General features: G+C 38.9%; 3 protein-coding genes across 29 annotated transcripts in view; 1 reads left to right on the top strand and 2 right to left on the bottom strand.

Annotated features, from left to right (window-relative positions):
* Positions 1 to 6,789, bottom strand: part of MSANTD4 (Myb/SANT DNA binding domain containing 4 with coiled-coils) — a 9,924-nt gene extending 3,135 nt beyond the window's left edge. The window contains exons 1-5 of one of the 14 annotated variants that reach the window (XM_090133921.1): positions 5,803 to 5,931; positions 4,382 to 4,413; positions 1,948 to 2,009; positions 1,507 to 1,577; positions 398 to 1,022 (exon numbers count right to left, since the gene is read on the bottom strand). In XM_090133921.1, coding sequence (XP_089990047.1) covers positions 398 to 859 — 462 coding nt within the window. In that variant the 5' untranslated portion in view covers positions 860 to 1,022; positions 1,507 to 1,577; positions 1,948 to 2,009; positions 4,382 to 4,413; positions 5,803 to 5,931. The other 13 variants (XM_090133920.1, XM_031606183.2, XM_031606184.2 and 10 more) reach the window with 13 other exon arrangements.
* Positions 6,790 to 12,593: 5,804 nt separating this feature from the next.
* On the bottom strand, positions 12,594 to 27,488 carry KBTBD3 (kelch repeat and BTB domain containing 3). The gene is made up of 3 exons (XM_031606197.2): positions 27,350 to 27,488; positions 16,615 to 16,859; positions 12,594 to 14,221 (listed from the first exon to the last, which is right to left on the bottom strand). Exons 2-3 carry the CDS (start codon positions 16,833 to 16,835, stop codon positions 12,601 to 12,603), a joined length of 1,842 nt encoding a protein of 613 aa, XP_031462057.2. The 5' UTR covers positions 16,836 to 16,859; positions 27,350 to 27,488; the 3' UTR covers positions 12,594 to 12,600.
* Positions 27,489 to 27,651: 163 nt separating this feature from the next.
* On the top strand, positions 27,652 to 71,641 carry AASDHPPT (aminoadipate-semialdehyde dehydrogenase-phosphopantetheinyl transferase). 14 transcript variants are annotated; one of them, XM_090133913.1, is made up of 10 exons: positions 27,652 to 27,851; positions 28,603 to 28,828; positions 40,677 to 40,798; positions 41,249 to 41,410; positions 45,832 to 45,915; positions 47,147 to 47,224; positions 48,699 to 48,735; positions 51,152 to 51,270; positions 53,608 to 53,762; positions 56,722 to 58,476. In XM_090133913.1, exons 1-8 carry the CDS (start codon positions 27,708 to 27,710, stop codon positions 51,178 to 51,180), a joined length of 882 nt encoding a protein of 293 aa, XP_089990039.1. In that variant the 5' UTR covers positions 27,652 to 27,707; the 3' UTR covers positions 51,181 to 51,270; positions 53,608 to 53,762; positions 56,722 to 58,476. The 14 variants fall into 14 exon arrangements, with proteins under 14 accessions (XP_089990039.1, XP_089990038.1, XP_031462035.2 ...); XM_090133912.1 differs by having other exon boundaries at positions 51,152 to 52,291; positions 53,661 to 53,762; XM_090133907.1 differs by lacking the exon at positions 48,699 to 48,735 and adding an exon at positions 52,222 to 52,291 and having other exon boundaries at positions 27,654 to 27,851; positions 49,312 to 51,270; positions 53,661 to 53,762.
* Positions 71,642 to 72,089: the final 448 nt, after the last annotated feature.

The raw sequence follows: 72,089 nt of genomic DNA, 5'->3' as shown, positions 1-72,089 counted from the left end.
TGTTCCATTTCTTTCTTTCTGTACCTCCAGGTAACACACACTTTCATTTGTTAAAAAGGTGCACTTCCCTTCTCCATTCATCCATTCTGATACCCTAAGTATTAAAACAGCCAGTATCCTTCAGTAATGTATTTTCTACTGATTGAAATAATTCCTACCTCTGACATACAGAAATGGAAAACATGCTCAAATACATACTTGTATTGAGGGTTACCATCCTTACAGACCACTGCAAACAGCTAGATTTGAATACCTTCTCTCTGAAGCATAATTATTTCTACTACTTAATTCACACATTCAGACAAAGCAAAACTGGATGCTAAAGAAGCACAATGAAAAGCCCTTGCTGAAATGGGAAAATTACATTGCATATAGCTAATGTATGCCGGTCACTTACTTCAAAATTCTGTGGATCCTCCTCTTCTTCTTCTACTTTGATTTCTGTTAAAGACCCACCTGCTTCTCTGAAGTCAGTAATGTTCTGCCATTCAAAACTAGATTCATTTGCAAACCCCATTTTGTCATCCACATCTTCATTGAGAGAGTCATCTAAGTCGGATGAAGGAAGGTGAAACCCTGCACCAACTGCCTTGATGTTTGCATTCAGACGCTTTCTCTTCATGAGAGCTCTCCAGTCAAGGTATCGCCTTTTCACTTCTGTCCCTGTTCTTTGCTCACCTTCACCTACAGCATTCACACACTCTGCTATTTCCTCCCATGCTTTCCGTTTCATCTCATTAATTGTTGTATTAAGTTGCTTTGAAAAGAGTACTTCTCTCCTTTTTCTGATTTCCTTAAGGAGAGTTTGAGTCTCCTGAACACTAAAATTACTTTTTCTTTTTCTTTTCAATTGTTTCATTTTTTCCAGCTTTAAGCTAATAATTTTAGCACAGCAGATTACAGAGGCTATTTGACGCTAAGAGTTATTAACACAAAGTTTAAAAAACAATGAAAGCAGAGATCAGCTCTTGTTAGATGTGTTTTGTCTTCACTTTGTAGTATTTTCCTATTTCTCAGGGTTCCTAGGAGAAAAAGAGCAAACAAAATAAATCTCAAAGGTACATACTGTATATTTCTATTTAATGAGCTTGGCTCCAAAATCACCCATTAAGGAAGTGTACATTCTGAACATACCGCTCATCTGTTAGAAGAAAACAATTTTGTTACACTCTCAATTTAAAGAAGCTATTGATGAGCTCTCATAAACTCATACGGATTATAAATCTATTAATATATCTGTCATAAACTGTTGAGGTTGAGTTGATATTTCCATTACAAAAATATAGCTATTTTCCTGTAGCTCTTACAGTTTTGCCTCTTGGGATATGCTTGAGGCTGGAATTTGACATATATATCTTAGTCTGAATACTAAGTTATTTCAAAAAGAAGCTAAGACTTTTCACATTGTTACTTCAAAAACAACATGTCTAAGCAAATGAAATTTCTGAAACATTTTTAAACTACTTCTATGCAAAGAAAAAAAAAAAAGTAGATACAAGTAGGTACCTATTAAAAGCTGACATCTTAGAGCCTCTTCTGACTAACTGTAATCACAGATAAGTACTGGAGCAATCCTGCTGTATGATAGAAAATAACCTTTTCAACTAAGTGTTCAAACAAGTGTCAAGCATTTGAGATGCTACTATAAGAAACAGGTCTAGGAATAAGCCATTACTTGCACATGTTAAAGCCTTGCTCCATGTCCCTCGCACTGTAAAATGCTTCAATTAATGTCAGATTCAAAGCTCATCCTGTCCTCTACCCCAGCTATGGCTGATCCTGTGCCTGATGCTAGAGGAAACTAATCTTGGACACAGAGCACAACTCTGTATAAAACATACACATCAGCACATTAACAAAAACTCTCCATTTGGGGGACAAAGCACGTAACAGTTTACAGTCTGCATCTCCTATGCACTGTTGACTGTATATAACTAGCTTACTTACAAAGTTTCCAAGTTTTGCAAGCCGCATATTTCTATTTAAGATGTATGAAGCTTCCTGCCCTTCTGAAAATAAAATAAGAAAATAATAATTCATATTGAGAACAGAGAATGATTGAAATATATACTATGACTTAGGGCCGTAACATAGATGCACTTCTTGCCATAACCAATATTAAAAACCAAAAACAGAAAAAACAACCCACCCCCAACTTTCTGCCATCTAAAAAGTCAGACTCACGCTACAACATAGCATTGTATCTCTGTATCTGCTAGAATTATGTATTTTTTTTTCCAGAGACCTTTTACCTGATCTTTAAATTTCTCCTTTAACCTTCATTATTATATGTTTGCCATGAAAAGATATTTGGGCTTTCAAGGAAGCAGCACCTCTCTGGCAGTAAATCAATTTATTTTGTACTTTCTCTGCTTTTCAAATCCTAATTACAGTGTTAGTTTTTTTCTGTCTTTACAGTAATTTAATTTCTTAACCTATCTATTAGACTCAAATTCATCTTCAGTGTTTATGTTAAAAACTTTCTAAAAATCATTCAAAAGGTAAATTCTCCAGAAGAGCTACCAATACACAGAAAGAACTAAGACTGCTTTTAGAAGTTATACGGTTAATGAGACAGTTATTCTGAACTGATAAATAAAAAGATTAAGCTGAATTCCTGGTGCCTGCTACTTCACACTGGCTTCAGAAACTGCATGTACACATGTGTAAGTACAAAGAGTTACAGAATCACAGAATCCTAGTTGGAAAGGGCCTTTGAAGGTCATCTAGTACAACCCCCTCAGCAATGAACAGGAACATCCACAGGTTGCCCAAGGCCTGATCCTGAATTATGTAGAACTCTAACACAGCACAGACAATTTTTCTGACTTATCACTACCAAGGCATCAAACCTTTGTTTGAAGTCAAAACTCACTTATTTTTACTGAAATTGGTACAACTTCTTGGATTTAAGCAAGTACTTAAGTGGACATCCAAGTTCTCGATTAGCTATTGGACAATGGGTCAGATTTCCCCAAGTACTCGCAAACCGGATACATCAAACTCTTGAATGTATTATTAACTGTCTTTTAGGTTACCTAAATATCAGATTCAGGTTTTTAAATCAATTTTTCCTCCATGCTATTTTTTAAATGCAATTCTACATGAATGTGGAAGATAGGCAGCTGAGCTTTCCTCTCAGCTGTAGGCCAGGTCACAAGTTAAAACGCACAGCTGCCAGGTCACCCTGCAGGTCAGTCCCATTGCTGTTTGCCCAGGTGCTCTGCATCACTACCCTAATCACCCATCCACTCTTCCACAAGTACCAAATCTTGGGTTTGGATTTTAAGCTACAGGTCAAGCACTGCATTACTACATTGGGAACCCATGGCATAAAATGCCATTTTGCATAGCGTTAAGTTTGTTTCTTTCCTATAGCATATGTGACATAAGCCCCTGAAAGCAATTGTGAAGCCTACCTATTTTAAAACTCTTGGTCATTACTCTCTAATTGTTAAGCACACCTCACTATTTCTAACTCTTTGTCTTCTGAAAGAAAGCATAGTGTCTCACTGAAGACGTTTCCTTTTTCATTAACACAAATGCTGCTAATGAATTACCTTAGCGGTATATAGATGAGCAGATTTGGACCTACTCTGCAGTAAAACCATTACCTTTTTGATATATTAAATAAAAAGCACTATTACATAAATAAAGCTGAGGTTGGTAAAATTCTGGTTCTAATACTTTGATATTTCTAGATGGTGTCCAGGATATTACTTTTAATTAAGAAAAAAATGAACTGCCACATGCTTAAACTATTTAACAGTCAGGAGTGATAACAGGCAAGGATTTGTACACATTGTAGATCGCTAGAAAGAAAGAACAAAAACAACTTATCAGCAATTTGAAAAGATTAATTTACAAGAACAAAACATAAAACGTGTTTGATTTCTAGTTTGAGATCTAAAACAAGAAAACACTCATTCAGAAATAATTCCAGACAAACATTTCAGCTTCTACCAAAATCAGAACCATAAGACTTGAACATTTTTGTGTTGTTAGCAGAAGATTCCATAGCAAACAAATTCTGCTAAGTGCACCAGTTGGGAATAAAATTGGTTCGCTCAGAAAAGGGATGAGCAGATTAGAGGAGAGATGACAAAAGCCTGGTTATGTGACAGAGAAATCCCAGAGAAATGACAAACGATGCAAGCAGGCTCTGATGTGACTAGCAGCTGTGCACACATTACTCAGAATGCAAATGCAAAATGTGTACCATTTGGGTACAAATGCAAAGTGCTGTCTAAATAAGAGAAGGGTTTTCATCATGAGATAACAGAAAGCTTTTGAGGTGTGCCCAGGAGAGCCAGTAACGTGACACTGAGTTTGATACAGACCTGTCAGGCCAGAATCATCTGAAAGTTAAGAAGGCTCTCACCTCTGGTCTGGAAACTGGAACTATTGTTGTTGCTGAAACGAAACAGTATTGTGAAACTTAGCTGAACAATCCATAAATATACATAAGATTCATAACCTCAAAATACAGCAGAGGCATCTACAATCTGCCACTGAGTCTTTATATTTCCTTTCCTTGCATCTGACTGTATGAGCACATGCTAGAATGGAGCGTTTAAAAAAACAAAAATAACAAAAACCAATGCACAAGCAACACAGGCTGCCCAAAGAGGTTGTGGATGCCCCGTCCCTAGAGATGTTCAAGGCCAGGTTGGATGGGGCCCTGGGCAACCTGGTCTAGTATTAAATGGGGAGGTTGGTGGCCCTGCCTGTGGCAGGGGGGTTGGAGATTCATGATCCTTGAGGTCCCTTCCAAACTGTGCCATTCTGTGATTCTGTGAAAAAGTCATAACTGACACCAAAAAATCTCAGAGTCCTCTAAAATAATACATATATATATATATATACACACACACATATATACATATATATATATATATATATATACACACACATATATACATATACACACACATATATATCCAGATTTCTTTTTTGTTATCACGCCTTGGTGGTTATCCTCACGTTTTAAATTTCCAGAAAAAAATGACTGGAAAAAACAACAACAACAACAACAACAAGCATTAGATCAGGAGGCCCTGTATCCTATTTTTCTAAAATCAAATTTGAGAATTGGGCAGTCTTCACATAATACTAACCCAAGGCTTTCTGGAAAACTTGAGGTGTGGGTCCAAATAGGTGGTTGCTCTGGCATGGGACAAAGGCAAGTACTCAGAGATGGTTCAGTTGGTGCTACTGTACACACAGACCGGTTCAGGTAGAAGTGACCCAAGGCCCATCCAATCCCAACCCCCCACCACGGGCTGGTCGCCCCCCAGCAGCTGAGGCTGCCCAGGGCCCATCCAACCTGGCACCGAGCGCGTGCAGGGATGGGGCACCACGGCTCTGATCAGCTTCTCTCAGTGAAGAACTTCTTCCTAACGTGCAACCCAAACTCCCCCGCTCTTAGTTCAGAACCGGAGGAGGAAGAGAGGAAGGAGGCCGCACAGCCCCCAGCCTCGGCCCTCCCGTCAGACACGGCCCAGCCCCGCCGGGAGCCCTCACAGGGAACAAAAGCGGCACACAGCCCCGCCGGCGTCCCTCCCCGCGCCGGGCTTCCGGGCAACCGAGTCCGTTGAAGACCGAGGGACCCCACACCCCTCGCAGGAGGGCAGCGGGCTGCCGCCTCAACGCTCCCCAGGATTGAGAGTGTGACCGTTCTGCGCCCACAAAGGGGCCGAGGGCTGCGGACCGGGCGGACAGCCCCCCTAAGCCGCCAGGAGCCATGCTACCTCAGCCCCACCACGAACCGCGCCCGCCCCACGAACCGCGCACGTTACTCACCTACGCCCAACTCACCCCACCGGGTCGGCGGCCCTTTAACGACCGGCACCTTCCTATTGGGCGAGCTGAGTGCCCATCAGCCCTTCCCGCACGATTATTGGCTGTTGAGGCCCGTCGTTTGTTTTCTCCTGTCCCGCCCTTCTAGACGCACCGTAATGCCCCGAATAAGCTCCTGAGCGCCGTAACTCCCCCGCGGGGACACCGCTCGCGCAGCCCCATGCTGCATTGGCTGCGGCCGCTGCTTGTCTTACCGATGCCTTCCGATGATTGGGTAGTTTCTGCCAAAGCCCGCCTTCAGCTCTATGACTTTCCGGCGGCGCGTTACTTGCGCTCAGTGAGGCGTTGGGCGGGCGGGCTGTGGGGTTGGACTGCGTTCCTGCGGTGAGGTTCACCTGTAAAGCGAGCCGAGTAATGCTCGTCCAGGTGATTTCGTGGTGGGAGGAAATGTTCTGAAATTTGCCGCTTATGTAAGCGGCAATATTACTTCACGAAAGCCAGCACGCCAGCGAAATGCAGCGGAGCTGTGCTGTCGCGACCCCTTTTCCTGTACCCGCAGCCCCCGCTGAGGTGCCCGGACCTCGCCCCGTGTGCGTCTCGTTGCCGTGGCAACGCGGTGCTTGGAGATGCATAATTAACATCTACGTTTACATGCGTTGCTGAAGCGCCTTGCCTGCGTTCTGCCCGATGTGCTCCGCGCAGTGACTCCTTTGCACGCTGATGAGCGGGCCCTTCCTGAACCCTTTCAGATACACACGCTGCAGGTCACCGCGCTCACACAGACCTATGGGGTTTTATCAGCTCACGGTTTTGCTGCTACGCTATGCCCACTGTGCCCTGTAAAAATTTAGAAGGGAAATACTGGAGAGAGGGCAATAAGACCATACCACTTTGTTGGCAATTTTTTACACTGCATATTGTATTTCATAAAACCTATGCATGACCAAGGCTTTAATTTATGTTATTACATTATTTATGTGTTTTGACAGTGCTCATAAAATACGATGCAAGTGTGCCTTGAAGGTGTTGGAAGCTAGTTCAACCTGGATTGAAGTGCAATAGGTGGGAAAAAATAAAGAAGGGAACTCATTACCAGCCTGAGCCTCTGCCAGTCTGCAAAAATAATTAGTGTTAATTATAATAATATATCCGTTCTTCATAGGGAGCACGAAAACACTAAATATGATTACTGCTCATTAATATAAATTGAATACAAGTGTGAGATCTCATGGTAGCTGTTCTCGTAATGTTAGATAGATCTCCTTCCTCCCCAGTTGTTACTCCACTGTTGCAGAGGCTATTTGGTGTATACCAGCTTCCTCTACTGTACAAGTCTTTAGACCACCTTCATTCACATGAACTGTCTTGAATTTACATGTAGCTCACTGACACAGAAGAAAACTGAAGATACAATTATAATTCCAGGATCTCTTTGGTATGTCACTGGTAACTGAGAATTTATCTTTGCAGCTAGAAGTAGTAACAATAGCAGTGGATTGAAGGCAGGAGGGGAGAAAATAATCTGAAACTTATGCTGTCCAACCATAAAGTTCCATATAATTGTGAAGGGATGAAGGAAATGTGCTGGTCGAGGAAGGTGACTTAGGTGTTTAACAATGAGCAAGTTCTGTGAATATCCCCTCGAGGTATTTAACTTACTCATGAACTAAGAAAACCATTGAGTGTAACTTCTTAAAAATGATATGGTATCTTTTGTAAGATACTGTGATACAGTATGTGATACAGACTGTGAAGGTTGCTGAATTTTAAGTTCTGGAGGAATATAAGAACAGAGGTGTCCCTCAACCTAATGCCACATCTACACCCATTGCACTCGCGTATTTTAGAGTAGCAGCGTCTAAAGTAGCATGGAAGCCCACTTCAAAATCAATATATAATCATTTTCAATATTTAAACTATTGAAAATATTACATACCAATCTGATCTAGATGCATCCAATAAAAAATACCACACATACTTTACAGTAAAACAAATACAGCTTTCCAGCAGACTAAATTAATTTAGCTTGATAAGAGCAAATTGATTTACAAACAATATGCAGATAAAAAGTTCAAGGGTAGTGAAAAAAAAAATATATATATATATATATATGCTGTCAGTGCAGTTTTTGTGCCTGCTAATTGCTTTCTTGGTCATATCCCAATACTCAAAATGTTCACCAGTTGGAAAAAAAATGTTAGCCCAGTTGGAAGCACTGTAGATTCTCTGTATTTTGAAACTCATTGGAAACAAACAAGCAAAAGCGAAAAACATTTACAGAGACCTGAGAAGGATTCAGTTGCTTGGTGCTTTATTTCACAGAAGAATGAACATCTCAGCAAACATACAGTAGTGTCATACTTCCACATATCAGCAGAGCCCAGGCAGCAGCAGGATTTTAATGATCTCTATGCTTTATTGGATGTTAGAAGGGAAAAAGTAAACTGAGCATAATTTACACATACAAATATTGTCAAAACATCCCTGGTTTAATTCTGTTTTAATTAAAATAGATCTTATGCTGCCTCCTGTTGGTCAACCACAAAAAGAAACATCTCAAATTAGACTCCACATTTCCAAACACTTATCAGCACATCCTACATCCTACACCTACCTAATACTTGTTATTAATCAGAAGAGGTATGCAGATTTCTTAATGGAGTAACACTGGGAACAAATGTGACCCAATAAATCTTACTCCGTTTTTTAAATATAATGAATTTTTAAAAGCAGTAAACTGACTTACTACTAACTACTATATTTAGAATATAGAAAATAAATTCATTAATACAGAAATAATAATTATCAGGTCTGTGCAAACATAATCAATTTAAACACCTGAATAATTAATATTTATTGTAACTAAGTCAGTATGATAACATTAGCAAAGTGCCATAATGTTTTCAGTGCATTCTTATAAAACTATCCAATATAATCATTACTGGGTATTAAAATCTCACATGTATATTATCTTAATGTATATTGTACTGATCATGCTTATAATGTGTTTTGTGACATACAGTAAACAACTATTAGAAATGTTTTGGTTACATTATTTAGGTGCAAATAGTAGCATATACTTTTACATGCAATTTGTATGTTTTAAACATTTTAATATATTTCAGTGAGAACCTAGGTAATCATCATCTAGTAATGCATTATTTTCAGAGGAACATACTTTTTTATTAAGTTCTGTGAGCTTTGAAAAGTCAGAAAAGTTGTAGAAAAGAAATCACCTTGCACTAATTTTGGGATTTTTTTAAATTCTTTAATTGCTGTGTAGTCAGCTAAAATATGTATCTTTGATCCAGATCTACAGAAGTAACTCATGCAAGAAACCCATACTGTTTTGAGTAGTGCAGTTGACTTCGCTGAGATTTCATCCATTGCTAGATATATTACAAATCCTGTGATAAATAAGTCATAAATTTTATCTTAAAGCTTTGTTTTTAACCACGACTTTGTAACATACCTTCTTCTGCATTCAATTCCACTATCAGATTCAACTCTCCATATGAATCAGAATCAGTTGAATTGAAAGAAACCTTTAAAGGCCATCTAGCCCAACTCCCCTGCCATGAACAGAGACTCTACAGCTCCATCAGGTGCTCAGAGCTCCATCCAGCCTGACCTGGAGTGACTGGGCAGGAACTGGGCACCACCACCTCTCTGGCCAACATGTGCCAGTACTTCATTACCTTTAATGTAAAAAAATGTTTCTCTTACATCTAGTCTATATCTCCCTTCCCTCTTTCAGTTTGAAACCATTTCCCCTTCTCCTGTCACGTTGAAATTACAGAAAATAACCTTTTTTTTTTTTTTCCCCTCCATGAGTTTAAATACGTAACAGAAGAAAGTTCATTCTATTTCACAGTAACTTTTTGGAATAAATAGAAAAAGGAACTGATGCTACTAATTAATTACCTTGTCACCAATTAAGAGAGTGAAACACCATTTGAAATTCATGAATGATTGGTTGGATTGGGAACTGACTTTAGTTCCTGTGCAAATGTAGCGTAGAATATCAAAGAAGTATGTCTTTTGTCCCAATAAAGTTATGTTTAGGTTTATATATATGTGTGTGTGTGTGTGAATAACGAGTAATTTACCACACACGCTCTGTTGGGTATCATATGGCAGAGGTATATGCATACAGCAAGTATATAAAATAAAACATACTGTAAGAAAATATTTGGAAGAAAGAGCATCACCTGAACTTGTGACTGACTCAGTGCTGTTCATGCAGCCCAGCAATTTGCTCACAACAGAAGCAACAGAAAGTAACTTTGAGTTCTCTTGTCTCTTCCAACTTGCATAGCTGTTTATACCCATATAAAAAGGGCATAATGTTGTCATTGCATAAATTACGTAGTCATTACTTGGGTATAAAAAGAGCACAGAACTACAAGCAAACAAGAATTGGGCCTCCATGCAGCAAAAGAAGGCAATGACAGCACCTCCTACTTGGATACAAGCGCTATGGAGCAACAGAAGATAACAAAGAAGAAAAATTGCTCACTCCTTCCAATAACCAGTGATAGCTCAAGAAGAGTGCGGCCTCTATCCAAGGAAATTCTACTCCCTCAGCTGCTACCCATAAATAAGGATGAGGAGGGATGGGTCCAGGCTCCACCCTTTCAGCCACTCAGGTGCTTTGCTTGCACCCAAGCTCCCTGGGTTAGCCATGCTTTCTCAACTGATGCTCAATCACTGGTTCAGGCTATCACCTGGCAATTCTGTGTAGCCTAGTACTTCTGATGGAAAGTGACAAGCTGTGATAATTAGGTGAAGTCTATGCTACCTTGACTAGCCTACTAAAATTCTTATTCTCCTATATTCCTATTTTTTTTCCCCTTCATAATTTAATAAGCTGGAATATTATTCTCCATCTCTCCTAAACTATTCAACATGTATCATTTTTACTAACAAAAAAGTAGGCCTGTTCTGATATAAAAATGATTGTAAAGGTTACTGGTCTAACTCTACTTGTAATATGGAGATTCACTATGAAAAGATCAAAATAAATGTGGAAGTTACCTGAAATATTACTACAAGAAACTATTTACTTCTACAGAACTGACACATATCTTAATACAAATTACTGAGGGGGAAAGTTCCACTATTAATAGGTTATCCAAATGTGCATAATTTTTACTTACACCCTTATGAAAATATTTATAATATTATCTAACTTTTGAAATATATCAGATAAATTATACAAATGACAAATTGTAGATTTCCACTGTTTACTATTTGAAAGAGAAATATGTTGCTAGGCAATATTAAGCATTAATACTGAGTTTTACTTTTGCCAAAAGTACATGCAGCAGAGATGTGGTAGCAAAATTACAGTGGTTATCTGAAGCCATGTAAAAGATGCATTAGGTAACTCACTAAATTTTGTTCATTTTTAAGCTGCTTGGAAAATACATGCTTAGATGTTTAGAACCATTCTGTCTGGCATAACACAATTTTATGGCCTGATTAGTACATAAGGGATACTAAAATCTTATTTAAATATCTGGAAAGAAAGAAAATTCTCTGGCTGCAGAAGATAACAAGTGAGTTTATGAAACCTAGATAATTCCAGTGTCTTGTTGGACAGACACTTCATATGCATCAGATCAAATTTACTTCACAGTAATATTAATACTGAAAATCCATTGCAATTTTAACATAATAGATTACTATAGTTTCTCTAGCAATATATTGCATAGTGTTTACCTGGTAATAATTTATCACTTATAATTGCCATGAAGATGAAAGTGTTTTAATTCATTTAAAATACTACAGAAGTTTTAAAAAATGATTTATTTCCCTTCAGAAATGCTACTTACTTTAAGTATGGGCTTGTTTTTTTTTCTTCTAACTTTGTATTCTGTGTATTACAAGATACGAACTTTTCCAGTAGTTAACTGAAGCAACAACTAAAACTTAATTTTGGAATTTTCTGCTGTAAGCAGCCTATTGGCTGCTTAGCAGAAACCGATGCAGACTTCAGAGATGGAAGACTTCTGTTAGAAAACATCCTGAAGTGTTTTTTCTTGCAGTGATTGAGGTGACCATCTGTGCAGCAAAGTTCTCACCTGAATCATCCAACCTGTAGAAATTTTTCTCACCCTGCAAAATGTTATCAAAGTTTGTCTTGCCACAGTGACGGGATGAAAACAGAAAGTACAGCTACTACTAAGGCACAAGGATGGAAAAAAAATGGTCCGACTGAAGAGCTGATGTAAGATGATGGGAATTTTCAGTCTCTTCAAGTCAGACACCTGGTTTTAATGCTGTGAAGATGCTGTGAAGGTAACTTTGGCTTTTCCCCTTGCTCAGGTCATTCTAATAAGATAAAACTGACAATGAAGTTCTCTAAGAGGCTTGTGAATAAAAAAAAGAAAAGAAACAGCATGAATGCAGATTTCTTTAAACTTCAGTTACATAGGGAAAACAGTATCGATATCAGTTTCCTCACTCAGCCATTTATCACCTGGGGCAACTGATTATTACAGAAATAATGGCACATTTTACAAAATAAATTCCTCATAACTTTTTTTTCTGAAAAATAGTATTTTCAAATTATTCAGATAGTTATAGAGAAGACTTCTATATAAAACTAAGTAATTGTTAATATATAATGACTAGGATGAATGGGAATTTTATAGACCCTTTCAGAAACATTTCTATAACAGACAATTTAAACTGAAGATTTAAAACAAAAATAATACATATTTTTTCTGCAAATTAATATTGAAAAATCTGTTGTAAGATTTGTGCATTTAAATAGATCATTTTGACTCAAGAATTTCAAAATTCTCCAGAGCAAATTGTCATTACAGATGACCATGGGTCCCTATATTTATTAAACTGAATGACCTGACAGTAAAATTCAGTTAAGGCTCTTGGCATTGGGGAAACTTCTTCCCACTCGGACCTATTACTGTGGTAGACTTGAACTTCATCTGTGATTTCTTCTGGAGCATAATCACCGCCTAAGATATAAATTTTGTCTTCTGTTCCAACTGCCCCTGCATTAAAGCCAGCACATTCAAAAGATCCTTCCCCTTTCCAAACACAGGTTTCTGGGCAAAAGCTGTAGACTTTGTAGGTGGAGAGATCACATATGTACAACGTGCAGTTCACTGGAACAGCTTTGATTAGAGTTGCATGGAAAAACTGCCCAAATTCTGCTACAAGCTCCGACCACTGATCAGTCATAGCATTATACTTAAAGAAACAGTCAAGAGACGGATTAAAGGCATCAGTAATCTCCACTTCAGAGCCAAGGACATAAATTATATTCTGACATGCACTTGCTTCTGGATAGTAGATACCTCTTGGTAATTGGCTTACAGATTTCCAGTCTTTGGAGAGAGGATTATATGATTCTACATCCAAAAGACTCCGGGTTTCTTGAGCTCCTCTGGTCTTTCCACCTATTACAAACAACTGGTTTAAGGTGACAACAGATGTGTGCATTGTCCTTGGTTTTCTCATAGCTGACACTATGGAGAATTCATTGCGGACTGGACAGTAGCACCAGGTTTGGTCAGTGGCATCATGAAACGGTTCAGCAATATGAAGCCTGACTGTCCTGTAACAATTCCCGTTGCATCCTCCAGTTATAAATATTTTCTCTCCGTAGCTAGATAAGCTTGACCCTGGAAGATCAATCATGTGTGTATGTGGTAGTTCTTTCCATTTATCTGTTTTGATGTTGTAGCAAAATGTATGCCTGTTTTCTCCGTCTTCATCAGTTTTATGAACAAATATGTATTTTTCTGTTGTTGAAGGACGTGCATCTGGAAATAGTCCGCTGAAGTCTTGCACACTTTTGACTGCATCATTGATTATTACTGAACAATTAGCACTTTTAAGTAAATATTCTTCTGAATGCAGAAAGTCTTGCAAAGTCTTTTCAGGTAACTGGTGTAGCCTCACTTTTTTGATCAAATTAGGCAGATATTTCTGTCGTGTTTCTATGTTATGTTTGGTCCATTGAAGAACAGCATTCAACACTGATTCTTCCTCAGGGACATTTAGTTCATCAGCTTCAAGACATTTTTGTAATATCTCAAAATTCATCTCCAAAAAGTCACTTGATCGCAGTAGCAGGGAAAAGTGATGCTGTACAAAATCGAGCGCATGATCAAATAAGCGGACAGAACCATAACTTTCTGACAGAGAAAGCAACTGTAAGCAATTGACAAGATCGATACTTTTTATTAGAAAGTCACTGCAAGCTTTGGAAAGGAGTGAAACTTGAAGAAATGATGACAGCTGGAAGAGCATTTCCACGTTATCATTTGTTATCTCTGTTTTTCCCGTGTAAGCGTAATCAAGAAAAGCTTTCACTGCCTTGGGTGATAGATTACTAATAGTAACATTGCCATCATCTCGTTCTTTCATATTAACTTCAAACATGGCTCTGTGAATAAAATATAGAAGACATACACAGAAATTAAGGATCTAGCAAACAGAAGACAACATTGGTGTGGGAAGGAGGATAAAATTGGGGGGTATAATTAGGTGGGATAGCTCTATAGATCTGAAATGTGAAGGTTAACAATGATAAGAATACATTGACTTTAAATGCTGTCAGAAGAAAGGATTGGTGATAATGTACTCAAAGCAATGGTTCAAAAATGATAGCAGCTGTGTTTTCTATGGATTTTGAAAGTGAGATGAAATCTACAACTCAGCAGGACTGAAAGTTGTTAGGGGCAGCGTCAGTTTCAACAGTTTGAGAAAGGCTGATTTAAAAAAATATATAGCAAAAAAAACAAAAGAAAACAAAAAACAAAAACCAAAAAACTTGATTTAGGTCATGCACTGTGGATAAATACAGAAAATTAAGAGGAAAAAGGCCTTCCAAACTGCAGATTGGAACAAATGGCAGCATGGATTATGGGTGCATTCCTCAGGAGTAAAAGTGGTTGAGCGGTGAGAGGAGAAAAAGTATGAAAAGCAGCTTTCATTTTTTGCTTTAGTGCTGACAGACAGATATATGGGTACAGGCAGATGTCATAAAAAATGAGGTTTTGATATAGCATTTGATGACAAAATGTCCTGTACAAAAAATAGACTGTGACTGACTACCAAGACAATTGTCAAAATTGTGAAAGGAACATTACTGATCAGTAGATCTGTCTAAATTTTATTGCAACTTTGAGTACTTTATTACTAAATACATAACAGCCACATTTTAACTACTGCACACAATCTAACATTGTGAAATAAAATGATTAAGGTATTGCAATCTGGCGAGAGAACCATTCTGCCATGTCATTTGCCCTGACCCTTTGGAGCATAAGCAATCAGTGTCCCAGATTTGACCAAAGATGATAGTGGAGAAAGATTTAGACAAATGATTCCAAATGCTGAGTATAAAATTTGGATTAATAATAAATCATAGGTAGTTCCTATTTAAAAATAAGATGAGTTTTATATCATAGCTCTCTTACACAATTAGTATATGGATAGTATGTGATATTTAAAATCCCATACTTTTACTAAGCCAAAGAAGAAAATGAAAACCACTGTGTACTGCATACTCTTTGGAAAGTGAACATCAAGTAAAGCAAAAATTCACCTCTTGAACAAGAATCATAGAATCACAAGGTTGGAAAGGACCTACAAGATCATCTAATCCAACCATCAAGAAGGTATAATTGCAATAAGAAACTTACAACCTGAAACTTTTTTACATAATAAATACTCATTCTTTTGAAGCTATGATACAAATCTCTAAATTACAGAGTAAAATGGAAAGGATACTGGGTGCCTAGGAAATAAAGCTTCACTTACAAGAAATAGCAACTGAGCAATACTAGCAGAAGAGCAGAAGCTAGGAAAAGGCTTTGAATCAAAAAGCTAACAAGTAGGGAGAAAAATGTTGCTGAATCTTGGGTATTACACGGTGAAACCAAAATGAAGTCCACAGGAAAGAAGGACAATCTTTCAGATAAATAACTTTTGATCTAGCGGACATAGGTACTTTTTATTCTCCAAAGATAATAGATAAGCCTTGCATTCCAGGACAACTTATGAATTTTATGGCTGCTAACACCTGTTACACACAAACTTGCCTGGCAAAGTTTAATCCCAAAAGCCCATTAGAAACAGGTTTGTAGTTTGGGTTTGCACATCTCAGTTTTGCTAATGAAAAGGTTACCAAAGTTGTTAATAAAAGCTGTATATGACTAATCTGTCCCTTAGGAATGTATAGCTTTAACTATCATAAGTAAGAAGGAAGATCACAGCTTTGTTTCATACTGAAAGGCTGAAATTTGTAGTTTGGAAAAAATACTAGATATCTGCTTAAATAACTCTGAAGACATACTGTGCTATTCTGATTACTCGTCTTATTATAACAAAATCCAACCGAACTCCAAAACCATTAACAAGTTATCCACAATTGTTCAATGAAGTACATATCTGGAATCAATCTGTTACACTTCCCAATATAAAGTACACAGACTATTCCATGCAAAGTCAAATCTTGAAAATACACAATTTATGTCAGTTATGCCGAACACAGGAGTCATGCAGTTTATGGTTTAACATTTGTGTCCCAGTGAGCAGTGAGCAGTCCCAGTGAAATACACAGACTGCTGTTTGAATCTCAAACTCACAGAGCTCCCAGGTCCCTGGAAATCTAACAGTGCAAGTATTTGCTATCTGTATTTCTTTGATGAAAACTCTGCAGACATAGAAAAGTTATGACGATTTCTCTTTTAATTTTTGTAATAATATCATTTCCCTCCCTTCCAAAGAACTTTAAGTCCATTTCCTGCCAACTCATGCCAAAATTACACTTACCTGAAAAAATCACTGCAAGCTGCCAGTACACAACGATGACAAGGAATGACTTCATCTTTCACAATAATTTTAAAGTCAAAAAATATATTTTGTTCTCTGAACTTCTGTAGTACTTTTAGAATTTGTTGTCCATGACCTTCAGCCACTAAGGAATTAATTTTATTTTCAGGAACAGAAATTCCATTGCAAATAGGTCTGCTAATGTAATCTCGATTGGCCATGTTTTCTTCAATCTAGTCATGAACCTGAAATGGAAAAATAAGTAATTGATTTAATGGTCTTTTTTTTTTTTTTTTAATCAGTATGCCATAAACCAAAAATCCTAGCACTGAAATTGGTTTGCGAGTCCAGTGCACTAAATTTAAGTGACATTTACACTGAATTGTATAATACTTCCACTTTGCAAAATATATACAAACATACTTTGAAAAGTAATGTATCTATCCAACATAGTACCCACCTGCAAGAATTTCTTCAACAGAGTCCACAGGAAGCACACGAAGGAACACGTTAAAGATTTTAATGGTCATTAAGACAGACTGTTCCTAGGCTTACCCTCAAAAAATCTCAACTTCTTACAATTTGATTTCTCTCTGATGGTATTAAGAAACTTCAAATATATTTTATTTACACCTATCCTAAGAGCTATTCATCCTGCTACAGATGCAAAAGCTGGCCTTTCTGGAAATTTTAGTCCTTATTTTAAAGCATAAAGAAACTTGGATTGCAGAACTCTGTGTCCAGAGTTCCAATTGTACTTGCACCAGATGATGGCCCACCTGAATCAATAAAGAAGGGAATAAAAAAAAAAAGTCCAAGCCAGATGTGGAGTCCAGGATAATATTTTCTTCTTAAAATTTTGTAAAGAGGCTTATCTAGATGATCAGGTCATACACTCAGAGCAAACATAACCATCAGGCAATCTTCTTCTTGGGAGGTATTTTCAGAGCAGACTCATCTATACTTTTATCTAGTCAGGTAGTTCCACCCACAAGGAGACCACCATGTCTCCTGGAATAGAAGAGATCCATTGATCTTGATCCTAGCACTGGCATGCTTGAAGCTGACATCTTATCATTCCCATAGCCAGACAATTTCATATATTCACTCTTTCCATTTTAAGTCTGAGGAACTAGGAAAATACAGAACAAGACTACCATTTACTCTATTAATGTATGGTCCCATAAACCCAAGTTTCTGTAATCATAAAGCTTTCTTTTCTCATTTTTTTCTAGAATGCCCTTTTCATATGGCCTTCAATTCTATTCGTCAAAAGACTAAATCTGCAAAAGCAAAGTTGCTTCAGTAAAACTAGTTATCCATATCTGAATGAAACTTGAAGTGAATTTCTATGTTTATTTGGCATTACATAAAATAAGTCTTTTTTTTTTTTTCTTAAAGAACTGTGAACCTTTTCACAAATTTCTGGAGTTGATAACAGATAGTAGACATGTCCTCTTTTACATATATTTTCTATAGCATGCTCTGATCTGCTATTTGCTTTCTGTAGGTAAAATTACCAGTTTCAGTAATATTCATATTTATATAAGGAACACAGAAACATGTCGTCAGGTCCATCTCTGCAGGAAAAGGTATCACATAATCACTTTCATAATGACATTATATATTCAGTTTTGTTTCCCCACTAATGTTTGCACTAAAAGACTATTACAATACTATCAATGCCAAGATTGCATCCGTTCTTTTAAGTACACATTCAATTTATTAATGTTTACATTCATGTGATCTTCTGGCAGAATTGTCATTTGACTTAATTTTCCTTTGTGATGTTTATTCATCCATAACTCTCAAGTGATGATGTCCTGTCCCAGCTTTTGTCGGGATTAATTAAACAACTGTCAGACCTTCTAAGGCCATTAATGAGACCAAATTTGTTTTTTTTTTCACTATTTCTTGCACTATTCTCTTCCTGCAGTCTAGTTCGAGCTCATCTTTCTTTCACTGTTATTAGATTTAGGGTTAGGTGATTAGTGGTTCTATATCCAAGTGAAAGCCAGTAACAAGTGGCATCCCCCAAGGGTCTGTCTTGGGACTGGTGCTCTTTAACATCTTTATCAATGACATCAGTGATGGAATTGAATGCACCCTCAGCAAGTTTGCTGATGACACCAAGCTGAGTGGTGCAGTTGACACAGTGGAACGAAGGGATGCCATTCAGAGGGACCTCAACAGACTTGAAAGGTGGGCCCAGGTGAACCTAATGAGGTTCAACACAGCAAAGTGCAAGGTTTTGTACTTGGGCCAGAGGAATCCCAGGCATCCATACAGACTGTGAGGAGCAATCCTTGAGAGCAGCCCTGCAGAGAAGGACCTGGGGGTACTGGTGGATATAAAACTTAATATGAGCCAGCGATGTGCTTTTGCAGCTCAGAAAGCAAATGGTATCCTGGGCTCCATCAGAAAAGGGAAGGCCAGCAGGGTGAGAGAGGTGATTCTCCCCTCTCTACTCCGCTCTTGTGAGGCTCCATGTGGAGTACTGCATCCAAGTGTGGAGCCCCCAATACAAGAAAGACAGGGAGCTGTTGGAGAAGGTCCAGAGGAGGGTCACAAAGATCATTAGAGGGCTGGAGCACCTCCCCTACAAAGACAGGCTGAGGGAGCTGGGTTTGTTCAGCCTGGAGAAGAGAAGGCTGTGGGGTGACCTCATTGCAGCCTTTCAGTACCTAAAGGGAGCCTACAGACAGAGGGGAGTCAACTCTTTGAAAGTGTAGATAACAGTAGGACAAGGGGAAATGGTTTTAAGTTGAGGGAGGGAAGATTTAGGTTGGGTATCAGGGGAAAGTTCTTTACTATGAGAGTGGTGAGGTGCTGGAACAGGCTGCCCAGAGAGGTTGTGGATGCCGCATCTCTGGTGGTGTTGGATGGGGCTCTGGGCAGCCTGGTATTAAATGTGGAGCTGGGCAGTTTGGAGCTTGATGGAGCTCCCTTCCAACCCAAGCCTTTCTATGATTCTATGATTTATTGCACAGCATGACGGTTAAATTCACTACTCATTTAGTGGTCATCCACTGCATCCTAAATCCTAATCCATTACAGCAGTGTCTCCTTATCTTGTATTAAAAGCACATTTTATCAATATACCACTACTGTTGTTGTCTGACATTAAGGAAGATTCGAATGAATATGGTTGTTTAGCCTAATTCGCTCTTCCTTCTCCTCTGCTGAAAATTAATAAATCAATCAGTTCTCGTCTCTCTTGTAGCCAATTCCCACCTTATTTGATAGTTTTTGTACTAATTTACCCATTTGCTGGATACATTTGTGATTTTAAAGCCCTACAAAATACTTGAACAAGATAGCTTAAAGTTGGCGTGTTAAAACAGAGCCAATTAGTATTTATAATTATTTAATGCATTCTCCTACAAGGCCATATGAATTCATCAATAGTTACAGTTACATTTATAAATATTTGATTGAGTTACTGACAGCAGGGTAAAAACATAGACGGCATATGTTGCATAGGTCTGAAGCTCAGGAAAACTGACTCTTTATTTTTGTTCTGTTTACTTCCAGTTACAAAGTCTGTCTTTATCTGAATTACCAAGAAGCAAACTCCATTAGATGGTTCATTAGAAACATAAGGCTGTGTGCCATACACTCTCTTCTCAAGGCACACAAAAGCGCTATATAGTCAAGCCCTATTCTGTCACACAACTGGCTTGGCACTTGTCATACAACCAGCCTTCCAGTACCTCCTGTATTGTTACACATCTGACCCCTAATACTACTATGTGGCTGGGTATTGCCTGCTGTGAGATGAAATGTGTTCAAAAAAAAGGTACCTCATCCCTTGACAATGTTTCTCTGCTCAGGTGCTGAAGGTTTTCACCTCTTGCACTGATGAATGCCTAGATTTTGGTAGATGCACAACTGGTCATAAGAATGGCAAGATTCACAGCACCATGAAGAAAGAAACTGGGAGGGACACATCACAGCTACAGGAATAATTCAGCTATCTGCCATATGGTCTTCTCACTGATGATGCCCTGACATATGGCAGCTGAGAGTTGCTGCGTAGGTTTGTGCTTGTGGGCTCCACATGGTCACAGCTGATGGTCTGCTATTCTTACTGTACACTGCATTCTTGCTCTGCCTTGTCAAAGCAAATTTTTTTTTTTTTTTCAAATTCATAGTTCTGTGTATAGCCTTTAAGCCTTTAACCTGGCTTTCTAAAAAAGAAAAAAATAAGAAAGGAAAAAAAAACCTTAAAAGTTTTTCTACTTGAAAGTCATAGAATCATTGGATCAGAGAATGGTTTGGGTTGGAAGGCACCTTTAGGATCATCTAGTTCCAACCCCCCTGCTACCGGCAGGGACACTTCCCTCTAGACCAGGTTGCTCAAAGTCCCATTCAGCCTGGTTTTGAATGCCTCCATAGAGGGGGCATCCACAGTCTTGCTGGGCAACCTGTTCTAGTATCTCACCACACTCACAGTAAAGAATTTCTTCCTAATATCTAGTCTAAACCTACCCTCTTCCAGTTTAACGCCATTTCCCCTCATCCTGTCACTACCTGCCCTTTCAAAAAGTCACTCCCCAGCTTTCCTGTAGGCCCCCTTCAGGTAATGGAAGGTCTCATTAAATAACTGGCCAACTAGCCACTGCAGTGACACTAAATAAAACTTGAAATTCATTAGGGTCAACCCCATATAATATATCATCAAGGAGAAAGACATACTTTTCAAGGTTCTCTCTTCAGACCGCCTGCTGAGGACAAGGCATTCTGCACACCAGACAGCTAACTAGCAAGTAATGGCCTGTGTGTGTCTGGCCACAAAGCAAACCAAAGCAGCTCACATTTGATCAAAACAAGGTTTGGGATGATAAGGTAACTGCAGTCATTACTCTGGATGAACTAAGTAAACATAAGAGCATCACAAGGTTCATCACGAAGTACAATAAAAAGGACCCAGTTCTGCTTTTCACAAGACCCCCTCTATTTTAATAATCTGTTTTAATACTGCCCTCTTCCCAAGAGGAAAAAAATGAAGCAGTCTACAAAATAATGAGTTAGGTGACCCAGGTGTTATGGATCCACCCTGAGAAGTGTGATAAGCCCATACTATGGGCACACATTCCTATTAGTAGTACCTTATGTACTGGTAAAAAGCTACAATAAAATGCTTGAGGTAATAAGGTAAGTACCTGCATTAAAAGAGCTCATGGATAAACTCAAAGGGAAGAAGGAAGTCCATGAAATGTGGAAAAAGGGCCTGACCTCAGTCCCTGGAAAGCTGATGGTACAACTTGTTCTGGATGCCATCCCCAAGCAATTGGAAGAGAAGAAAACTATCAGTAGTCAACATGGATTCACCAAGGGGAAATGCTGCTTGACCAACCTAGTAGCTTTCTATGATGTAATCACAGGCTGGGTAGATGAGGGGAGAGCAGCATACGTTGTATACATTGACTTCAGCAAGGTATTTGACAGTGTCTCCTACAGCATCCTTGATGAAGCTTAAAAAATGAGGTGTAGATGAGTGTACAGTGAGCTGGGCTGGGAACTGGCTGATTGGCAAAGCTCAGAGAGTTGTGATCAGTGACATGGAGTCTACTTGGAGGCCTGTAATTAGCAGTGTTCCCCAGGGGTTGGTGCTGGGTCTGATCTTGTTCATCAGTGACCTGGATGAAGGGATAGAGTCTAACCTCAGTAAGTTTTCTGATGATACAAAATGAGGAGGAGTGGCTGACACACCAGAAGACTGTACCTCAGTTCAGTGGGACCTGGACAGACTGGAGAGTTGGACAGAGAGAAACGTGATGAGAGGTTCAACAAAAACTAGTGTTGAGCCCTGCATGTGGGGAAAAATAACCACATGCATCAGTACAGATTAGGGGGCGGCCTGCTGGAGATGAGCTCTGCAGAGAAAAACCTGGATGTCCTGGTGGATGACAAGTTGGCCATGAGCCAGCAATCTGCCCTTGTGGCCAAGAAGGCCAATGGTGTCCTGGGGTGCATTAAAAAGACCATGGCCAGCAGGTTGAGGAAGGTCATCCTCTCCCTCTATTCTACCCTGGGGAGATCACATTTGGATTACTGCATCCAGTTCTGGGCTCCTCAGTTCAAAAAAGACAGTGATCTCCTAGAAAGAGTCCAGTGGAGGGTGAAAAAGATGATAAAGGGTTTGGAGCATCTCCTGTATGAGGAAAGACTGAGTAACCTGGGTCTGTTCAGTGAAGAGAGGACTGAGATCGGATCTGATTGGTGTTTATAAATATCTAAAATGAAGGAAGCAATTGGTTGAGGCCAGACTCTTTTCAGTTGTGTGTAGTGATAGGACAAGGAGCAATGACCAAAAACTGAAACACAGGAAGTTCCACACAAATATGTGGAAGAACGTTGTTACAGTGAGGGTGACAAAGCACTGGAACAGGCTTCCCAGAGAATGTGCAGTCTCTTGTTTTGGAGATATTCAAGATTTGTCTGGATGCCTACTTGTGTGACCTACTGTAGGAAGCCTGCTTTAGCAAGTGGGTTGGAGTCTATGATCCCTAGAGGTCTCTTCCAAACTCTACAATTCTGTGATGATAATATTTTATTTTCAAAAGATAGCTATAAGATGTAAACACTGTTATGGAGACTTTCTACTATTTGGCACCAACTACAATCCTTCTTAAGATGTATTAGTAGTTCTGTATATGGGAGAAACTGAAATGTTAATTTATTTATTTATACTTTTCCTTTGATAAGTCCAGCTGCTCTTCAGAATTTCAACTTTATTCTCTAGATATTTTTTGAATCCTAGACATTACATTAAGAGACTGTAAATAAAGTATACCATTAAGCTTACAAAGGAGTCCAAAACATCCAAGACAGCCATTTCAAAATACTTCAACAGCTGCACACTGTCATATCTACACACACTAATATCATAACCACTGCAGTACAACTCTTTAAATTTATGCTGGTATCCATTCCACCATGTTTGAAATGGCAAAGCAAACAGAACTGTAGAGTGAGCGTTGAGCAGAGACATACTTTTGTTTGGGCAGTGTCTACTGTAGTTGCCACCAGAGCACTGATCAGAAAACATTCACGTATTTATAAATACTAACCAGCAGCACAAATACCCTTAGATGCTGTGACTAACATATATATATTTTTTGCTAAGTTATATTTTGTGCTAAGATGAGAATGGCTTAAGTGTGCTACCCTAAGCGAGTAACAAGTACAGGGTGCTGCACTTGGGTCGGGGCAATCCCAGGTATATATACAGACTGGGGGAAGATCTCCTTGAGAACAGCCCTGTGGAGAAGGACTTGGGGGTCCTGGTGGACAAGAAGCTGGACATGAGCCAGCAGTGTGCGCTTGCAGCCCAGAAGGCCAACTGTGTTCTGGGCTGCATTAAAAAAGGGGTGGCCAGCAGGGAGAGAGAGGTGATTGTCCCCATCTACTCGGCTCTTGTGAGGCCCCATCTGCAGCACTGCGTCCAGGCCTCGGGCCCCCAGTACAGGAAGGACGTGGAGCTCTTGGAGTGGGTCCAGAGGAGGGCCACCAAGGTGATCAGAGGACTGGAGCACCTCTCCTATGAAGAAAGGTTGAGGGAACTGGGCTTGTTTAGCTTGGAGAAGAGAAGGCTCCGGGGAGACCTCATTGTGGCCTTCCAGTACTTGAATGGAGCATATAGACAGGAGGGGGAACGGCTGTTTACATGGCTGGATAGGACAAGGAAGAATGGTTTTAAACTGAGACAGGGAAGGTTTAGGTTAGATATTAAGAGGAAGTTCTTTCACACAGAGGGTGGTGACACACTTGGAACAGGATGCCCAAGGAGGCTGTGGATGCCCCATCCCTGGAGGCATTCAAAACCAGGCTGGATGTGGCTCTGGGCAGCCTGGTCTGCTGGTTGGCGACCCTGCACACAGCAGGGGACTGAAACTAGATGATCATTGTGGTCCTTTTCAACCCAGGCCATTCTATGATTCTATGAATTCCAACAAAGGAAATCTTATATAGACAAGGGAGGGGAGAAAGCATGTGTAAAAAGGACTGAGTGCACTGAGATGAGAACAAGGTACATCGTAACACTGGAGGACACTAATACCAAACTATTTTGATCATTTTATAATAAGATTTTTAAATTTATATCAACCATTCTGTAACAGCCTGCTGTTTTGTGAAAGTACTCAGCATAGATAAGTACCATGCATATGCAAGTTAGAAAAATCAGGTCAGGGCCATACGTACCTGACCATAAGCATGGCTGAGCCTTCTGCAATTGAAGAGATGCCCAAGACTGTTCCCAGTACAATGGATACCCACTTCAGCCATGTACACACTCAAAGGATAAATAACATTCTCTGTGTAGATATTCTATCTTCTACTAATGCAGCTGGCTAAAACAGTCTAAATTTGTACCTTTATTTAGTACTTCAGATTTACAAGGATTTATAAAGGAATCTTTATTGGTTTTATCTGAGAGCACACTATTACTGTGCTATAGCACTCTCTGTACAGCCCTCTGTGTAAATTAAAAAAAAAAAAAAAAAGAATACTGATTCTTATGAGTTCTTATGAGGTATCTCATGAGAAATAGATTATGATTCAAGAGAGCATTACTTCTGTTGCTCCCTGCTTGGTTGGTATGTCTTACTTGACAGCAGGGTTTTAAACCAGTAGAATTGTAAGCACTGCTATTTTACAGTATACTTTGCGTAAACAGGAAAAAGAATTAATACAATGAAAAGAAAGAAATTGTATACATTTTTGCAGGGAGGTTTTCATTTTTTAACACAGAATTGAACTGTAAAGAAACTGCAAGTCTTCAAAAAATGCTGTCTCATAAATTTCATCTGCTTTAGTATAGTAACAATTAGAATGCTATACATTCTTGAAATGTTCAGCATGTCAAGTTCACTGTTTTAAAATAATGTTTTAAAATTTATTTTTGATATTTGACTTATTTTATGTGCCTATTAAGATTATTTATTATTTTCCCTCCTGATCTGTTCAAAGGGGGAGAAATTAATTTTTACTGACAATTTTTAAATGCACTGCTTATCTCTACACATATAAATTAAAAGCCCTAATTTAATACTCAGCAAGATGAATATGAGTGGAACAGATATCTGAAGGATTCAGTAGCCCTTTTAAGTGCTTAGTATGGGTGCAAGAAAGAGCTGAAATGTAAATTAAGTATAAATACTAAGTAGAAAGCCTCGTATTTTTATAGTTTGTTGTTGCTCTTTCTGCACGTTATCAACTTACTAAGATCTGTAACAGTAACAGAATTACATGTTCCTGCCTGGAAAATGCAGTGCAGCTATGTCTCACAGCTTTTTCATAAATAACTGAACTTCATTTTCTGTGAATACTGAGTCAATCATTTTCAGGCAATAAAAAAGATGCATGTGACATTCTGAGATGTTTAATTCACAAAAGTGGCATTTATCAATAATACATATTGAGACAGATTGTTTTAAGAAGAAAAGGTGACACGGAGACTTTAAAGCTTTGAATTCTTTAGAAGTGATTGAAAAAAAACCAGCATGAGAAGAAAAAAGAACAAGCACAAAAAGAAACAGCGTGGTGCCAGCAGGAAGCAGTGAAATTGCACTGATTCCTGGAGGCAATCCCAAAGTGGAAGATTCCCTCTCTGCAAGCAGTGATCTTTAATTGCGTATCCACTCACAAACACATCAATCCATTAAGATAAAAAACATTTTCGGTTAAAAGATTCAAACTTCTTGGGATTCATTCCAAAGCTGTGGTTTTTTAGGTAAAGAAGTTCGAGAATTATAATTTTCCTTTTCAAGAGAAAAAAAAAAAAATGCTGTGTTGTACTTCTAATTCTGGCAAACGTCATTACTGCAAATTCTGGAAGAGAAAATCACTGTTTTTACTGTGTTTTATAGCCTCTAAATTTCTGAATGTGATTAAAAAAAAACTTTTTTTTTTTTTCAAAACATACATGCAATACTGAGCACACTTATAATCACAGCATCTTTATAATCAAAATGCATCTTCATATAATTCATAATTACGTTACACACCATGTAGTGCATCTCTAGCTTCAGTTTGCACTTACAGAGTCATAGAATGGCTTGGGTTTGAAGGGACCTCAAAGATCATCTAGTTCCACCCCCCCGTAATTATGTATAATTATGTGTAATCATAGAATCCTTAGAGTTGGAAGTTTTTTTTTCAATAAACAAGCTAGTTAAAAGTACTGATTCACTTATATCTCTGTAAGTAGAAAACACAGCCACGCCAGACTCATTCATCAAACCTTCGTTTTTTTGGAACTAGGTACAATCCCACTGCATTACAGCTGTGACAAATCCTTAACTCAGTACCAGCAAGGCCACAGCTTTCTGCTCTGAGCGCACAGAACGCAACAGCAGAAATGCAAGGCTCAGCTACAGGTCGGTACCGCTGAGCAGCATTTCCCTGCGGCACCAAAAGAACCGGACACACCGCAGTGCCGCCCCGCAGCGCCGCCCCGCCCTCACAGCGCCCCGCCCGCGGGAGGCGGGAGCGACCTCAGCGCTCTTCTGAGCATGCGCGCCCGCCCGCGCATGCGCCCCGCGGCGGCTCCCTTCATTCTAAGGATGGACTGAAGCTGGCGCGGGCGGGGTGCTGGCAGCTGTTTTTCTTTTCTCGCAGCCCGACCGCTCGGCTTCGGGATGTGGAGGCCGTCAGCACTGCTGTCCCTCTGCGCCCGGTGAAGAGCCATTCCCCCGTTCGCGTTCCCCTCCGAACGGCGCGTACCCACCTGCAGCCAACACCAGCAGCTCTCCGACCAGTCTGGCCCACCCCCGCGCAGGAGCGACGCCAGCAGATTGGCTCCTTCCGGCGTCACTCTCCCGGCTCTTGTACTCGGAGTGGCTTCGCGGGCTGTCAGTCTTCATGAAAGCCCGCCCATCCCGCCGTGCGGGTGCGTCTCTGACGACACCGCGGGCGCAGCTCAGCCGCAAGGCACCGCCTTTCTTCTGATAGGCCGACACGTGGCGCATTCCGCTGTCACTCAGGCGCCGCTCTGACAGCGGATTGGCTGTCGCTACTCCACAGCAGGTCCTGCTCTCCTTCCCGCCCACCGGGTGGGCGGGTGCGGCCGGCCCGGCTGCGAAGCGATGGGCGGCGTGCGCTGGGCTTTCCCCTGCGCCGCCTGGCGACCCCGCCGCGAGGAGTGGCTGCTGGCGGCGCGGCTGGTGCAGCCCGAGGAGAAGGAGCGCATCGGCCGCTTTGTCTATGCCCGCGATGCCAAAGCCGCCTTGGTACACACACGGGGGGGCGGGGGCACGGTGGAGGGGCTGAGCGGCTCCCTCAGGGCCGCGCTGCTGCAGCTGTGTAACGGCCGTCCGTGCTGTGAGCGCGGCCTGGTGCCCTTACGGGGTGATGTGAGGGAGGAGGCAGAAGCGGCTGATCGCGAGGTTACGTGTGAGTGAGTGAGGGCGGCGTGTAGGAGAATAAAGCTGTTTCATTCTGAGACTTCCGCGTGATCCGTTCAGGATTTAAATCCTACGCAGGAATGCGCTACTGATGGCTTTTTGCTGACGAGGCTGTAAGCAGTTACTCGGCGCTTTCAGCTGGTCAGCGTTTCTTGTAGTGCCTGAGTCACTGGATGACTGTTCATAAAAGAAAGCTTTGGAGAGTTTTGCTGTGTAAGAAGGATAATATAAAGAGCATTCATCAGTGCAGGAAGTATCTGAAGTAAATAAGATAGAGGAGGACCAATTTTATGTCCGTCTTCAAGGCTAAGTCTGCTTTCTGTGGACCCTGTCAGTCTCTGTGCTGATAGTGATGTGCATATTGCACACCCAGTTCTGGTGAAAAGCTTGTGGGTTTTGGCTAAATTTACTCGGCGAGGGCTTTTATAAAAGGGAAAACCTAAATGATCTGTCACAAAAGCTCACTTTCACTTGGCAGTAGTGAAAACGTACTTTTTTTAGGTGGGTGGTGTTTTAGCAGCTACAATGATGTTGCACATCACACAGTAGTTCTGTCTGATTCCATTTTATTTCATAGGCCGGTCGCCTGCTGATGCGGAAATTAATTGCAGAAAAGCTGTGCATACCTTGGAATGAAATACACTTGCAAAGGACATCAAAAGGAAAACCTTTTCTGGCAAACAGCATATTCAGTGTATGTTCAAATTACAACTTCAATGTCTCTCATCAAGGAGATTATGCAGTTCTTGCAGCTGAGCCTGAACTTCAAGTTGGCATTGATGTAATGAAGACTAATTTACCAGGTAATGTGTTACTGTGACCAAAGCAGATTTTGTAACGTTTAAGTGCTGAAGACATCAAAATTTCCCAAATAATCAATCTGTGTCCTAGAAATTTAGTGTTATCAGAAGTGTATGTGCACATATTGTATATTTGCTTTTTATTATTATTATTATTACAGGCTGGATTACAGATTATTATTACTGTTTGCTTAAGGTTTCCTGTTATACCAAATGGGAATATATTTCCAGTTTAGAAACCAGAACCCTGGAAGAGTAAGGTCATGAATGTTGCTGTGATACTGACAGGTTTCGCACCTGCAGATATTTTAATTGCAGGTTTGCTGACCATTAGGGAGGTAGAAGCAAGGACAGCTTTCAGTGTTGGTGCAGTGGGATCCGATTCTCTGAGACCTTAACAGCCTGTGGCTTTGAATGTTTTTTCCCATTCACGTAAATGTGGACTTTGTATGCATCAGCCCTGGTCCCAGGAATGCAACAAACTGGCATGTTTGCTATATGTGTACAGTAATCTTCAGTGACAGAGAATCATCAGGGTGTGTTAGAAGTATCTCTAGAAAGGAGCTACACTTCAAAAATGTCTGCTGTTGGCTTATTTACTTGGATGAAACTTTAAGCTAGCATGATTCTTAGTGAACTTAAGGACCAAAAGCATAAATTGGAATTGTAGTGAAGGATACTTTTAAGTGCACTTTTATGAAGGTCGTTTTGTTCACAAATGCTTAGTGATGGAGAGAAGGAAGTATATTGAGATTTAGGATATACTGATATTTTTCAGATTTTGAGAATCCTTGTCAAACAATCAACCAGTAACACAGCTGAGAAAATCTCTTTCCATAATCTTCAGTTTGTCCAGCACATCATGCTACAAAAAAATTTAATGTAGTAAGAAAAAAAAATTCAAACCCTAACTTCATATTTTTCTGAACGCAGTATGTTTTTTTTGTTTATTATTGTCAGCATTAAATTTTTGGAATGGTACATTTTGTGAATATGCACAGAAACTTTACTACAGTTCAAAACAAAGTTATCTGACTCAATTCCTTGTGCTTACAGACTAATTAAAAAAATGATGGTCATCAGGTAATGCTGTTACAGGAGTAGAAAGGCTCCAGAACCATGCTGGAGTGTATATCCCCACTATAGCCTGTGGAGGATGCCACACCAGAGCAGCTGGATATTTCCTGCTAGAAACTGTGGGTTGTTGATAAGGCCACATTAGTGCACATACATCTCTGAGGGGACTGGAATAATGCAGAGCCCAAATACTGTGTTATGCTTGAGCACAGTGCTTTTATCATGGCTTTACCAGGCAAAACAAAACAAAGTGATGAACAGTGCAGCAAATTGCAGAAGCTGAGTGTAGCCATTAACAAGTCCTGAAATTTGATGTACAGCAAGAGCAGGAGCATGCCATGGAGGAAGTGGGCACATACTGAAAGCAAGTCAGTCAGTGCTATAGCCAGAAACAGGAAGTAAAAGTTAAACATAGAATTAACGGTTTTAATATATCTAGCATTCTCCAATCAATGATGTTGTTACCTTGAGTCATTAGGCCCCAGACTGTGACTCAAAGACTGTGATGGTTGGCAGCTGTGCCCTCCCCAGCCTACTCACCTCTACCTCCCTCCCCCACTGAGATAAGGAAGACACTCAGAAGGTCTTCGAATACTGCATTCACTTCATAACTTCAGGAGAGAGGCTCCTGCCAGCATCCCCTAGTATTGCTGATGGCAGTGGTTCTGAACTCCTGCAGTAGAGCAAATGGTTCTGCATTGTATTGAACAGCTGCAGTCAGAAGCTGTGAGGATTTGGGAACATGAGCTGCTGTGACAATACAGCAGAGATCAGATACAGACAGTCTTCAGTGTTTTTACCTATAAAGAGAAAAATAATGGTTATTCTGCAGATGCTAGTAATTCCAAAAACTTCAGTGATGAAATTAAATTGACTTTTTTGTAATGGAGTCATGCTGAAAAATTATGTATCTGAATGGCCAGCCCAAAACAAGCTGACAGATTTGAACAGGTTGCCCAAGGAGGCTGTGGATGCCCCGTCCCTGGAGGCATTCAAGGCCAGGCTGGATGTGGCTCTGGGCAGCCTGGTCTGGTGGTTGGTGACCCCGCGCATAGCAGGGGGGTTGAAACTAGATGATCATTGTGGTCCTTTTCAACTGAAGCCATTCTATGATTCTATGGTTCCCATGAGATGCAGGCTGATGTGATTCTCGAATGTGCATACTTTCTAATGCTACTTTACCCATCTCAGTGTTTTCACAGAGATCTGGGCATATGTTAACAGAAAATGGTACTACGGGGAAAATCACGGTATCCACTGAATTCATGATGACAAACTTTAGAGTGTTTAGAGGAGTATGAAACACATCATTCCAAGGTTGCTGCTTTTATTTCCAATTTCTGAAGTTCCGTAGTTAGCATACTCTTCAGAAGTAATTCAGCTGTCAACATCTTGTATGGAGCACATATGTTCTGTCTTATGGTAATGAAAGGAATGTGCTTGTCATTATATGCAAGAAGTGACTGTCAGGAGTGTGTCAGTGCCTGGCCTTGCATTTTCCACATTATGCAACTTTACATAAACATTTGTGAATTAAGTTGAAAAATATAATCTACCAGACTTTCATATACGTTTTGTTTATGGCCATACAGTTTTCTTGCTGGAGTTATAATGCACATCTTTGAAAAAGATAATCTTATAGCAATGTGAATTTATTAGTAGTATGTGGTGGGGAAGCAAGCCAGCGAATAAGCAACATTAAGGATAGAATTTGTAATTGTAGTCTCTGTATTACGAATTAATGCTAGTAGTTTTTCTCACCTAAAATACTTTCTGAGGAAGTTCGTGATAATTCTGAGAAGACAAGATCTGTTTTTATTGCCGTGCTGTGAATACAGGATACCTTTGACTTCACTGATGGTGTTTTCTCTTACAGTTCCACTGGATGGTGCTGTTGTCCTGCAGTTATTAAGCACGTATTTCTGTGCATAATGACTTGCATAGATAGGCTATAATCTCTGGAACAGCAACAAGGACAAAGAGTTCCATGTGTACAAAGTACATTACAGTATTTTTTTTTTTTTAATATGCTTGTTTAAGGACAGAACACTCCATCCTCTGATGTTGTCCTACAGAATCTGGAGGTTTCCAATATTCTGTTTCTTACACTCTTTTATTGTTCAACCAGTGAACAAAATATGCATTTTAAATACACAAGAGAATATCATGCAGCTGCAGGTTTTGAGAAATATGCTCAGAAACTGTGTGCTAGTATATACACATAAAGATCAGTGCACATAAACATCGTCTCCTCTTAATCTGTGCTATTTATTTCTGTTTTACGATCAATACTGAAGGTGCCTCTTTCTGTATTACTTTTTCTGCATTATTGAAATCTGAAAAGTGAAACTACTTCTTAGAAGGTGAGGCCAGGCTGCACAAAAAACTATTGCAAATAGAGACAGTTCTACACAAGTTCCAGGGGTTTGCAACATTTCATCATGATTTGTACTTCGTTCAGATATTAAAATAGATAATGTAGTGATAGTAGAAGAGGAAGATTTCCTGTTTTGATATTGCAAGTTACAATTTCTTGAGGTGGTGAGTTTTCTGATAATCCAGCAGGTTATTGTGGTGGGTTTAAATCGTGATTTAATTGACTTGCTGATAAAGAAACACTAAGGTGAAAGATTGTTTTTTTTCAGATTATTTTAATTTGAATGCTTAAATTGTTTGGGAAAATGCATCCTGTGTTATAAATTCGTTATTGGAAGTAAGTGGATGTCATTTGTACAGAGAGGTAATGCATGTGAAGTTATTTTAACCCTTTCAGTAAAGAAATGACAGTCTGAAATGTTGGAACAAGTGTTAATTTGTTTTGGGTCATGCTTGGGTAACTCATGTTTAGACAAGCTTCTGAACTTGTAATGCTTTTCTAATTTTTGCTTTCCAAAGTTTGCAATAAGGATTTTTTTGAACTCGAAAGAAGTATGAAGACAGATTTGAGTGTTTTTGTCCTTCTTGCAGTACTTTAATTTAGCATGGGTTTTAACTGGTTTTGATTTTATTGTTTTTTTTTTTCTTATAGCAATCAGCATCCAATCTTTTGCTAGAATAGGCAATTGCCAAAATATTATCTAGGGATGTGACTGTAAATATATAGTTGCACTGTTTTGAGATGAAGAAATTAAATAAGGAATTTGGTTTAATGCTTTTTTTAAAAAAAAATTGGTTAAGGATGTCAGAATTTATACGTATGAAAATACGTCAATTTTAGTTTTACAACAGCACTGAAATAACTAGCTCATATAATTATTGAACTAAAGCATCACAGTGGTCTTATCCCTTTTGATGAGTAAACAGGGAGGAATTTCTTTGTTCTTAGTCTGTTTGAAAATGGGGAAAAAACAGCCATCTTAAACATACCAATAAAGAATGTTACTTAGCAATTTTATTTTTATTCTACTTTTATTCAAATTTCTAACACTGTTTTAACCTGGAATTACATCATGGTTTGTAAAAACACTCCGGTAACTGATTGAGCACTCACACTTGATAAACTGTAAAGGGAATCTGTGACTGAATCTTCTCTTTGAGGGTAAATTGAGGGTAAATCTTAAAATTTCACCAGTTCTTTATGATGATTTTTTGTATGCCAGCATAAAACCATTTTCATTAAAGTAGGAAATGGTATCGAAGTGTAGAGCAGAGACAGTACATTTCTGGCAGATAGATGTGTGGGACATGCTGTGGTTTTGCTACACTGAAATACATCCATCTTCTTCTTACATCTTCTCTTATATAACTTACTGGCTGAATAAGAGGCTCCTACAGTGTCTGGCGTGGACCCATGCATATGCTGATAAGAGGGAGAGGTACTGCAGGACAGCTGACTACTCTCTCTTCTCTGTGGGAAGACCAAACAGAAAAACATGCTGTTTTTTAGATGTCAAATAGGCCAGACAGCCTTATAACTTATGATGTTGGCTTCATAAGTTTTATCTAATGTCTATTCTTACATGGTTACTTTCACTGTTGTATAGTAGAAATTGATTCCCAAATTTAAAATAATGCTTACTTATTTTGAAGGAGGGAGAGGGCAAAGGAGAACCAAACACACAGAAATGGGGATGTACTAAGTGTGAAAAATTATTATACTCTTCATTAGGGACATTATAGAATGTTTATTCAATCTGGCTTTGAGATTCCTATTCTAAGACAGACTTCTGTGCTGCATCTTAAATTTTGCAATTAGAAGGCTCCAGTAATGTGGTGTTCCAGCAGTGTAATGCTATGACTTGTCAGGAAAATGTGATTTTTATATCTGTGCCATTGCGCTAATAATGTATTGAGGTTTTTGTTGTGTGGTTGTTGGTTGGGGTTTGTTGTTGTTGTTTTTGTTTTTTTGAGTCAATTGAAACATTATAGAATCATAGAATGGCCTGGATTGAAAAGGCCCACAATGATCACCTAGTTTCAATCCCCCTGCTATGTGCGGGGTCACTAGACCAGGCTGCCCAGAGCCACATCCAGCCTGGCCTTGAATGCCTCCAAGGATGGGGCATCCACAGCCTCCTCGGGCAACCTGTTCCAGTGTGTCACCACCCTTGTCTGTGTGCATTCTTGGGTGCATTCACCACCCAACTTCCTCCTGTCATGTTCTTAAATGTCTGTGACATTTAAAGAGATGTAAGCATGTTTCACTTATTGCTTGATGTTTTCACATCTGAAGTTGTGTTCTCAACCATACTGCCTTGATAAAAAACAGCTCATTTTTGGGGTTTATTTAGATTTGGGGTTCAATTTTGTTGTGGTGCATCATAATCTCCTCAATGTCGAAAGGAATCGGAGTTCCTGCTGTTCTGACAAAACATGATTATTGTTTTAACTGGTCAATACCTTCAGTAATGAAAAGCTCGTTATGATACCTTTTTCCATGGGTAATCTACATTTTTTGCTGGGATACTGGGGCTGCTTCAAGCTCTACTTGATGTGGCTGTGTAAGCTCTTGTAAGCTCTTTTAAACAGATAAAGGGTACAGCCATTAATGTAGACAAGAACAAGTATTTATTTTGTTATTGATTATTGTCTTAATTGCTTTACGTTATAGTTATGAATAAGTACATTTTATTAAATGAATTTGGAATTTCTGAAGCATCCTTATTAATAAGACCCTGTTTATTTTAACCACTTTAATTTTCTCTACTCTAGAAGCAAATTGAAAGCAGGCAGCATATATCTGTTGCAGTCCATAAACAACCTATCTCTGAATTGATGAGGAATCAGATGTGATGTATCCAGATAAATAAAATTTTACTTTGTTTTCTTTTTTTGTCTGGGCCACAGCCATATCAAAATTACTATTGCTCCTGTGCAGTTCTGGGGGTAGAGCTGTCTAATCAATTACAATTCCTTGTTGTCTTTTGTTGAATGTCAGGGTAGCTTGCTAGAAGTTTAATCACTGCTGGGTCCAAGAGTTACTGCAATTGAACCCATGGCAGTTTTGCTAATGTTACAAGGACTTAGGTGGGAGGAAAATAATATACACAATCGAATTATGTTGTTTCTTTCTCATATTTCCATTTTTACAGTTTGGGAAAGGTTGAATGATTCAAAAGAGGCAACCTCAATTTTTTGGCATTTGTAGGGCTAGTGCTGTATTTCTGAGGTATGCAAAGATAAAAGATGTTGTCAATGGTTGAAAAACAAGACTATATATTAAATATATATCTGACTGAGAGAATCCATTATCCGCTGGATAATGACAGGGAGGTAGAGAGATCACAGAATGCCAGTCCAATTTCCAATGAACACTAAAGCTGTGTGAGCTAATAGATTTAAAAACCATGCCCTGTTAATTTTCTGTCTGGTTAGTCTAAATTAGTCATTTATCTAGATAATTATTTGTTCTCTGTACTCGGTTTCTAAACATCTGCATAAGGTTTAGATTGTATTAATAAACATCTTGGGCATTTGTTGCAGAGGGAATGTTTTCTCTGTATCATTTTACTTTGGTTTCCCTCATAGATCACAGAATTGCAGGGGTAGGAAGGGACCTCAAGAGATTGAGTCCTGTCCTGTACCAAAGGATTGGCAGCTGAAGAGCCTGAATACTCGTTGATTCTATACAGTTCATTAGCTTGCAGGATTTATAGCTACGTTGTGTTTTACACTAAGCAGATTGATCCATTGATATTTCACTTGCTCATTTTACTAGCCAGTATGTTTCTCATTGTCACTAGGCCCACTCACTACCTGAAAATGAATTTATATGTATTGATTAGGTATTAGTTCCTGATCCTTGGGGGTTGGACTCCGTGTTCTCTGGTGGTCAGTTCCATTCCCTACAATAGTGTGATCACTGACCTGTTTCTTTCATGTAGTTCAAGGCGGGTAAGATTCTGTTTTTATTCTTTTTTCTAGGGATTGGCTGATCAGTAAGCTAATAATAGTAGCTTTAGCTTTCAATTCTAATTGGTTTGGCTATAGAACACAATATAAGCTAGTTTGTATCTGACCAAAACAATTTGATTTTGATTGTAGAAGTGTTTAACAACTGTACTGAGGACATTTGGTCATTTGCTCCTCTCTGTATTCTTGAGAAGGCATGTCATGGTTTTACTAACATCAGGTATGGCAGGAGAGTTACTGGGCTTGCTAAGTGAACATTGTATTACCAAGCTCTTTTAGGACTGACCTTGTGTTTGTGGAAGTATAAACTTAAACCAGTCTGAAGATTTATGTATAGGTAAATATTGCTGTCTGTAGGACTATTAATAGCATGCTGTGTATAGATCTCAATTTTAGTGGCTTTTTATTTTCCTACAAATGCAACTTGCTTCATTTTATTTTCAACAGGTTGAAAAATGGAGAAAAATTAGCCCTATATTTATCTACTATTTCTGAACCTTTTCTCAAACAGGACTTGCTCTTTCTTCTCTCTCCCACATCTTTTTAAAATTAATCATTTGTATGTGGTCTGAATTTTTACTGTCTGAGAGGGAGGATGCAAAGTGGATTTTTGGCCTTGTATTTCCAAAACAAATAAACAAAATTGAATAGATACAATATATTTATATATTTCAATATAAATAAGTTGTGCAAAAAAAGACATATATAGATGTGCACAACCATTTATTTTCCAGATTTGATACTGGACAATTCCAGTATTACTTAGTACTTTCTTCTCACTCTTTTTGAAATTGTCAGGATATCTGGTATTTTTAATGCAATACAGTACTTTTTTTTTTTTTTTTTTTTTTTTAAATATATTGGAGACAGATTCTGAAAGAATAGTCAGATTATACTTCTAAGGATGTAGTATTCTTTTAAGTTTATTAGCAGAGGATAATAGAATCATTGCATCATTAACATTGGAAAAGATATTTTAAGATCATCAAGTTCCCTCCGCCCAACAGAACATGGGAGAAAAACAAGATTTAAAAGGTTGTGGGTCAAGGTAAGGGTAGGGAGATCACTCACCAATCACTGTCATGAACAAAATAGAGTTGGCATGAGGGAGATTAACATAATTTATTGCCTATTAATAATAGAGTAAGATGGTGAGAAAGAAAAAAATAAAGAACTCCTGTCTTCTGACCCTTCTGAGTTTCAGCTTCACTCCAACTCTTCTACCTCCTCCCCAATCCTGCGCTGTGTAGTGATATGGGGGTTGTGGTCAATCTCTAACACTCTGCTGCTGTTTCCTCATCACACTAATCCCCTGCTCTGGATGGAGTCCCTGCATGGGATACAGTCGTTCAGGAACTGTTACAGTGTGGCCCTTACCATGGACGACTGCAGTTCCTCAAGACTCCAGTATGGGTCTTTTCCATGGAGTGTGGCCCTTCAGGAAGATATTGCTCCAGCTTGAATACTCCACGAGGCACAGTTCCTGCCAGAAAACCTGCTCTGCTGTGAGCTCGAGTTTCTGCCAGAAGCCTGCACTGCAGTGGGGTCTTCTATGGGCTTCAGTATGTGTGTCTACCATGATGTGGTCTTCTGTGGCCTGCAGTGGGACAGCCTGCACCTCCACAGGCCTCTCCTGGGCTGCAAGGGAATCTCAGCTCTGGTGCCTGGAGCGCCTCATGCCCTCCTTCTGCACTGACCTTAGGGCTGCAGGGCTGCTTCTCTCATTTCTTATTCCTCTCTCCCAGCTATTGCACAGTAAGCTTTTTGTTTGTTTGTTTTTATCTTTTCTTAAATATGGGTGGAATCTCGCTCAGGACTCTGCTTGACAGGTCCCTGGATAATATAAGGCCCTGTTTTCAACAGAAGGTTGGACCAGATGGTCTCCAGAGGTCCTTTCCAATCTAAAATTTCCTATGATTCTGTGAATCTGTTTTCCTCTGATACTCAAACAAATATGGAGAAACAGACTAAGCAGAATGTAGTATACTGCTAGCAGTTTCTTGAGCCATGAATCCTGTGATCTGATCCATTCCTCAGAGCAAAATTATTGCACTGCATTAAAAAGGAAACTGGAAGGGCAGGCAGTTGAGTAGAAAACAGTGCCTGAGTTTTTCAGTGGGGGGAAGTGCCAGCTTACCATGTAAATTTGAACATGACTGTCCAGCATCTTACCAGAGAAGTATAGTTGCACAGCTGAAGAAACTCGGGGCCAAAAAGGAATGAGGCACTGACTCATTGTCACTGAACAGGCGACAGTGAAAAGGCAGTGTGAATGGGTATGGTATATATCTCATACTGAAGAGTTTAGTATTATCTGCAAGCACCATGTTGAGTTATACAGTTTTTAAGGCAGAACAGCTCTGACAGTGCAGGAAGCCTCTAGATTCTGAAAGCGTTGTCTGCTGGTGTTAACAACCATGTGTTATTGAGAGCAGGAGGAAGAAGTTTTTGAATGTTTCTTAATTTGAATGATCTGAAGAAGCTGCTGGTGCTTCCTTAAATACTTGTGAAAAGGAGGAGGAGAAAATAAAGATTTTGGAGTGTTTTTTAGTACAGTCATCTGATCATATGAAAAAAAAAAAAAGTCCATTTAAACTCAGCAAATTAAAGACCTTTCTCCAAATTGAAGTATTGTTTAGTTTATTTATTGTTTCAGGGAAATTGGAGTCTCATAGATGGGTACCTTGGTCATTCGCCATCCTTGACATTGTGATTATTTTTCTTTTTCTCCTGAAAAGAATGTTATTTCTGTCCTGATATGGATCATTTCTTTAGCTAACTACAGCAACTGCCATCATAATTTCTATGTTGAGAAGTTTTTTCACTGCAGTCTATAAAGAAAATTGGAGGCATCTCTAAAATATCAATGCCGTGTATTGTATTATCTGTGCAGTATGTCAGGTTCCATTTTGCAGTGTGACCTGGAAAGGAAATGGTCAGGAAACCTGAGTCTGTGCTTTAGTGTGACTCCAAATATTGCTGCAGCCAATATCTGGTTTTATATAGTGCCTATGTACATGTAGAAGACAACCACTTTATGAAGGAGGTTTAATAATCACTGCACTCTGGGCTTGCCCATCTAACCCATGCATCAGCCAATTGCTTATGAGGACTGTGTTGGGGATTGTGTCAAAGGTCTGACTTAAGTTCAGGAAGACGATACCCACTGCTCTCATCATTCTGGTCATGTTATTGTAGAAGCTTATGTGGTTGATCAAGCATGACTTCCCTCGGATGAATCCATGCTCATTCATGACTACTCCCGATGATTTTCTTCCTATTCCTGTGCCTGGAAATGGTTTACAGGATGAGCTGTTCTGTCAGCTGTTCCCAGGGTCAGAGGTGAGGCTGACTGGCCTGCAGTTCCCCAAGCCCTCTTTCTTGTCCATTTGAAGATGGGAGCAGTGTTTGCACTTTCAGGCACATCTCCCAGTTGCTACAATCCCTCTAGAATAACTGAGAGAGGCCTTGCAATGAGGGAGGTGAGATTAGTTTGCATTAAACACGACTAGTATTTTCCCTTTAACAAGAATATTGCATAAGATACAAAAAAATACTGTCTCAGTATGTGGAATTTTCTCTATCCAGATTTTGGTTATCCCAACTAAAGAAAATAGATTGCTTTGTGCCCTTGTCTGCTTAGCCAGCTGTAAGCCCTATGGGACAAATTGCATGGTATACTGATTAATCATACAGATTGTGGGTGGTTAGTGAAGTGTGTAATGATTTGTCCATAGCTTCCAGTGCATTGTAGAAATGCCATTGATCAGTATAACCATACAATCTGTAGTGTCTCTTGCAAAATACATTCGGACTACAGGGGAAAAGTGGTGTAGTCCCTGAAAAGCTGTGACAGGAGTACACAGCTGTGCTCATTTTTGTGGAGGCTTAAATTTAATCCAAGGATTGGAGGCTTCCTTTTTTTGTCTGTATGATAAATTTGAGGGTCTTTATTTCTGCATGTGCTTTAAAGTGTTTCTTTCATATCCCACTGTCCAACAACAGAAAGCAGAATAACCTCATGAATTCTGACAAGCAGCATGCTGTTTTATAAAATGTTACTAGATCAAGCAGTCAAATACTAAAGATTTTATATACTCTTATAGCCGGATATAAATTTTTAATATATATGTAATCTCCACTGGTCAAATACTGTCTGAAAATATGGAATGTATTCGACTATCATATCAGATTTTTTTATGTAATAATTCTGCCACAGGAATGATTTTTTTAATACTGTGTTCTGAACTGTCAGCAGCATCTGCTCACTGCTTTGAAGCTATGTAAATTCAAATTGCAGAGCAGCGGGTGTTCATATTTCTTTTCTTATGAGTGAGCTTTTCTTCAGAGCAATAAAGTAATTCATTTGCTTACCATTGCTGCTCTATTAAAATTCCTGTAAATATTTTTTTCCAATCTGTAGGTAGTAGCTCAATTCCAAATTTCTTTCATATCATGAAGAGACAGTTTACTGAGACAGAGTGGCATGTAATCAAGTCTATGAATAATGAGTGGATGCAGCTGGATATGTTTCATCGACACTGGGTAATACATTTATTTCCTATTTAAAGATTACAACACTACAACTTGTAAATTGTTTAGGAAGTTTTGTTGTTCTTTTCTTTTTGAGAAAACCGTATACTTTTATAGTTTCATGAACATATAGATGTTATCTATTTAATGTCAGACTATCTTCAAGAACCATAATATAGTTGATATTTCTAGAAAGATTTATAACTAGTTTTAAACATGTACTGAGAACAAGCTAAATGATTCATGTCTGGGTGTACATTTTTACACAGTGAGAAAAGTAATAACAATGCTGGTAACTTTTTTCTCTTGATAACTGTGTCAGTCTACTGTCATATTAATAGGTATAAGCTTTTAATTTATTTGACCTACAGTGTCTGCTTATAAATAATGTTTATAGAGAAGGTAAATTCAAACAACCAGTATGAACAGTGAGTATTCTGAAAATGGTGCTCTGTCTTTTAGGCCCTAAAAGAAAGCTTCTTAAAGGCTATTGGAGTTGGGATTGGTTTTAACTTGCAAAGAATTGAATTTAATGTGTCCCCATTGCAAATGGAAATAGGGAAGGTGTATAATGAGACCCAGATGCTATTGGATGGAGAAAAAGAGGAAGAGTGGACTTTTGAGGTATGAAATCTTCAAACTCTTTTTTTTAATTGCATTGCACCTTTTTTTTTTTAATTGCAACTTCACACCTTTATTCTATATAACTGCATTGAACAGATATAGATTAAAACATAGGGTATAAATTTCTGGCATGTAAGAAATATTTTTGTTGATCACAAAATCCTCCTACAAAGTACATCCATTAGAATGGCTTTTTATTTTTTCCATTCCTGGAGTATTGTTCTGGCACTTCAGGACAGGATATTCATCCTAGGCCATGCAGGAAGTTCAATGAAGGGTATTCAGACCTGACTTGTGAATAGTGTAAAAAAAAAAAAATTTGAAATTCTTCCAAACCAGGATATTCTGTGATTCTATGGTCAGTTGGCTGAGAATGAAACTGGTGATAATTAATGCCATTAGTTAGCATTTATGTTAAACATTTGAAATGGAGGTGGTGTCTTCAGTTCTTTGGTTGCGTTTTTGTTGTTGTTTGGTTGTTTTGCTTTTTTCCCTTCACCTGCTTGAATGAATAAGAAGCAGTGTGGTTATGTAGGTTTGAATTTAAGAGGTACTCACTGGTTGCTGTGTGTTGGAATGGACAGATGCAACAAACAATTACCTTTACTTTGTCATCTCAGTCTTCTGAGTGTTGGGTTTTGTCTTTGTTAACATGTTTGGGTTTGTTTTGTTTTTTTTTTTTTACTTGTTTTGTTGGTTTTTTTTTTCCTCCTTGAAAATTATTGAGACTTAACATTGAAACATCTATGGGAGTGACCAATAGCCATCTAATGTGTTTTGAAGGACAGGGAGAGAAAGAGCTGATACTATCATCTCACGATATTTAACTAGCTAAAAAAAAATCACGAGCGCTCCAGAAACGCTTTCAATCTATTACTGAGCGGGAAAAATAGAAAAGACAGTGTGACTTCTAAAGTTGTCTAGAAAGGGATTTTTGTTCCCATATGTCCCTGTCTCCATCTCCTGTTAGATTGTGCAGCATGTATGTAGCTGACTGGAAGTTCAAAGATTACATACTTTGCACTTCTATTTGAGAAAATAGTCAAGCGTGTTTTCCATTTGAGTAATCAGCCTGCAGTGTGTGTGAAACATTACATTTTGCAAATATCTGCGTTGTTGGACATGATTGTTGTGGTAAAGCTTGTCTGAATGACCAGTATCTGGTGTATGCTCGTTTTACATAGCATACCCAGTACATGCATGGTGTGCATATAGTGAATAAAAAAATTAAATATGGTATAATTTAACTAGTACCAGTAACATTTAACCTGTTCAGAGTTCATTCCTTTCAGCATCTGTAGTCACATTTGGGTTTCTGTTTAAAATCTACCCACACAAAATCAATTCTTATACTAATATTGCCATGGTCTCTAGGATTTGAGTATGTCCTGAAATCCTATAATGGGAATTACAGTCTGGCAAGAAATACCTTAGGACAGATTGTGGCACATCTTGTAGTATGGCTGTTTTCTGTGTTAGTGCTAACTGTACCATTGTCACAGAAGCATTTATCTCTTTTGATGAACTTCTGAAGCTCCAAATCTTGATCTTTGAAGGCATGCTGGTGGTTGATTGAATAAAATACCTCGGAGATGATGGTATAGATAGCTGCTGTGGTACTTAAATGTTTTATAATTTTATATTTTTCTTTATAACTCAGTGATACTGCTAGAAGCTTAATTTAATTTTTGTCTGAGAAATACCTCCTCTTCCATGCTTGCCCACTGCTTCCCAAGAGCACCGCCTTGTAACTATACAGATTCTGTTATCTCAAAGACAATATTTATTATCAGGTTTCGTTTAAAATATTAGCTCTGCTGGGTATAATTTCATTTAAAAATCTATGTTAATTAAAAGGAAAAAAAAAAAAACAGTTTTTCAGTTATCTATATCCCTCTAAGATTAAGAATCTCTATAATTTTAAAAGAAATTCGTGAGAAAACAAAATGTTGTACCCATTTTCTTACTTACAGAATTCTTAATTTTGTTTGATCATTTGGCCTTGAGCCAAACTCTTGAAATAACTTTGGTAACTGCAGGCACTAATTTTGAGAAATCTGGGGAAGTCATCAAGGAGAAATCACTGAGTATTACCTTTAAGACTCCTGTTATTGATACAGTGCTTTCCTTGTATTCTCTTTTGTGCTGACTTTACCTGAGAGGACTTTTTCTGTCAGATAGAAAGTTCACTTTTACTTCTCAGATCTGTATGGCAGGAGATGGTCAAAGAGAGAGCAAGGCTCCAGTTATCTCATAGTTTGGATTCTCTTCCTTTGAATTTTAAAGAGTATCTAGCTTACCAACAGTCGAAGATAGTTTTGGGTTTTTTTTTTGTTTTTTTTTTTAAGAAAAAAGTAAAAAGTTCATTTCCCAACTGGAGGTATACAAAAATAGTCTGAAATCTCCTTTAGGGAATACAATGTCATGTGAAAAAAGCAACTTAAAAGCATAAAGATTTGAAAAAAAAATTTACTGCTTCATCATTTGCAAGCCAAAAAACAAGTTAAGAGAAATAGTAGTGAATCACAATTACAGGAACATGCATTTGTTCACATTGTAGGTAGAATTTCCTGTGAACATAATTTTTTTTCTATTTCATTGTGAATGCTAAATATATTTTGTATAGTTGCCTTTTTGCTACTTTTTTACCTAAGGGATTAGTTTTGTACTTTTTCCTTTTGCCACTCCTCATGTATTTTTGAGCTTGGATAGGAAGCAGTAGCTCAGGAACATCTTGTTAATGATAAATTGACTTAGTTTTAGGTGTTTGTTTCATATAGATTTCTAGAGAGATTACTTCTCACATTCCCTTCAACTATTTTGGAAGTACTAGGACTAAAAATACAATAAAACTTCATTCGAAAGCGTAAGTTGAGTTTCAACATTTGTCTTACTATGCGTGCTAAATGAGTGGATTGCTCGGAAAGTAATGCATCCTATTTATTTCTATGGAAACTACAACAGATACAGTGGAGACAATAACACTACTTGATATAGAAATTTCTCAGCTACAAAACACTGATTTTCAAAACAGTCACCACCATTACCTCTGCATTTTCACCAGTGATGAACAAGAGCACCACCCACTGCCTCACTGTGCTGACATCCACTGTTTGGTCTCCATAAATGGTCAGCAAACACTGATGAATGTCAATGGGTGCCATTTTTTCCACATGGAGGAATTCAGTTCTGCGACTTTGTTTCATACGCACTTCCATGTCAGATGCCATTCAGTCAGACTGCCCCTCTGCTGCCATCTGTCACACAGCAACAGCATGTGATGAAATATTGGTGGGAAGATTTGACCTCTACTGCCATACCACCAACATCCACCTCTGATGCTGTGGGCCAACATCATAAAGCACAAAGCACTGCTTTTGGAGCAGCCCCCATATGATTTGTTTGCAATGGGCAGTGCACGTGTCTCTTTTTAGAAAGACAGGAAAAAAAAGATAATTTCTTTAATAAAAATTAAAATGCAGTAATCCACTGAAGTGTGATACAGTATTTATGTTGGATTGTTAATTTAAGATGAAGATATATGCTTTGGTTTTTACCTTTTTTATATAATTTTATCAATGAGTTCCATATGATCCATTTACTCCTTTTGAAGAAAACAAACTTACAGAATAAAGTACTAGTTAATTTTAATGTAGGTGAAGGAAGTTGGTCAATGATAATTTTGACAAGTTCTATAGTTCAGAGAGGGAATTGCATATATATAATACCTATCTGTAGCAGACCTGCTACAGATACGTATATGGAAAAAAATCCTGATTAATGATGAATCTCAGTAAAGTGTATTTGTGACTTTTTCTCACTTTCATACAGTTAATTGAGAAGAATGGTCAGATAGCAGTTTTTGGAGCCTTTGATAATTCTTTTTTTGTTCCCTACTTCAGCTTTCATATAATCAGTACAGAGGGAGCACCCATTCACCCTAAACTTCAGTCAGGGTTTGAGAATCACCTGGCATCACTACTGCTACATAAATAATTGATTTGGATGTTTTGATAGCAAATTCTTGCTTGGTTTGCGTACATACAAACAGTTGACTTCCAAAGTGAAATTACATGGATTAATTTGAGGCATATTTAGTAACTGTTGTTAGTGTGCAGTAGTAATGGAATCTTTCTCCCTTGATAAGAGGAGTTTGTTCTGTTTTATTTTGAGGAAAAAGTAGGAATTAAAGTTTGTTTCCAAGACTAGCTAATCCAACTGGATTCAGACAGCAATCAGTTCTGCCTCTGAAGGTGCAGTTTACTCATAAATTGTCTGTTTTAGAGAATCCAGACTGATCTGAATCCCAGACACGTAATTCTGATGAGCCTTTGAAATGAGGTAATTATAAGTCTCATTGTGCCTTTAGTTGGTTCAGAGAAAAACAAATTTTGATCTATTACATATTCTCTGTTTTATAGACAGGAATCTTAACAAGACCAGAGGAATTTCTGTACTGTTGTTTCCAGTGCTGCTTCTGTTTTCGTTTAGTCATCCATTTTCATGTAAGAAGTTTGATTTAATTGATAAGATTGTGTACAGGTATCTCCAGATGAATATGAAGCAGATTGATATGCTGTTTTTAAGCATCTCTATGCTGCATGAACTCCACACTGTAAGGGCTTTGCTGGCCATTAGCAGGAGCCAGGAAAGATCTCCTATGCTTGATTTGGGTTTCCATTTCAGTGAAGTAATGAAGATAAAATGTAGGGCATCATTTGTTACATTTAATTAGAAGATGCTGAAAACTGTTTTCTGACCTCTAATGCACTGAGGATATGTGGAGTAAATGGGAGGGAGCCATCTGAATTAATCATTCATTGAGAGGAGGAGTCTCTGCAGGAGAATGGTCCCCATTATCTAAAGAGTCACTTCCAGTTAAATTCAACTTAAAACTGACAGAAAATAGTTTTGTTAACTATATGTGAGAGACTTTACATGATGTATGTTTATTGTTGCATCAACAGTAAGTTATCTATCAGTTCATGTCACAAAAACAAACTTACGTGCATTCTGCTGAAAGCTGTAACACAATTGTTTTCAGTCATTTCACAACAGATGTAGGCCGCTGTGTGCTGAGTTATGTGCAGTCCCATCTGTCCTTAGCCTTCTGGACAGGCAAAAACTAAAAACAGGGTAGGGAGGAAGTAAAGTCATTAAAAAGTGGACATGGTCATTTTTCTTCAAGACAAGCACAAAACGTTGCTAGAACTATAACAATTATTTGCCATTATTTCTGCTCCCACACCACCACCTATTGGCCAAGGCACCCATGTCTTTGACTGTAAAGTGCCCCAGCCTAGTGGTTCTTCTGCATGTGGGTAGAACAGATGCTGTCTTAACCAAACTGGTTTCACTACATTGGAGCTGAGCATCTTGGTACTTGTTTAGTAAGTGCTATTGGGGAATCACAGAAGAGAGGACATAATGGCATTTTCTTTTTGTAATTTTACAGTGTGTTAGTGAGACTAAGCTCACAGACTGGTGTATAAGTGTCTAAAAATAGGTGAGATGGTACCCATCAACAGTAACCAGCTCATCTCTGCTAACTGTATCTGCATTCTTGAGCTCTCCAGCAAACTTTCTGAAGGGCTATTGCTTTCTGAATGTCGCTATTCTAAAGTAATTTAAATGGTGTTTTGGTATTGTTCTGAGCCATGTTTTAACTATGTATGTAGCCTGCTGGAAACAGAGTGAAGAAAAAACTTTTACATTGCTGTTTTTCATCTTTCCTAGGAAACACGGTTAGATGACTACCATCACGTTGCAGTGGCTCTTGGGAAACAGGAGGGATTTGGACAGCAGCATACTGATGTAAGAAATCACAAAGCGTTTACAGGTCTTGGTATCTTGGTAACTAGTTACTTGACATAAGCTTAGCATGATGCTTTAGCTAAAATAAGGCCTTGTCTCAGGTGTAGGGCCAAGGAGAAGAAAGCTTATCTTAACTGCAGTATTAGTCAGATTATTGGAGGACTGTTACGTTTAGTCTATTTGTGCCTATTTGAGAAACAAGCTGGGAAGGAGAAATGGTTTCAGAAGACAGCAGCTGATAATGTTAAATCTAAAATGTATGTGCATTCACTGTGTTTATTCAAGAGACGATTCAGTGATTTTTATTACAGCCTGCTAGACTCAAGTTGGAAAGATGGATTTAGTAGATGTAAAAGGATACTGAAGCTAATCTGAACTACTGAACTGTTGCACCAGCTCCCATTTTAATGGGAGATGATCATTGCATGTATCCATGAGCAGATCCAGCTCTCAAACACCATTAGAACAGTTATTGAGACAAGCAGTAACAACCAACAGATTGGAAGAACAGCAGCATTATCTTCATTGTGCATGGTCTCTTTATGGAATGAGGCATACTTAAAAGCTTTTTGGGAGTTTCTTAATAATTTAGCAGGCCATTAAGATAGCAGCAGAAGTCAAATTTGAAGCAGGTTGAGAAGTCATAGCCAAAATAGCCAGAGAATCAGCAAAAGGAATGGGTGACAAATAACCAGGTTTGTCTGTGACATTTCACTTGCTCACAAGAAAATGGATCTGTTGTTATCCGTTATGTAGCTATGAAGACCGTAGCAGGAGCTACCAAAAAATACATGCTACTGAATGAAAGTGGTTATAAAATCTGTGTCTGTGTTCATTGATAGCACAGTGAGGTAGATCTTTTAGCTTGTGTTGGTTAAATTCAAAAAACAGATAGAAACTACGTTTGAGAATGTACTCTGTCAAATGTTATTTAGGAAAATGCATGCATTCTGTTTAACAGTATGTTTATCGTGCAAGTATACTACAGAATCCAGTATTAGTTGCTGACTGTTGCTATCACTGTCAGGCACCTTAAAATTATTACAAAAGGAACAGATGTGGTATATATTGGGAGTTATGATGCAAAGTATTTGAATCAAGAAAAGTCTCTAAGGCATACTTGCTCACTAACTAAATTTATAAAGACCTAAATTTCATTAGCACAGTCCACTGAAAATAGGAAATATTGAGTAGCACAAGTGGGCATTCTCTGACTCCTTGATATGATAATGAAGTGAAAATTTCCTTTTTCAGGATGCTTTTTAACAGTAATATGGAAGAAATAAATTTGGCCTTATTTTGTATGGAAACAGTAAAAGGGATTCCATCTGTTGTTAAATATGTTGAGTGGAGAGGGTGTTCTTCATCTTTGTTTAGAGAGATTGGATGTGTGGACATTATTTAGAAGAACAGCTTACAGTCTCTATCAGGTTATGCAACTGTACTTTTAACCCTCCTGGAATTACACTTGCAGGTAGCGTACAGCAGGCTATACAGTAACACATGCTCAGGTAAACAAGCCTATTTTTCTTTGAGATGCAGTTTAACTAATGCAGAGACTGTGACGCTCATCTCCAATATCTGAGTTTGCATTTAATCTGGATTTAACTATGGGAATCACGGCTTGATTGTTACTGCTTTTTTCTCTAAGAGTTTCTGTGAGGAGACTGAGTGTGTGCATAGCTCCAGTGATGGCAAGTATTAAGAGGAGTATGAGTAGACATTCCTCCATTGGAGTAAATCCTAATGCTATCATCTCAAATAATCATGTCTGCTGTAGAATGTAATAGTTTGTGTTTTGCTTTTTCTGAGCTTAAACAGTCATTCTGTGGTGTTTATAGGATTCTTTGTCCCTAGCATTCTCAGTTTTCTGAACTGAATCAAAGCATAACTTACTTTTTCTGCACACCCTGTTACATGCTTCTGTTAGTCAATATATAACCTAAATTAGCAACAGTGACATTGGTTTTAACTGGAATGTTTTCTTTCTTCAGAAAACAATATGTAGTTTTAACTTTACAGGCTAGGTTGCAGGAAGATAATGGGGATTTCCTGATTCATGAAAAATTAATGTCTGTTTTCCTTAGGTATGTTCCACACAACCTCATCAACAACAGTTTACATTACTGACTTTCGAAGATTTAGTTGCACCTGGAATTCCCATTACACCTGAGGATTCTGCATATTGGGATAACTTTTGTTCTAAGCAAGAAAGTCCAATGAAACAGAGTTCAAATTCAAGATGAGAATGCTTAGAAAGAAAGGATCATAAAAATATATGCAAATATGTAAATAAAACTGTTTTCTTTTATTTTATATATTTTCCTTTAAGTCTGATATTCACCTTTTCGAACTTGACATTTTTCTGTCAGTATTTAAGAAGCTTCCTTGCTGAAGGAATTCTGAGTGAAAAGTCTAAGCTGACCACATGGATTTTTGATTCTCCATGCCTTTCACCTCATATGTTAGTAATTACCGTTAGTAGTAACAGGAAGCAGATCTTCAGCAATGTCAATCTGTCAGCAAGAGCTTAACAAGTGGAGGTGTGTTTCTGTGTTTTATTTATGCTGGACTTATATTATTTAATGTCACCTCTTATCTTAAAAAAATCATAGTTTTATACTGCAATGAAATGAATAAAGCCAGAGGAATTGGTAAAAGTCCTATTACTGCTAAAGCATGGCACAAGTGTTGTACAAGATTTGAGGTTTAGTTGTGTGAAAGCAAACGGAAAAAGTCTGAGTTGTGCTCTTGGAACTAAACGTGTAAAATTATTTTGAGGCAGGAATTTAACATAAAAGTATTCCATATCCTTTTCACTTAAAACCTTAATTAAAACTTTTTGTATCTAGTAGAAGTTTTGATTTTTTACTTCCTTTTTGTGTTTTGTTGTTTGTTTTTTACACTGAGTAATAGCTGTTTGCCAGACAGCTATTGTATTTTCCCAGGCTTGCACTTACAGGTTCACAATCCTAGAAACTAACTCCTGTGGAGAAAACAAAAAATTGCTTGTTTTTCTTTCTTTTTTTTTTTTTTTTAACAGATATTATTACAGCACCTGAAGACAAAGTATTTTATTATGTTGTTGTAAAGTAAAATTTCTGGAGAAAATCTGTAGATCTGGAGTATAGTTTTAGAATATTTCATATTCTTTTCCAAGATGAATTCAGTGTTGTGGCATCACTCTCTTTTTTTTCTTCTGAGTTATAGATACATTGTGGTCTTCCTAAATATAAGAAAACATACCAAACAGATTGAGTCTCATACTCAATAGAACAATTTTCATAGTTCTGAAGTGTTCATTTCTGTCCTACAGTTAAACATAACTCTTCTGTGAATTTAGATTTGTGCAAAATTTGGCTATTCAGTGTATTCTGACTGAAGGCAAATATATTTGTTGTAAAGCTATGCCATATGATAAAGATGAATACAAAATTTAGATAAGGATGTAAGGTTTTAAGGTTTCACTGTAGATAATCGTGAATTCAGATATGCTGTTAAACTTCTCTAATTCTGCTAGTTTGGGTTAATTATTTTGTACCCATTTTAATGAATCTCTCATCTTGCATGCTAATCATGGGTTTTTTTGTGAGTTTTTTTTCTTTTTTCTGTAAAACCACAAATCATTGATAGCTGTGAATTTTTTCTCCAGACTCCCCAGGGGTTAAATTAGATGTTCAGCAACTTCAAATTTGAAGTTGTTGGAAATACAGAATAATTTATAGAGGTAGAATAATTGTAAGTCAAACATTTCAGATGGGATTAAAAAATGAAATATAACTTGCACAAAATAACTGGAATTCCATGGAGATCAGAAAAGGCTATGCAGACGGTATGCGCCCACGTCATTTCCTGCTATGGGATGTTTTTAACTGCTTCAGTTGACTTAATTTTATTCTGTCCTATCTGAAGTGTTCTGTAATCCAGCTGTGCAGGCATGTAAAGAGCCAGAATAACCAGAACTATTGCCAAGCTGAAAGAATGGACATGTTCTGCCACTGGCTTTAGAAGCCCGGAGAAAAAGAAGGACTGTTTGGAATAAGAAGGTATGGAAAGAACTGAGCTTCACTACTGCCTGCTTGTTACTGTCCAGTTTGTGCCAGTCCTCACCAGTCACTGAGGCTGCCATCAGTTGCAGCTGTGTGAGACAGTTTAAATTACCATCTGGTTTCTACAGGTCTAGACGGAATCATCCATGAAGTTGCAGTTCTTCAGAGTAAATTTTTTCCTATGTATTTCATTTATATTGAACTACTTGAAATATCTTCTCTTTTAACCTTAAGTAGTTTAAGATTAGGTGATGATGGTGTCCTGTGAAAAGCCACTTGGGTCAGGTTGCTTTGTGTCAGTGCAAACAGACAGTTTTTGCACTTGTATTTAGCAGTGTGGAAAAGAACAGCTGTGTAGCCATGGGATTTACCTACATGCTGCTAAAAGACCATCTAGATGCTCTGACATCAGAATGTTTTTCTGAACATCTGTCTGTCACAAAGGCAGATATTAAAATAAGTGTAGATATTATGTCCAAGTAGAGCTATGTGATTATATTAATTCAAGGTTCTTTGGCTTTCAACATCACATTTCCCATTATATAAAAATTGAGCCCTGTGTCCATACATGCTTCTTACACTGTCTTCCTTGTGTTTCCTCAGAGAATGGTTCTTCATGCCTACAGAGCATGCATGCTGCTTTTAGAAATACTGGTCAAACACAGCTATAACTTTCCTCACTGCGTCAGAGTGTTTTCCCCAACCCAGTGCAGATAAGATGAACTTTACCAGTCTCCATCGCTGTTCTGTCGCAAGAAGTTTCCCAATTACATCCAGAAATTGTCTAGCCTTCAGATCCCTTCTCCAGAGCTCCCTTCCCTCATCCCTTGTTTCATCCACGCTGCCCTAAATGTGACCACACCACCTAACTTGGAGTCTGAAATGTAAGAAGTTGCAAAAACAGGCTCTTCCCAGCAGGTGCTGTGGCTGGGTTGTCTTTTCTTCTAGGAACGGGATTGACCAGCTCCCTGCAGAAGTAGAGGTTCAGTCTTTGATCGTATGCTGCCCTTGACTACAGGTCAGCCCCATGCTTCTGAGAAATTAATAGTGTATCAATAAATTATTTAACAAATAAATACACAAAAGTCCTTTTAGGCTCGTCTGTGTGAGACAAGCAAAGTATTTGAGATTGTGTTGTTACAAGGAACTTCTGGTGTAGGGACTCAGACTTCCCACCAGTATCTGTGTGGTGCTCCCTCATCTTCTCTCCCCTATGTGCTTCTCCACATAGGGAACTTTGAACATTGCTGTATGCTCAGCACAAAACATGGCTGTTCAATTTGATTTTTCAGTTTTGCTCTTTAATGAGCAGATTGTTAACAGCAGATTAATGTGCCTAGCTTGGACGTATTACGATCTTCTAAATCTTCATGCAGCTTGCTTAAACAGTGTTGGAGTGGAATAGGAACTTCAACTGTCAAAACTTCAAGACAAATTGCAGTTACGTGTGACAAGAGACTGGTGACATCTGATGTTAAAATATGTAGTTTTGAAAAGTGGATTATATGAATTCGTTCAGACTTTCACAAAGTCTGTAAACCTATGCAAAATATCCATTGTACTGTACTGTGAAATCAAATGCACTGATGTTAATCAAATGTTCTAGGTCTTCCTCAGGCAAGAAATGGTAGGTGTATCAACCTAGGTAGTATAAATTTGATAGTAATTTATAGGTTCTTGGTAGCACCCAGGCAGCAATTCAATTCTAACAGTTACTTTTACCTTAAGCACTGCAATAAAAACATGATGTGAAAATAAATGCAAGATAGGAAGGAAAAGTAGTTCTTCATGTGTGCTTAGATACAGGTGTTTTCTGGAGCTTTACAAGAGCACAGTTCTACATTTAACAAAGAATATGAGCAGTGTTTGGTCAGTACTGATAGAACCTAGTTTAAAACAGTGATTAAGACTCCTCCTTCACAGTTGTCTAAACCTACCAGTTGGACATGGTGTTTCCCTATATTTGTGATGCTGAGCATGTTTATCCAGAGAAAAGATATTTCAAATTGCTGTACACTGTATAGAAAATGTAGGTACAAAAACAAACTCTGAATTCTTCACAAGAAAGCTAATATTTTATTATTTTTTAAACTAATTTCTGTAGCATGTCATGATATCCTTGTGCTGTACCTACAGTTGTGTTGGGGTTGTTGCTGTTGTTGTGGGATTTGTTTGTTTTAAAGCTAGATGCAAAGGATGAGTCCTGTTTCTACTAAAATGGAGTTTAATTTCTTTATGCTAATAAAAAATGCATTATTTTAAAGTTTTGATCCTATTTTGTGTTGTCAGTTTATGGCACTGCTTTTGAGTTCTTTTTATTCTCTCACTGTTTAGGTATAGACATAGATGGTAATACTGAAACATTTGTCTTTTGCTATTTCTGAAAGAATTTAGAAGAACCAAAAACTGCATGCTCCTAGAGATGTCCTTCAGTCATAAAATGAAGGTCTGGACCAACTGCCTGTTCCATGGCATTCTTGGAAGACAAGGTATGCTCAACTCTTTCTTTCAGGACAAGAATTTACGTTATTCCTGCAATTTTAATTTAATGAAGTGCAACCTTGTTTCTTGACACAAACTATAACAATGTTATTGTGTTCTACGTTACGGAGAGTATTTCATTATTTGGACTTAATTGCAAAAATACTATATCTAAGGTGTGTCAGAAAATAGACACTTTCAAATGTGAGAGACTACAGTGTAGCATAGTGGTTCTTATGGGTACATGCAAGGAAGTGTCTAAAGAACCTTGAAACGATGTTGTGGAACAGAGAAGTTCTTCATGTTGTAGTAAGATCTCGTCTCTCCCTTGCATGAAAAATCTTGGAAATTATTTTGGATTTATAGATTATAGAGAAAATAATGAATATTTTTAGACATATCAGCTCCATCCTGTTTCCTTATGTGTTGTCTGAGCTTGTGCTGTGCCCTTGGTGCCACAGCCCCTCCAACACACCTGGCTCAGGGACCTTTCACTGCAACAGCTTTTAATCAGCTGCTCCCAGTCTGGGAGAGATGCCTCAGAGTCAACAAGCAAATATTCTGGTGTCGTTACCAGAAAGTGGTCCAGTATCCCCCAGTAAATTCATGGAAAAGTCAAATAAAATAATTATACATTAAAACTGAAATGATAGGGGGAAACGAATGTGAAAGACAAGATGAAAGTGTAGTAATGCTAGCATTTAACTCATGAAAAGAAGTTCTTAGTTCTGTTTTGCTGAAAGGTCTCAAAGCAGCTGAAGTTATTTCAATCAGTTTTTCAGTCAATCAGTAATATAAATATTTGTGTGATTTTTTAAATTTTCTTTTAAAATGCATGCTTTTGGAGTTCCTGTTAAGATTTTCAAACTAGCGAGTTTCTGTTGTCACAGTAGCTTAAGATTTCCAGCCTTGGTTCAGTGTTCTAAAAAATTACTTTCCCTTAGTCTTGCAGTAGGTGGGATTTCACTCAAGTAACCAGTCACATCCAATTTATCAAGGGAGATCTCTGATAACAGACAGAAAGCAGAAACTTGGGCTGCCCTTGAATTCACATGTAGGTTAACCACTCTCCCTTTTTTTCTGCTCAAGTACTAGGGGATGATGGAGACCAGGGTGACAGGGTGTCTCAGGCGTCCTCGCACAAATACAGGGCAGAAGCATGAGCCTGACAGTGCAGCAGTTCTCACAGCCTGCTACAGTGGTCATTTGGTTGTTCAACATAGTCCTGTTTGGATCAGAAGTGTAGAGTGCACACCTGTGTTGTAAGGGATCTTAAGTTCCCTCATTATTTCTTGAGCTGCATTGAATTTACGTAATGTTGCCACATATTAGACTCTCAATTACCTGACTGATAGTTTTTATTTTTTTTTCCTACATCTTATAATGTAAACTGGAAGTTGTTGCAACAGAATATCACAGAATGGTTGAGGTTAGAAGGGCTGTCTGGGTCCCTCAGGCCCAAGCCTTCCTCTAACAGGAATACCCAGAGCAGGATGCCCAGGGCCACGTCCAAGTGTCTTTGGAAGGTCTCCAGAGAGGAAATCCCACAGCTTCTGAGCAGCCTGTGCCAGTGCTCCGTCACCTGCACAGCACCGCAGTGCTCCTGGTAGTCAAAGGGAACCTCCTGTGTACCAGTTTGTGCCTATTGCTTCCTATTTTAAACCTATGTGGGTGAGCATCCCCTCCTTATAATCTTGCATTGTAGTAATCAGATAATGCAAAATGTATCTTTCTTCCTTTTTAGAAGGCTGCAAACAAGAAAGAGGTTTTTTTTCTTTTTAACTCTGTCCCTCAGGCAGGGTATATTAGGATTGGTGCAATTTAATTTGAGGGGATGCAACTACACAGATATGCAGCAGCTAACAATTTGACCTTGACCCTAATCGAGGTTGGGACTCAAATCATAACCGTGTATTTGCTGATGTCTTTGTTACTGAGTAAACTTTATTTTGGTCAGTAGAAAAATAATCTGAGTACTGTTCTGCATCATAGGCTTCATGGGATTGGCATGTTTTGGAAAAATGCTAAAGAAATGCATTTAAACCTCAGGTGGGAGAAAGACCTCAGATTAGTCACTATGACTACAAAAATTGGTAGGCATTATAGCTTTAGATCCATTTTGCAGGAAGTACTGAAGTTTTTCAAAGCCATTATGAGTTTCTAAAATATTTGAAACATTTTGCAAAATTACACAATTAAAGGTAATGCCTTCCTTGTTTAGACTTGGTTAGAAGAAATATTAAAGAGAATGTTAATCTCCTGGCAGCATTGTGAAGCTCAATTTCCCAGCCGTGCTTTAAGTGGCAGGGCATTTCACCAAATTATGGCTGTCACTAGACATCCTGAGTTGGCCATCTGTGGCTAATTAAATCTCTTCGATCCTTCCACTGCTTCTGCCCCATGAATTTGCTAATAGCTGCTTCTCATCAATGTTTGCAATTTTTGTCACAGTACCAAAAGTATCATTGGTTGTGATTTTGAGGTATAGTACCCAAATAAGCTGTGCAGAAGGGGCTGGGAAGTACAGAAAGACAAACAGAAGTATAAATGATCTTTATAAATACAGTAACAGGCTTTATATATCTTTACATGGTACATATTGGATGCTGTGTATGTAATGTATTATAGCAATGTAGTATATTGTTTATGATGTTATTAGAGAATTTTAGAAGTGTGTAATGTATATTTCAAGTTTTACATATATATATATAGAAGACACTCTAATATGTTATGTATGTATATCTTTGACTTAAAAAAAAGTCTGCATTTCTCTCTGCAGCTTGGATAAGCGTATGTACCTATATGTAGTTTGAAGAAAAAAGCGTTATTTTTCATCGTAGTATTTGCTATATTGAAATTACTAATTAAGATTTCTTTGAGTTTGCATTTGGAACAGTACACAGGCAAAAATCTGGACCTATTAGTTGGAAAACATTTTCCATTGAATTGAATATCTTCTTTTGTCAGCTCCACCAGTGGCGTTTCCTGTAATGTACCACAGCTGCCGTCAGGTGATGCTCAGCCCATGTGTCAGCTGGTTGCACTCCTCACCCTCGCTGAGAGCTTTTGTGACAAGTGAAGGGAGCTGCCTGTTCAGTGGGGTCACTGCTCTCTTCGTAGGAGAAATGGAATTTTCCTGCGTGTATTCAGTTCCAATACTGTATACTGAATACAGTAATATTCTTAGTGAGCAGTGCTTGTTGCCTACATAAAGGCGTTTTGTTAATCTTGTGACTGTTATGTGATTACAGTTAATTAGTTACCTGTAGCATGCTATGAAAATGTATAGGATTAATTTTGTTTGGTACAACTGAGTGTGATTGAAGGTTGTACTTCAGCTGTGTGCTTGGTTCTGCCCTAATTAAAATTCTCATGCGAATGAAAACAGTGTCTTACACAGACACTGATATTTCTGATATCATAGTTTCAGCCTAATTGCTTATTATGGTGTTTAAATGATGGGTCTTGTTGATTTAACATGTTTTCCCTAAAGTGCAATGGAATATTTATTTGCATTTGAATTGTGGCAGTCAGACAGCTCCTGCCTGCAGAAATGACTGCTGTTTCACATTCACCTTTCAGGATTAAAGTGGCAGTAGCAAAGTGCTCATCACAGTGGGAGTACATGGGTTTCATTTGGCTTGGGTGAAGTCAGATGTGCTGGCTAAGGAACTGTGTAGTGTCAGTCATGGAAATGCATTCATATAATCTCCTGAAATAGATCTTCAGTGAAGAGAGGGAAGAAAGCAATGCCGGATGAAGGCTGCTGAAGTAGTGAAGAAATCTTGTATGTGTCAGGAATTAATATATATATAGAGAGAGAAATAGATAGATAGACAGATATATGCATAGGCATATATATACATATATGCATCTGATTTGAGAACTTCTGAAACAATGTGATTGATAGAATTGACAATGTTTTTTGGTTTCATTTTGTGGCATGACAGCTTAGAGTTGACTGAATTTTCAACTTTGTACAAACAGCTTTTAAAAGCAAAAATGCAACTGCATTTAAATGTTAGTGTGTTTATGCAAATGTGTCTGTTTCAGTCACATGGTATAGTTTAACTTGTTCTCAGTCTACAGTGAATTAACCACTGACAAGTATCAGGGAGTTGCTATGGATATGTAGCATATGTATAAATGCAAACATACACATATGCATATAAATGCATATATGTATATATACTGCGTGTATGTATATATATATATGGAGCGGGTCCAGACGAGCGCCACTAAGATGATCAGAGGGTTGGAGTACCTCTCCTATAGAGAAAGGTTGAGGGAACTGGGCTTGGAGAAGAGAATGCTCCAGGGAGACCTCATTGTGGCCTTCAGTACTTAAAGGAAGCATATAAACAGGAGGGGGAACAGCTGTTTACATGTGTTGATAGTGATAGGACAAGGGAGAATGGTTTTAAGCAGACACAGGGGAGGTTTAGGGTTAGATATTAGGAGGAAGTTTTTCACAGAGAGGGCGGTGACACACTGGAACAGGTTGCCCAAGGAGGTTGTGGATGCCCCATCCCTGGAGGCATTCAAGGCCAGGCTGGATGTGGCTCTGGGCAGCCTGGTCTGGTGGTTGGTGACCCTGAACACAGCAGGAGAATTGAAACTGGATGATCATTGTGGTCCTTTTCAACCCAGACTATTCTGTGATTCTATGATATATAGATATATGTATGTATGTATTATACACATAGCTATCTTTAAAAGAACTGGAAACTGACCCTATCTTTATTAACACAGTAACCTGGACATGTAAGAAAAAAGCTTCAAATACTAAAAATGGTACAAAAGCTTTTGGCTGATGCAAGAGACAACTTGAGGTCTGGCAGTGAGGGAAATCAAAAACAGGAAAAGGAGCAGATTAAGACATAATAGCCACCAATAGGTTTTTTAAATCAAAAATACATGAATTCAGAAAATGTGAACAGAAGTGAGTATGGTAAAATACCATGTCTATGTCATTTTATGATTGGTAATTTGTACAAGACAAATTAACAACAGAAACCAAGAAACAGAGTGCATTGAATTTATTTTGCTTTAGCTGAGAGCTTTAAATGTTTTTCTAGCTTGACGTTGAATGTGATAGAGGAAAACCAATGGTATCATTACAGGGCATGCTTGAAATAGACTTAACTTTCTAACAAGTCTAGAAAATAACCCAGATGGAAATGTTTCCAAAAACAAATGCTTCTGAAGAAGATTATTTACAGTGTAGTTCAGCAGGTAGTAAAATACCTATTAGAAAATCTGATGAGCATTTCTCAGCCAAATAACTACTATGTCCTGCTTTAAGGAGGTGATAATACAGTATCAGTAGTGTAGTTTCTGTAGGTCATACCCAAACTTACTTTTGAAGTTTGTATCTATATATTGGTTACAGAGGATCAAGTATAGGTTTTAACAGAATCTGGATTATGAATCACTCTTGTGAGCTTTTCCATCCCAAGATGCTGAGGATGAAAGTTTTTGGACTTGCATCCTTTCTTAAGCCTGCTCAAATACATTCCCCAGCTGTAAGGAATCTCATTCCAAGTGCAGGGCATGGATGCTGGGCCATGGCAGTATGCAGAGATTTCCTGATGGGTTTCAGAAGGATCTCAGAGAGTCCCAAATAGCCAGGGAAAATTGTTAAAAGGAGATCAGGGACTGCAAAGCAGCCAAGCACCTTAGCTGGCATCAGATGTCTTTGGAGGAAGAAACTTTTCTTCTTAAGGGAAGTATAACCTGATTCTATAAACAGTTGTTTATACTGTAGCTTTCACAATGAAAACTATTGCTGTAGGAATTCAGGTTTCAAAATCAGATTCCAGTCTGTCCATCCACTACCACCAAAAGCTTTCCTAAAGGAAAGCAAAATTTCTGTATTTAAGGACATAGCTAGGAAGGAAGAACTGGGGAGTTGTCAGATTCTTGTGGTAAAACCTTTTTCTCCTCCAGATTATAACATCTAACATTTGAGTACCTCTAAAATTTATTTTCTTGTAATTCTGTATTGTTTTTGATATGGTACAATTCTAAGATGGCCTTGTATTTTAATCAAGAAATAGCATATGGTTACATTTCAGCTGGACACTTGTTAATACAGAAGTGCCATTTGGACTTAGTCTGCCCGTGGCTGTACTTCTCATAATAAAATCACTTCTTGATGCCTCTGTTTCCCTTTGGTCTGCATCTTGTCAGCAGAAATTGCATGCCCCCTCTGAGAAAAAAATTGTCTCCCAGTACTTAGTGGACCATGGATGCCTGGTCCCAGCTGGAACCTCTTTGCATTACTCTTACACAAATAATATGGAAATAATTGAATCCCACCAGTGACAAACCTAATAATCCAACAGCAGCTTCTTCAAACTCCAATGATGCTGTGCTTGTACATAGGATCATTGCGCTGACACAAGACAGGCTTTGTTGTTTGACTGCTAATACGGGCACCTTGGTGTGGCTCCTGTGAGTGGAGACATGGCTTTCGGACTTGCATCCTGGCAAGCTGGGATGCTCTGTGTAACCTATAGGTGGTTTTCAGATGAAATTTCTCAGTAGTTCTATGCCTTTCTGCTTCTTCATTTGAATTACTAAGTCTGTAATAGAATTACAGAGTATCTATGCCAGAAATGTTTATACAGCAGGCAGCATGCCAAAGGCTTGATGATATCATAACTTAATTAAATGTGAGTGTATGTATGAGCTAAAAGATAATTCAGTTGAACTTAGGGTATATGGCCTCTGCTTACCATGCTTTCCTGCTTCGCCTACAATTTCTTTGCCAGATTATTTTTGTCTTCCACAAAGACAAGAAGTTGTCTTTTTTATGATGCTGATTACATCCCAAGCTTGTTCACAAATACTACATAATCACAGCACATTATCTCAGCACTTTTCTCCTCCTGTTCGTGTTCTGTTACCCTTTGCACTTTTCTTTCCCCCAAACTAGCAATGCTTCTATTTTTTCCAATGTAATAAATTTACATGAGACTTCCCAGATTTCTTCCTTCTCCTCTTCCTTTCTCCTACACAGCCCTTATATCTCTCTTCAAACTATGTGCTCCTTCTGAAGCTCATTTTTATTTATTTCTCCCAATCCTAGGTTTTTCTTCACCAGTCCCTTTGTCCTCACCAATCTCAGACAAAGCTGCCTGCTCGTCTGCTCACTGCAGAGGTGGGGAAGGCACCTCTGGTTGCACTGGCTTCAACCACGAGATGGCACTGTTTGCGGGCAGGATGTCACCTGTCCAAATCCTTGCGGAGGTGATGCCCCTCCTTCTTGAAGTGCAACGTTACAGTAGTATTATGTTTCTAATTTGGTTCGTTAGAGATCTTCAGTGTATCTTCATGAGGCAGGAGCTGGCCTTAAAATCAAGTGAGAGGTGCCAGGATTTGTGCCTCAAATGTCTCACTGGCATTGTAGAGTTAAAGCTTTGTGGATCTTACAATTATGCAGTCGTACAATGGGTTGGATTGGAATGGACCTGAAAGACCATCGAGTTCCATTCCCTGTGCTGTGGGTAGTGTAGCCACCCACCAGATCAGGCAGCCCAGAGCTCCATCCAACCTGGCCTTGAACGCCTCTAGGAAATGGGTATCTACAGCTTCTCTAGGCAGCCTGTGCCAGTGTTTCATCACCCTCTCAGTGAAAACTTCCTTGGCCTTGTTGAACCTTATGTTAATGTGGGCCCATTTCTCAAGCCTGTCCAGGTCCCTCTGGATGTCATCCTTTCCTTCTGTGTTATCAACAGCGCCACACAGTTTGGTGTTATCTGCAAACTTGCTGAAAGTGCACTCAATCCCACTCTGTCATTGATAAAGATATAAAAGAGCACAAGTCATGCACAAGTACCTTGTTTTTTTACGTGATATGTTTCTATTATCCAGTGCTTTGTTTTGTTTAGTGCATCAAAGCCCCTGTATTCAAGCTTTTAAACAGATGAAAAATAGAGAGAAAATATTACTCCAAAGGGTTCCATGTGTTTTGTTTTGTTTTTCTTTAAGGTTTCATTGAGTTTTGAAGGCTTTAGTAGCATTGATATCAAGTAGAAATCAGCATGAAATCCTGCATGAAGATTTCAGAGTGCTGTTTGCATACTAGTCTACCACATTCTTTGCATCTTGTATAGACAAAAGTAATCAACCACACAGCCACTGTAAGCCCTCTGTGGTGCGTTTCTGCTCTGCCCCTTCTTTGGGCCTTCTACTGTAAAAAGTCTCCCACTGTCCAGTTCTTATAATTAGCTTTGAATGAACAAGGCAGTTCCTGAGTCTTTAATGCTCATGACGTTCCATCACTGAATAACATTGAAGCTGGTCTTGCACTGAGTCAATTCAAGCAGAAATGACCAAATAATTTGTTATATTTGATGAAAAATAGTGAAATAATGCAGAAGAAAGTTAGGCTCCCTTATTCAGATGATTGATGCTAGCAAAAAAAACCCTCAAAAAACAGCAACCACAACAGTGTGGTAAGTAGAAAATAGATCTCATTTACCAAACTATGTGTGAACAGTCTAATTGCATCTGAGGCTTTTGATGAGATCATTTCATGTAACTGGCCCATGAAACGTGGTATTTATTATTAATGTAATTTGGATATTATTATATCTCAGAGGTATAAAGATGCAGTAGATGTCTAGAGGCCACAGTACTGCATTGCCATCTTTGGAAGGTAAGATGAAGGGAAATACTTTGCTCTGTTCATTCTGCTATTTATCAATTATGAGACTTCCCTGCCTTCAGTCCTTTTCTGTTTCAAGACAAAACACGGGCAGTGATTGGGTGAAGGCTGAGCTGGATATGCCATAGCATGTCCACCCCAAGCCCTCCTTGGGACAGTGGGCATCATCCACTTGCCTGAATCACACACGAATGCTGCCCTCCTTGTCTGTTGGCACTGACAGCAGGCTGTCCTGCCCCAAGGTGGCTTGGATTTGGGTGACCACTGAGCACTGTCACAGCAGCTGGGAAACTTGGTGTGCACATTTGAATGATCTTGATTGAGCAGTTGATACCAGGCCATTTTCAAAAATGTCTTATCATCCTGCGTTAATGGGTTGGCATCCAGATCAACCTGTGGCTGGTTCCTTGCTTCTGCCTGAAAGAGGAGAAGGATATGAAATGAGCAGGAGAATGCCTATGGTTGATGCTGAAAGGTGTCCTGAGTCCTTTGCATGACAGCCAGAAGAGGACAGTAGCAAATTTCATCGTATTACATGGACACAAACCAAGATTCTTCTTGGTTCCAGGCACAGGAAAGCTCAAACAAAAAACAGCATCTGGAGTGTGTTCTTCTACTTCTTTTTCCATTCTCTCTGTGACTTCCCAGCTGTAAAAATGAGAAACACAATTTTAATATTGAACCTACGTTTCTGTTCTAAATTTTGTATTAGAATCACACAAGCCTGTGTCACCTATAACTTTAATAATATTCAAGAAGTCCATATAGCATTTAGTGTTTTGTAGAAAAGCCATTTATTTCTTTATTCTCTATGCTAGGTTTCTGATTACTTTCTACTTTATTCTTCATTTGTGACTTTTAATTTTAAAAGATACCATTTAGGTTTAACTAAACCAATTTTCAGTACTGCAATATCACATCTTCTACTCTTCATTTTGAAATGAATTTGAGAGCGTGATAAAAGCATATGAAGAACAGGTCACATAGATCAAGCTGGGCTGAGCAGCACCGAAAATGATTCTTTCAATAAAAATTCATCCTTAATTTAGTTCTGGAATGCAGTTCTAATTTAAATTGATGCAAGAGAACACTTTTGTGATGTTATTGCCAGGCAGACTGCAAATGTAATTGAGGAGTATTTCATCTCAGCACAGCAACAGCAGCATGGGCAGACCTTTGCACCTAAGCTCTGGCTGCCAGTGATATCTGTGTTGGATTCTGCTATTTTTAGTTAAATAACAGCTCAAAACCTGTCAGGGTATCAATTTAAATTCTTTGTGTTTTACATTCTGACCTTAACATCAGGTAACATTTAATATTTGCTGTCATACATTTTGTAATCATGTATTCTGCTTTGTGCTTTAGGGATGTTCCCCTGATCTACTGCTTGTTGTAAACTGGCCCAATTTTATTTTTCTTTTCCAAAAAAACAAAATGCCATGACTCAGACAGCAAGCCAGAATCAGCCTAATTCTACTGAAGTGAAAGGAATGTTGCATACTCAAACCAGCTTATACTCTAGCCTGATATTTCTGAAATAATGATCCCATTCAAAATCCACACCTTGCCTGACGTTTTCAAGGCTAACCCTGATTTGAGCGTAGAAGCACAAGGTATGTATTGCAAATCAAATGGTGCATAGAAAATAACGATTTAAGCGAAGTGGGGCATTGTGTTCACTACTAGAAACCATCAAAGAATTTCAAGAACCACTCCTGCTGAGGTTGTGCTCGTATTGTTTATCTAAATGCAAATGAGAGCATTGCTGTTCATGCATCTGCTTGTCATTTTGTTTCATAAAGTTGATCAGGGAAAAACTTCGGTGAATTTTCTGGTAAAACACAACTTTGTAAAATAAAACTCTGATCAATGTGAGAAACAGACAAGGGCTTTTTAATGAAAAACGTATGTTAAAAAACCCTCAAGTTTTCTGTAAATATTGCCTGTAATAGATGCATAGAAGAGGCCCAGTACTTTGATAGGTGGTAAAACAGTAAATAAAACTGAATTGATAGATGTTCACCCAAGTTCCTTCTCTTTGCCTTCTTTGGCATACCATGGTTCTTGCACTCGGGTTGCTATTTTCCTTGTAGGAATGCAGTTCCACAGTCAAAAGATTACATTCAAAATTATGCAAAGGAATAGGAGTACAGTGAGATGCTGCCCCTGGATGCAGTTACTTCATGACATGAGAAGGAGTCAAACAGAAAGCACATGCTCGGGACATGAGCTGGCCCTTGATGATGGCTGGTAGAGGACAGGTGTCCACTGGGATTATCTCATGAGGACATGTGGCAGGAGATGGCCAGGGGAGCATGGCAGTAATCAGCCCATAGAATCATAGAATATCCTGAGTTGGAATATGCCCACTAGGTTTAAATTCAACCCCTGGCTCCACACAATACCACCCCAAATCCAATCCCAATGTCGGACAGCGCTGTCCAAATACTCCCTGAGCTCCAGCACTGGGGCCGTGCCCTCAGCCCTGTGCAGGCTGTTCCATGCCCACCGCCCTGTGGTGCAGACCCTTTCCCTCACCCCCAGCTGCCCTCCCCTGCCGCAGCTCCATGCCGTTCCCTCGGGCCTGTCGCTGTCACACAGAGCAGAGCTCAGCGCTGCCCTCCGCTCCCTGTGAGGAGCTGCAGCCGCCATCAGGCCTCCCTTCAGCTGCTCTGCTCTGGGCTGAGCACATCCAGGCACCTCAGCTCCTTTGCCCTCCAAGCCATTCCCCATCTTTGTTGCCTCCTTTGGACTCTCCCTAATAGCTTTATGGCCTTATATTGCCGGCCCAAACCTGCACCCAGTGCTGGAGGTGAGGCATCACAGTGCTGAGCAGAGGGCACAACCCCTTCCATCACCTGGCTGCAGTGCTGGTGGTCACATTATGTTGTATATACAAAAAACCTCAAAAACAGTTTGAGTCACAAATATAAGGTTTCTGTATTCATATTATTATTTTAGGAGGAGATCTATTACTTGTGCTTTGCACAATGACTCGGTAACTATGAAGGAGCCAGGAGAGATGGAGCTGAGAATTACTTCCCAATGGGAGCAGTTCCATTGATTTCAAAATCAAATGCTTAGGAAGATTGCACTATCATCAGTGAGAATGCCAGCAGAGATCCAGCTCAATGCAGATGCAGCGCTGGTGCTAGCACAGGGTGTGAGTCAATCCTTAGGGCAGGCACTGTGTCCTCTCAGAAAGACTGCAGTGCTTTTCTTCTTTATTTCTATAAACCAAGAGTATTTCAGAAATCTACCTAAAGCAAGGAGGAAAACAGAACAGCAACTTGAATAGTACTTGCCAGGATGGCTAATAATTGCCCAATAATAACATAGCCCAGAAAACTGCTTGTCTAAATAGCTGGAACTTCTGAGAGTACCCATTAAACCCAATGACCAAGAGCTGCCATGGAGATAATATGTCATAAAAATCTTACTTAGCTACTTCCCAGTCACTTTTAAATCAACATACTTAATCACTTCAATTGCCCAGGCCCATACTCAAGGGAGAGCTCAGATGCTCATTGCTTTTCACAGCTCAGCCCTTATGGTGCTAAACTTACTGGATAAAAAACACCTGTGAACATACAGTGTGGACAAGACTGATTATTTTTTTCTGATAAAACTTGAAAAAAAATTTGTTGAAACACCTTCAATTCAGCTTTGTGCATTTTTAAATCAAACTACATAAGTAAATAAGGGCTTCTACGATGTGGTTTGTAATGAAAATGGTTCTTGGTGATTATTTGGAAGTGGTTAGCTACTACCTATGCCATCCAGAAATGCAAGAGGTCCCATATGTCGTTTGAGTTTTCCATTTCTTGAACATTACTGACCACTTTTAACAATCTGTAGGGAAGTAAATGTTTGAGAATCCCAGCAATAGAAGTGAAAAAGACAGATCAAGACAGCCCAGAGATTTATTTGTTGCTCAGAAATAATTGTTCTCCCCTGAACAAGTGAAGGGTAATTTGAAATGAATGAGAAATCACAATACGAGAATGAAAATAAATAAATATATAAGATGCAAAACTTTGTATAAAGAAATATCAGAGATGGAAACCAGCAGAATTTGCTGAGTTAGAGAAAACTTATCCAGCTTCCAATATGATGAATGAATGGCAGTGTCATATAATTCTGCACAGAAATTCTGAAGCACTTTTTGCCAGAGCTGAAATCAGGCCATCCGTGTGTGAGCCCTGTGTGCCATTTCAAAACTGTAGAAAAAAAAACAATAATGCAGTGACACTCAAAATAAATCCCCGGTCTGAAAAACTGTGCACTTGGGTGTGAATTTTGCCATCTGGAAAATAATGACTGTCAACACAGAGATGATGCCTAAAGACTAGCCAGAGGATTGACTTGGTCTTTCTTCTGCTTGTGTTCTGTGTCAGCATGAAAATGAAGAAATGGCCCAAGCATATCAGCCAGGGCTTGCCTATCTTAGTAAGTTATTGCAGCTTTCCATGTAAAAATTGTTTATAGTAATTGATAGCAAGTAATTATATACTCAGATATAAAAAAGGACAATCTATCTGAAGGAGCTCTTGGAAGCCAGGCAACAAGCAGAACACAGAAAGTGAAAAAGACTACAGAATGAAAATGCACATTTTCATTTCACATTACTCCTGTTCACTTTTTGCTATTAATCCTGAGACACACTCTTTTTCAACCCTTTCCCTTCTCAGAATATGGAGTTACAGAGAGGAGAGAATGGTGAGAGGCCTTCTTTCTACCATTCACTATAATTGTAATGTTTTTCTCCTTTGCATTTTTTTTGCCTCCCCTTTTCCTGCTCTCTCAGGATGTATTAGAGGAAAGATGACTAAGGAGCACCAGTGCTGCCTGGTTAAATCATGCAGTGGTGCTGCCTTTATGCTTTGGCCATCTCAATCCTGTGTGCTACTTGCACAGTGGGGATGCACACAATCTTCTTCAGTTTATGGTAAGAAAAATCCCTTCTGAATATGGGCGTTGCTGAGGATGTTTAAGAGCTGCTCCTGTAGCAGTCCTGTGAATTCCTGCTTGGCTTCTGGCAGTATGTTGTGCCTGACTGCATACTTTATGTTTCTGAAATAGGTATGGATATGTGAAAAACAGAAGAAAATGAACCTCAGGACTGCAGTATTCTGCTGTTAAAATGTGTGGACACAACATAATTCTCTTAGCAGCTTTTACTGCTTTTTAATGTTGGGTTTTTTTTACAGTGTATTTTTTATTTTTTTATAGAAATGACAGAGATTTGTTTTTCGTTGGCTGAATGTGTGTATTGCATTCTGTGCAGCATAACATTTACCACTTCCCAAAAAATCTGAGGTAGTCTATTTAAAGATATACATGAAACAGTCAGGTTATAGTCAGACAAGTATGTGAAAGTTGACATCTCAGTTAATTCCCATAGCAGCAGCCAAGCATCTGCTCATCCCCTGAAATATTGCTGATGTGATGTTTACCAATCTGGGAGGAACTCACAGGACTAATAGCACAGAAAAATATTAACTTTGATAGTAAGGAAACAAATTCTGTTTATCTGGGAGAAATAGTGTTGTTTTTGTTGTTTTGTGTTTGGTTGGTTTTGCTATTGGATAATCAACTAGAGGATTATATAACAGTGACGTATTCCCTTGGTCAGAGGAATTGGTCCTTGCCTTTGTTGAACCCATGAGGTTCTTATTGGCCCACTTCTCCAGCCTGCCCAGGTCCCTCTGAATGGCAGCACGTCCACGGTATAACAGTGGGGTTTTTTTTATCATTTATGAACTTCATAAGTGTACGCTGTGCCATCATCCAGGTCATTAATGAAGACAATAAACAGTATTAACCCTACAGATGGCTGGTGTCAGGCAGGGCTTTGTGCTGCTGACTGTACCTCTGTCAACCTGGTTGTTCCACCAGTTTTCATAATCTACCTCATTGCACATTTATCTAGTCTAGTTTCATCAGTTTGTCTATGAGGATTTAATGGGAGTCAGTATTGAAAGTCTTGCCAAAACTGAGATAAACAACAGCCTCTGCTCTCTTTTTATCCACTGACTCCATCTTTTCATTGCAGAAAGCTATCAAGTATTGGTGAGACAGGATTTCTCCATGGTAAATCCATGCCGACCACTCTCTACAAACCATCTTGTCTTCCACGTGTTTTCAGGACTACTTGAAATTGTTTTCAGGAGGATTTGCTCCATCACTCAGAGATTAAGGTGAAACTGATCAGCTTGTAGTTCCCCAAACACTCTTTGCCCTTCTTGGAGACAAGAGAGGTGTTTGCTTTCCTCCAGTCCTCATGAATCTCACCCAGTCACCACAGTCCCTCAGAGATGATGACTGGCCTTGAGTGACACTGACCAGTTTCCTCAACACTTGTGGGTACTTTGTATTAGGTCCCTTGGACTCATGTTTGTCCAGTTTGTTTAAATGTTACCTACCTGGATTTTTCAGTATTGAGTAGAAATTGTCCCTGGCCCAGGCTTTCCCCTGCCTCTCAGTTTTCTGGGTCTCAGCAGCTGGTTGACGTTTCCCTTTGTCTTCCTTTTACTGATGCTGTGGCTTTAGAAGTCCTTCATTTGCCTTTCCCATCACACACCCTCTCCAGTTTCAGCTGCACCCCTGTTCACACAGCCCATGCCACCTTTTGGCCATCATTGCTGCCCAGACTCATTGCTGGTCTGACTCTTGCTTGCCGCCCACCAGATCCCCACTGGCCTTTTCTGCATATTGCTCTATGGGCAGTCAGTCCCCAGCCTGGGTTGTTGCAAGAGTCTTTCCTTCCTATGGCCAAGACTCAACATTTCTCCTTATTGAATTCTATGGTCTGTTCCTCCAACCTGTCCCAGTCCCACTTACTCTACCATTAAGGAGCTATGCAGTTTGACACCATCTGCAAATGCAGTGAGAGTGCTCTCAGCTACCTTCTCCAGCCTCTGACAGAGATGTTAAGCAGACAGGTCCCTACACAGATCCCTGGTCTTTTATCCACCTTTTTATTTCCAAGCCAGATCATCATATCCAAACCTGAACAAAAAAATATGTCAGATATAGTGTCAGAAGCCTTGCTAAAGTTCAGTGCTTGGTCAGAAGGTCTTTGAATGGAGTTTGGGAGCATCTTTATTTTGTACTGAGGTCACATTGTTTGCAGTCACCCAACAACATGGATGACCTTCTGTGCGTGTATCCTTTGTGAAAGGCCGTGTTTAATTGTCTGTCTGAGTCCTGAGGACATTAGGATCTGCAGAACTGGCTTTTGTATTGCTGGATAGCTTGCAATATGCTGTCTCATCACCTCACTCTTAATTATTCATTTTAGAAGATTAGGTTCTGAGCAAATAGTCCCTTTATGTACTAAAGTTTTTTTTAACAAACTCTTTTATTATATTCCCTATTTACTTACTCTTAAGATTGTTGTGAACATTAACTGAACAATATTTGAAGTGTCATAACAAAATACAATTATAAATATAGATGATTCTCATGCAAAATTAGCAGACGGGATAAAATCTTGAATTCTAATTAATCTGCTCTAGCAAATCTGATTTAAACATCTCAAAATTTGCTTTAGGAAATCATAATGAGCTATAATGAATATGCGGTTCTTGTCTGAACATTTTCCTTCAGTCTCCCACAGTGTTTGGTTTTCAAATCAGAAGAACTTGAGCAGATTTTACTATGTCTTCTCAAGATGATCGAGGAACAGATATTTCTGATGCTTGAAGGCAGTTGTTAGTTCCTTGTCAATGCAGGCTGCACAAACACAGACTGCTGTAGTACACTAGATTTGCTCTGAGAATCAGAACAAAACCAGCTGTTTAGGCTTTGGAAGTGAGATACTCTGAATAAACAGGGTACTGACCAAAAAACAAAGTTTTATAACATGATCTGATCTTGTAAACAGGCTACACAGTGTTTGAACGGAGGCAGAATAAAGAATGTAATAGCTCTTGAGCTGAACTCTGCAAATGTTGGAATGCTCATTCAAAGATTCTTGGCCAGTGAGGGACTTTCTAATTTACAGCTCCATCTCTGGTAGGACAGGCAAAGTATTTGCACTAGCCCTGAGAAGGAAAGCTCTCAAAAAACTGACACAAGCTTGATGGCAGTGCTTCACTTTCATGGCAAGATGCAAGGCACTTTCCTAAAGCTTTTCTCCTTGGCAAAACTACCAGTTCCCTTGCACAGCTAATAATCTTTCCCAGAATTGATCTCCCTTTCTGTATTTAGATAAAAAGAAGCCTGTATAGTCTAGGGATGCAAGGGAATATGTGTGAAGGTGATGCACACAGTGCCCTCCTTACTTTATTGTGCAGAACCGAGGTCTCACCCTGAGACAGCAGGCTGCTAGAGACATCAGCTCGTAGGTGAGTCATAGCATGAAAGGCATTAAAATCCAATTAGTCTGTATTTCATTTCTCTCACAAAGGCAGAATATTGTTCCAGCACTTTCTCCTGCCAACATTTTCTCTGAAACTCGTATTTTTATCTTGAACAGGGATGGAGGCCATTCCAGACTGCATCAGGGAAAAATGGGTGTCTGGTCTGAATTCTCAGCTTGGTTGTGTGGGCACCCTGGAGTATAACTTCCCTCATCCCCAGACCCACCTCCAGTGGCACAGCCCTTTGTGGGAGCCTGGTGGTGCCCTCTTATCAACGGCAGAATGAAGGATGTAGGTGAAATAAAATCGCACTCCTCTCCACCCTATTTCGTCTCTCCCTTCCTGTGAATGGAAATGGCTTCAAAACCTCTGAAGATGTCTTCTTTAATTCAAATATATTCAAAGGTCCCTTTATATGTAATAGATTGAAAATTGAAAGTGAAGTTTGGGATTGAACTGCCAACCTGAATTTGCTTTTGTTAGATTATTGCATAGTAGCCAGGATGACAGATTTCCTTACAGATCACATTTTGGTAGAAAATTGTTTTTAAAACTCCTTATAAAAAGCATACTGTTTGGCTTTCTTTGCAACTTCTTCCCCTGCTCACTGGTTTCTGTAGCAGCCCATCACTGCACCCTCTCTGGGTGTAGAATGCTGCAGCACGCAGAACTTTTCTGCAGCAGGATGGCAGAAATGTGGTTCAGTCAGAGCTTAAAACAGGGAAAAGGAGAGTAAACTGCTACAGGTCTCGTGAGATACAATAACTTCTGTGCTTTTGACTCTTTGGTTTTGTATAAGGATGAAAAGAGCATAAATTAAAACTACACAGATCATCCTGCTTTTCCTGATCCTTGAGTGCTCAAGTGCTTTACCCTCATGAGGTTTTTCTTTCAGCCCATCTTTTTGTGCACAGCATATAAATGTGTTTACACAGAATCTGCTTCTTTACCTCCACAAAAGACTTGAAAAAGGCACATGATAAGAGGAGAAAGAACTGTTTGAAAGCCTGACATAAAAACAATGCGGTATGGGAGAATGGTAAACAGAAAGGAAAAACAGCAATGTGGATATAAAAAAAGATGAGCACTGACACTGCAGCCTGCAGCCTTTGGGCCCGCAGCCAGGTGTGCGGGGCCAGGCTGCCATCAGCATCGCCTCCAGGGAGGCCTTGGCTTGGCTGCTCCTGAAAGTCTTAGTCTCCAAATAAAGAGAAAATGGGATAACAGCAAGGTATGAATTTCCCTCCAGGGGGAAGTGCAGTTTATTAGCAGCCGTTGTATGCTGTTATTTTGTT

The sequence above is a fragment of the Phasianus colchicus genome, chromosome 1 (assembly GCF_987193195.1).
Source record: "Phasianus colchicus chromosome 1, bPhaCol1.hap1.1, whole genome shotgun sequence".
Taxonomy (NCBI): domain Eukaryota; kingdom Metazoa; phylum Chordata; class Aves; order Galliformes; family Phasianidae; genus Phasianus; species Phasianus colchicus.
This window is presented reverse-complemented; position numbering and strand designations above follow the sequence as displayed.

Excerpts from the sequence above, each read along its gene's own strand:
- AASDHPPT (XM_090133905.1), top strand. The coding sequence starts at position 27,708 with ATGGGCGGCGTGCGCTGGGCTTTCCCCTGCGCCGCCTGGCGACCCCGC. Across the intron at positions 27,852-28,602 it reads GCGATGCCAAAGCCGCCTTG|GCCGGTCGCCTGCTGATGCG; the intron begins GTACACACACGG and ends TTTATTTCATAG. Across the intron at positions 41,411-45,831 it reads AGGAAGAGTGGACTTTTGAG|ACAGGAATCTTAACAAGACC; the intron begins GTATGAAATCTT and ends TCTGTTTTATAG.
- KBTBD3 (XM_031606197.2), bottom strand. The coding sequence starts at position 16,835 with ATGGCCAATCGAGATTACATTAGCAGACCTATTTGCAATGGAATTTCT. Across the intron at positions 14,222-16,614 it reads GCTTGCAGTGATTTTTTCAG|AGCCATGTTTGAAGTTAATA; the intron begins GTAAGTGTAATT and ends TTTTATTCACAG.